Below are 51,576 nucleotides of genomic sequence, written 5' to 3'. Positions count from 1 at the left end.
CATGCCTGCTATCCCTCTCCCCCTAATCCTTGGCAATCACGAATATGCTCTCTATCTCTATGGAACATTCGATATAAATGGAATCATACAATATGTGATCTTTGTGTCTGGCTTCTTTCACTTGGCAAGTGTTTTCGAGGTTTATCCATGTTATAGTGCGAACAATACTTCACTCCTTTTTATGACCACATCTGTGTATCCATCCATCAGCTGCTGGACATTTTTTTCCTTCTTTGGGGCTATTATGACTAACACCATTATGCAAATTTATGTATAAGTTTCTGTGTGGACATATGTTTACTGTTCTCATGAGTAAACACCTAGGGGTGGAATTGCTGTCATAGGGTAATTCTGTGTTTGACTTTTTGAGGAACAACCAGACTGTTTTGCAAAGCAGCTACACCATTTTACAGTCCAACCAGCAGCTTAGGAAGGTTCAGCTTCTGCTCATCCTCACCACACTTGTTATTGTTTTCTTACTCTAGCCGTCCTAGTGGGTGGGAAGTGCTGTCTCACTGTGGTTTTGACTTACGTCTCCCTAATGACTCAGGATGCTGAACACCATTGTGTGTGCTGATTGGCGATGTGTGTATCTTCTTTGAAGGAATGTCTGTTCAAATCCTTTGCATATTTTTAATTAGATTATTTGTCATTTTATTGTTGAGCTCTATATTTATATATTTACAAAGGATCCAAGTCCTTTGTCTGATATGTGCTGTGCAGATATTTTCTCCTTATCTATTGCTTGCCTTTTTTTAAAAAAAAAAAATAGTGTCTTTCAAAGAGGACAAGTTTACAATTTTGATGAAGTCCAGTTTATCAATTTTTTTTTTAATGTTTTGTGCTTTTGTGTTCTGTCTGAGAAACCTTTGCCTAATTCAAAGATGCAAAGATTTTCCCCTATGGTGTCTTCTAGACATTTTACAGTTTTAGGTTTTACATTTAGGTTTGCAGTCTGTTCAGGTCGTTTTTGTACATAGTGTGAGGTAAAGTCATGTTTGACATTGAGAATATTTCCAGTTGTTCCTTGTTCTATATTATTGCTATGTACTGACACTTCAGATTCTTTTGTATTTCATGTGAGGCAGAATGGCAGTGGCATTGCCCTACTTTATCCCACCCTGCCCCACACCCCTTATATGAAGATTTTTCTGCTTTTCGTTTTTTTGTGCTTTTCTTTTTTTAAGAGTCAAGATTCAGAGAGATTTTGTCAATATGGAGTATACTTTTGTGAGTCTATACTGCTACCTTGCTTGCTTTCCCTACATCTTTGACAACACTTGGTATTATCTGACTTTAATTTTTTATTTTTATTTATTTTATGCCGATCTAGATGATGTAAAGGGATCTCTCATAGTTTTATTTTTGATTTCTCTAGTTGTTAGGCTGTTTAAGTATTTCTTCACATACTTGTTAACCATTCAAATTTCCTTTATATGAATTATCTGTTATGGCTATATCCATTTCTCTGTTGATATTTTTCTATAATTCTCTATTTTTCTTCTTGATTTGCAAAAATTCCTTGTATGTGCTAAATTAGAACCCCTTTATAGCTTATTTTATTTGTGAGGTTAAATATAATAGAGGTGCAACAACCATGGTCAGGTTTAGACATTGCAAACATTTTCTCCCAATCTGTCGCTCACCTGTTAGCTCTGTCTTTGGTGGTGTTTATTGAGCAGACATCTTTAATTTGTGTCTTCAAATCCATCATGTTTTTAGCTATACCCTGCTTGTAAAATCTTTACTCCCTCAACCTAGAAAAGATGTCCTCCTTCCTGCTCACCTCTTAGCTTCATAGTTTTACCTTTTCTGTTTAGATATTTACTCCATTAGCTAAGTGTTATGAGGTAGGCACCCAACTTTATTTTTTCTGTCCTGGTTTATCAGCTCTGTGCACTAATCAAGCTAGCACAGCAGCTCAGCAGCCGAGGGGCAGGACGGGCCCGAGGATCGCTCCACCTCCCAACTTGCGGGGCAGAGATAGACCTATTTGGTGGTTTTCTCCAGCAGCGTAGAGGTGCCAGGGCCGAGAGCTGAAATGAGGCCACATTAGGTTTTTTCCCAGGGTTGGAAGGTCAAAGAGGGAAGGGAGTTCAGGACTGGGCAGGGGGCGGGCGTAGACATGACAAGCCATGAAATGCTGTGGACAGGAGCAAGCGTCTGTGGCTCTGGGGTAAGTGCTTGAGACATGCTTGTTACAATAAATGAAAATATGACCAGGAAGGCAAATGTGTGGGCAGTGACACTGTGCCCGAATGTGCTAGGAAGGGTCCCTCCACTCCCTCCACCCTTCTTGGAGTCGGCACAGATCAGGGTACATGGATGGCAGAGGCTCTGAGAATAATGGCAGTGCGAGTTAGGCCTTGTGGCAGCCACCCTTCCACATGGGAAAGGCTGGGTTATCCCGAAGGCGCTGGCCCTCAAGCCAGATAGGTGACCCCATCACTGTCCAGGGAGGGGGTGGCTGGCAGGAAGCAAGGGATTTAATAGATGTAGATGTGAGAGGGATATTGGAGGACAGGGGAGCAGCGCCACAGAGAGTGGCTGGTCCTAGGGGAAGGGAAGGTGGAGCTCTCCAGAGGGGCCGAGCTGGTCAAGAGGGCTAGGTAATGCTCCACAACAGTCCTACGTGCCATCTATTTGACACGTCAGCCAAGGTTCAGGGCTGACTCACAGGCCTCCCGCCCGTAGCTGCGCTGCCCAGAACTCACAAGGGCCTCTCCATTAGAGGGCCAGAGGAACGGAGCCCACTGGACCATCCCACCGCACTTTTTAGGCCTCAGCCCAGAAGTGACATTTCATTGGCTGGAATGAATCACATGGCTCTGCCCACCTACAAGATGGCAGGAAGGGCAGGCCTCTTCCTGTAGGTGGGAGTCTCGGGACCTGCCACCACCAATCATGTCTACCAATGGATGTGTGATGCCATGTCCCCAGGAAGGACTGGCTGGCTTCCTGCTGAGCCTGCCTGGGCTTCCAGCCCCCCTCACCCCCCACCTGCCCTGCAGGGGACATGTTGATGAGAGGGCGGACTACAGGGCCCAGGGAGGGCTGCCCTGCCCCAGGGGCTGTGGGACCAGCTGTGAGGAGGAAGGGGAGGAGGGGGTGGGGTCCCTTGTGCTACCACGGCCCCCTGCCAGGCCTTGTTTTCAGTCATGGGGCTCCCTTCTTTCCCTTTCTCACTAAGTGCACTGTAAGGGGCTCGCACATGGCAAGAAGTGACTCCAAAAATGGGCGAGGGGGTTATGGGTGATGCTGTACTGCCTTCGCCCCTCTCTTCTGTTGGTTCTCGTCTCCCACAGTGTGGATAGACTTCTGGGATGACTGGGAGAATAACAAGTGTTGCGTGATAAATGTACAGGTGGGTGTAGTGGGCAAGGCTCCTTGTCTCCAGGCACACAGGACTGGAGCTCTCAATGGCCCTCCCTCCTTTCAGTAGGGAGGCCATCCCCTTGGATCCCCACTTGGTAGCCGACAAGAGTGGGGCTTAAGGGCTTAGCCCGAGGTCACGTGGCATGTTGGTGGGAGAACCAGGCTGGGAGCCCAGCTCCGGCTGGACCTGACCCTCCCTCATATCTGGCCTAAGCTCAGCCTGCCCCTGGAGACCACATTTGACACATTAAGACCATCCTTTCAAGAGCGCAGAATCAAGTGTAAATTCCTTCCAACCCCCAGGAGTTACAAACAAGAGGCCTATGCCCTCTAGAGCGATCCAGGAAAGTCAGTGTGCAAACCCAGGAGGCGGGGGTGGGGGCCCAGGGCTTGGGGCCCAGGGTGTCAGAGGAGTGGAAACAGGATGTGAGCAGAGGGGGCTGTGAGAAGCTCGGTGGCTCCCTGCAAGGGCAGCACCTGGTAAGGCGTGTTCTGAACCACGGAAAAAGACCCTGGGCTGCGTGGGAGGTGTCACATCCTGCTCCCCACTAGGCCTCCCCCCTGCCCTGCCTGGCTTCTGGCCAGGGCAGAATCAGAGCCCTGGGCGGGGTGGCAGGTGAGAAGACAAGAATGCTCCCCTTTGGAGAGATGGGGATTAAATCTTAAGGAGGGCTCCCAGCTCCCCCAGGGCGGCCTGATACCCAAGGACGAAACCAAAAGTGAAGAAGGAAGAGGGCATCCAACCACCGCTGATAGAGGACCCGCTTAGCCAGGCTGGGCCAAGAGCATGGAAAGTGGAACGAAGGCCCATTCCCTCACTTCAGGGGCCCATGTACCAGAGGGTCTCGTGAAGAGGCCTGTGAAGGGCAGAGGGGAGGGTGGGCTCTGGGAGGCCCTGGGACAGGCCCCTGATTCTGCCTGGATCTGGAAAGCCTTCCTGGGAGAAGTGATGTCGAAGGGGAGTCTTGCAGGATGGGCAGAGGAGGGGTGAGCAAAGGCGTCCCAGGCAGGTAGCGCTAGCCAGCACGGTCCGGACAAGACACCTGGCCTGAGGCGTGCAGGTCAGTGTCACTAGGGGCCTCCTTTTGCTCACCTGGCCAGAGCCCACCCCCTTGGCCTGCTCGGAGCTTCCCATCTTCCCTCCGGCCTGGCCTCTCACCAGCATTAACACCTGACGTTCTCCTTCCTCCTCAGAGCAACCCGCCCATATCCCCACAGCAAACCTGCAGTGCCAGGCCCCCCCCCCCCCACAGCACTCCTCCCCACTTCCCCCGGCCCCAGCTCTGGCCGTCAACCTCCTGGGGCTTCACTTTTCCTTGGATTGGAACCAGACTTACTCCTGGAGTGTTTGCATACATACTTATATAGAACCTAGAGTTTTCTCTTTTTTACAGAAACGGTATCACACTCTAGGAGCTTATTTTGTAACTCCGTTTTCTCAAGTGGACTTGGAGCTGGTTCTGTATCAGTGTGTATATAGATGCTTCATTATTCTTCACAGACGCTTGGTGGAGCTATAAAAATTGTGTATTTCATTTCCCCCCAATACAGACAAGGCAGCACTGGAAATCTTTGTAAAATCCTCTCTTTGCAGAGTGATACCCAGAAGTGGGGTTATGGGTCAAAGAGCATGTGCTTTCAACATTTGGATGGGTCCTGCCTCAAAAAAGAAGAAGAAGAAGGAGAAGGAGAAGGAGAAGGAGAAGGAGAAGGAGAAGGAGAAGGAGAAGGAGAAGGAGAAGGAGAAGGAGAAGAAGAAGACTCCAGCTTACATTCTCATCAAAAGGGCACAAGACCCGCGTTGCCCCATCTCCCGCAGTGTGGAACGTTTGCCAACCTGATGGGCCAATACGCCGTCACCTTGTTCCAGCGGGAGAGCATGAGTTTTGCATGTTTACTGGACACTTGCATTTCTTGGCCTGTGAAATCTGTTGCTGTTCTTTGCCCCTTTTCCTGTTCTTGACCGTTTCTTGCTCATTCTTGGAGGGCCTCACATCTTTGCTTGCCTTCCGCACACTCCCTTCTCTCCTTCCCCGTTTTGTTTTTCCCATGGCTGCCATCTGACATGCTACATGTTTATTTCCTTATTGCCTGTCCCTCCTGCCCCATGAGAATGAATTAAGAGTGAATAAGAGCCAGGAGGGCAGGGACTTTCGTCATTTGTTCATTTTATTGTTCCCAGCACCTAGGACAGTGCCTAGTACTCAGTTGGCAACCGTTAATTAATTGTTCTATGAATGAATGAATGAATGAATGAACTAATGAGTCAGTAATAACCTTTTATCTGTTATTTGTTTTTCAAATATTTTCCCCATAGCTCTCACTTGCCCTTTATTTTGTTTATGTGAGTTTGATCATACCGAAAATTTTAATTTATGTGAGGTCAAACCTGTTAGTTCTTTCACACATGAGTTTTATGTTCTGCACTTTGCTTAATATACAGAGGATGCCAAAAAAATGTATACACATTTTAAGAAAGGAAAAAACTACTAAAATTGTAATACTCAATATATACCAATAACAAAAGATGAACACAAGTCACGTTTGACTTCTGCAATTACAAGAGGTGCTCAAAGTGGTGACCATCAGCGTCCAGACACTTCTGATTATAGTGAACTACTGCTTGAGCAACGCTGACCAAAGTGTCCACTTGTATACATTTTGGCACCCCCGGTATATTCTGGTATATATTTTGGTCTCATTTTAAGTGATTTAGTCCATGGGGAAGGCATTTTTGTGAATGATGAGATATGGATCAAAAAATTATTTTATAAAATGGATCCAGCTGTCCTATTGCTGTGTATTAGAGTCCAGTCTTCCCTCTGTTGTTTGAAAGGCTGGCTTTATCACTAGCTGGGCTTTGGGACTTTCTGATTGGTTCCACTGATCCATTTGTCTGTTGCTATTCCAGAACCACACTTATAAAATCACCAGACTTTTGTAGTTTCTTTTTATATCCAATGGGATAAGTCCCCCCTCTTTGTTCTTAATTTTCAAAAATGTCTTTGCTATTATTGTACAATTTCTCTCTCAGATGAATATGAAAACCAGCTTGTCAGGTCCCATGAAAACACCTTGTGATTTTGACTGGGCTGTGATGCATTCACAGATCAAGTCAGGTAGGACCTGACATCTTTATGTCAACTATTCCTGTTCCTGGGCCATAACACAATGTAACTCCATCCTTTCCTTCAGCCAAAATGTATAGCCATCCTCATGTGGGTCTTAAACATTCCCGTTAGGCTTATTTCTCGGTATCTTACAGTTTTTGTTAATATTTTGAATGGCAAAAATTCTATGACAGTTTCTCATTGGTATTCCCAGTGTGGGGAAAAGCCATGATTGAGTATGAGCGTCTTGTGTCTGGTTCCCTGACTGAGCTTTCTTTTTCGTTCTAATACTTGTCAGGTGCTTCTCTGATTTTTCTGATGGGCAGTCAGGTTTCTGCAGATAACGATGGTTTATGCTCTTTCCCCACATCTCTTTCTTGTCTCACTGAGCGGCCAGGCCCCAGAACACAGCCCAGCAGCCCTTATGGTGGGCACACTCATCTTCGTCCTTTAGGGAGGGTATCCTGGAGTTTCACTCCTACTAAGTATGACATTTGCTAGAGTTAAGAAAACTTCTATTTTTCTATTTCTGGTGTTCTAAGATTCTGGTTTTCTACTAGTAGCTTGAATGAGAGTGAAATGGTATCAGCTTTTAGACAAGCTTTCTCACTGTGGTAGAGACTGAGGGATTTCAGCTGGGCACGTGGCTACTCAGGATACCAAAAGCCTTCCTTGCAGTTGGGTGTGGCCAGGTGACTACATTCTGGCCACTGGGGTATAAGCAGAAGTGACCGCACCTTCCCGGAAGTGCTATTAAAGTTCTTAAGGGGGCACATCTTTCTTTGCCCTTTTCTCCTTTCTGCTGGCTGGAATGTTGATGTGAAAGCAGGAGCCGGAGCAGCCAGCTTGGACTATAAAGTGATAGAAATGGAGGCCGTGCACAGCAAAACCACAGAATGGGAGGACCTGCATACCTGGCTGGTTAAAGGAGGTGAGCCTCCAGCTGGCCCTGAGCACCGATATCTCAACTTACACCTGAGCTAGTGTTCCGTCCGTCCAGCCCAATCCCCACGAACACGCCTGAGTGCTGACCGGGGGTGACACAGGGGAACTTGCGTTTTAGAAAGTTCATTCTAGCTGCTACGGGGAGGGTGGACAGGTGGAAACCAGGGTAAAGGGTGTGTCTGTCAGTGCCCTTCGGCCTAAGGCCACCAGGAACCCACCTGTGGTTGAACAACTGCCTTATCTGCAGCCAGGGCACGCACACAGCACAGGAAACTGTGGGGGCGTCTCAGTGAGAGGACATTAGAAAGAACCTGTTACAGGACCTGGGCTGTCCCTATGACTTGCTCTAACAAAGTCTGAGAGACAGACTCCTCCTCTCAATGGCAGAGCAGCAAAGTGTGTGCTGCTGTTGCTTTCTGCCACCCAGCCAGTCCTACATTTAGGGCTTGGGGAATAAGGAGAGGGCGGGGGCTATGCAGACGGCCGTCCTGTGGGGCACAGAGGGACCCAGCCACTGCCCAGACCTTGGTACCACGGCAGGGAGGGCGTGGGGGCCTGCGCACCCAGACTTGCTCCTTTTGCTGGCCCTGGGTGACCCTTAGGTGGGAGATGGCCAGGGAGCCCAGGGGAGGTGTCCGCACAGATTGGAGCAGGGAAGGAAAGGGGCTGGAAGAGGGAAGGTCACCCAGCTCAGCCCCGTATCCCAGAGCCCGCTCAGAGCCGCTCCGTAACTGTGGGTTTAACAAATACCACAGCGGCCCTGCCAGGCCGGGCCCATGTGTACCTGGGGTATGGGGCCCTGAGGCCCCAGAAGAAACTCTGGGGTGGATGAAGGAGGTGCAAGAGGGGGTGGGGCCAAAACCAGTGGGCGGACCCCCAGGTTTGTCCTCAGCTGTGGGAGGGCAGCCCTGGGCCTGGGGAGTGGCGGGGAGACAGGCCATTTCTGGGGTCTCAGCTTAGGTCAGGACGGCCCTTTGTCCTCAGAGGCCAGCACACTTTCCCACACTCATGAGTCTGTTGTTCCCTAATTATTTACATTATTTAAACATAGGCAGTCCTTCACAGTTTCTAAAGTGTCTTCCGGGATGGTGGCTCACTCAATTCCCACAACAATTGGCCCCTTCCCCAGGGGCGGCTGAGGCTGAGTGACTCACAGAAGGGCCGGCCTGGCCAGGAAGGGGGAGGCGCAGTAACTGTTGGTATACAAGCAGTTTCTGTTTTCCTTACTTGCCTGGGCTGTGGCTGGCCTCTTCTCTGCTGGGACTTGTTGTCCTCACTGGGCTCAGTCTGGGGCAGCTGCCCTAGCTCCTTGCAGGGTGGGGGCGTGGGGTGTGCCCCTCCTGGCCTCTTCTCAGAACTTCCAGGCTGCTGGACACTGCCTTGTCCTGTGACCCCCCAGGCCCATGCAGCGACCTCACTGCCCTGGACCGTTCCTTCTCCTGGGCTGCTGGGGCTCGGGATGGGGAGGTAGGAGGTCACTGAGAACACGCCCATTGGCTCCTCTGTGACCCGCTCCACAGCCTCACAGCTTGGCTTTGGCGGGGCCACCCCTGTGGTAGGGTACAGGGGCCATGGCTCTGCATAGGGGCAGAGGGCAGGGAGTGCTGATCCCGGCAGCCTGAACAAGGCCAGTCCTCCACCAGCCAGACCCCTGCCCTGGACGTGGCCTTGTAGGACTCACTTTCCCCTTTGGGCCTCAGTTTCCTCATCTGTAAAGTAGGGTTGATGAAAATCCCCAGGGTGAGGCCTGGGTGAGGCAAAGCCGGGGAGGGAAGGCAGGGTGTCTGAGGCACTGTGCACCTGCCTCCTTCACCGCGCTCCTGTGCCTGGCACCGAGACTGACAGATCAGAGAGGCAGGCGGCCGGTGGCAGCTGAGTGAGGACTCCTCCCAGCTGCAGGCCTTGCTGGCTGCTGCACAGGACGCCCTTCTGGGGGTCCTCCTGGGCATGGACCACACACCCTCCTGGCCCTCCTGTGTCCTAGGTGTCCCGTCCCTGACCTCAGCACCCAGATCAGCATGGGTTAGGGTTAGGAGGCTCCAGTCACTTGGGTTTCGAGCATAATGAATATTGTCTTTGGGGCTGTGCCCTGGGACCCATAGCCTCATCTGGCCTGCCTCATCTGGCCCACTGCTGCGTGGTCTTACAGCCCGGCTAGCTGGTCCCATGATGGCAGGAACACGAGGGGTCTGGGCATGCCTGGCCCCTGCAGGCCACAGGAACCTGGTGTAGGTCACTACTACCCTTTCTGGACTTCCCTCCAGGGCCTATACTGTCTCAGACAAAATTCGAGGCCTGCCCCTGCCCCTGGGGAAACTGAGGCACTCACTCCTTGCCCAGGCTCTGCTGTGCATGAGTCAGGCTGGCGACAGGGTCAACAGCTACACCCTAGGAAGGAGCAAGACCAGCAGCAATAACCTTTCCTGGTTGGGGTGCTTGAGAAGGGCCCACGAGGATGTGGCCCGGCTCCCGGGCAGCTCTGGCTGGTTTCCTCTCCCTGGAGCAGGGTTCTGACTTGGGGCAATGGGTGGGCTCCCAGGGATTACGTCATGTCAGCGGGGGTGATAGCAAAGCACAGTCCCTAGTGAAGGGTCCCGGGGCTGCCAGAACAGGGCCTGATACCCACGGGAACTTTACCACTTTATTTGCAAAGCCAAAGACTAATACAGGCTCTTGTTTTAGCCTCAGAGTCTCCCAGGTGATCGCCCCTCCATGGAACAGCACTGATGACGACGACAATGTGTGTGTGTGCCCAGGACTCCAGGCCCTGAGAAAGGGCCTTGCTTGGACTCCCATGGTCTGAGCCACTTCCTTCTGGGGCAGTGCAGGCAGAGTGGGGTGGCCTCCCAGGGAAGGGGATGTCACACATGAGTTATCTGAATGGGAAATACACTTAGGGACTTGTGTCCAGGCTGGAGTGTTCCATGTCAGACGCAGGCAGGCGCTTGTGGGCAGGGCTCATCTCAGGGCTACTGGTCACATTTGCAGGTGTGCGGGCCACACAGGGGCGGCAGGGGGACATGTGGGACAGTGCAGTGGGCCCGAAACTAGGGCTGGGCCCACAGGTCTGTGCACTGGCCCCTGGGGCCACTGGGGTGTGGGGACTGCTCATGGAGGGGCTCGTGTAGGCTGTTGGAGCCTGAGAGGACACCCAGCGTCCATGGTGGTGGGAAGGTGACTGGGTTTGTCGTGTGTGGTGTGTGTGGCACCATGTGTGCAGCGACGGGCACGTGAGTGTATGAGTGTGTGTGCATGTGCACGGCCTCCCGGGTGCCCAGGGAGGCTCTATGAGCAGAGGTGGCTTCTGCTTTTACAGGAGTGTCATCTTCAAGGACACAATCATCCGATCTGGGACCTTAATCCTCCCTAATCCTCTCCAGACACTTCTCCCTGGCATCCACCCCCCGCCGTCGGGGCTGCAAATCCAGCCTGGGCCTCAGTGCCATTAAGCACCATCCCCTTCAGCCCCCAGCTCCATTCTGGCCGCGACCAGGCCACTTCCCTGCTTTGCCCTTTTCCCTCACACGAGCCAAGTCAGTGCCCCTCTCCCAGCTTGTCTAGCTGAGTCGTGGTGTGCGGTAAGCACACCCGGCAGCGGGCACCCTGAGCTGGCTCCTGAGCTGCTGTCTCCAGAGCAGGATTCCAGGCAGTGCTCAGGGGTGGGAGGAAGGGGCGGAGCCTGGGCCTCACCCTTCCCGTGGGCAGCCGGCCCCCTCTGCTCAGCCCCAATCTGGGAGACCTCCACTGCTCTGTCCACGATCCCTGTTGGTTCTCCCCCACCGGATCCGGGCTCCCTCTTCATTTTCATGGTCACCCTCAGTCCATCACCATCCCCTGAACCACTGCGACAGCCCTGACCTCTCCCTGCAGCCACTCCTGCTCCCATGTCTGTTCTCCACCCACAGTGGGAGGGACTGCTCTGGTGTCCATCAGACACTTCACCGGGTGGTCAAGAACTTCTGATTTGGCCTTTCAGTCAAATCAGACCCTCTCAGAGACCAGGCCCAACGGGGGCACTTCTGGGACTGCAGCTCTCCTGTTACCAGCTCCTCCCTGCCTGCCAGCTTGTTCCCCACTCAGGGCTTTTGTCCTTGCCCCTGCCTCTTGGACAGCTGTCGTGCAGGGGATCCTGCTGACTACGCCAAGTGTCACGCAGGATGTCCTGCGGGATCTCTGGTCCCACTCCCCACATAAGAACGCAGGGCATGGTGAGGCCAAAAAGGAACACCCACGGAGCCATAGGTAGGGGAGTCACACCACTATACTCTCACTGGCAGCTGGGTTGGAGACACAGGAACCAGGAGCAACACAGTTCTCAACCCTCACTGTGCCGCTTGCAGACTCAGCCACCATCTTCTTGCTAGCTCCCCCTTTTTCTGCTAGCCTAGCCACGGCAGTTATATTCATGGCTAATGGCTCACTGGTTACAGCTGACAGCCAACTAGCCACAGCTGCTGGCCATTTGATCACAGTCGATGGCCATTTACTACCTGAGCCAGCACCTTTCTATGTGAGGCCGAGAGCCTGGAAACTGCTTTTTGGGGCTCTGTCCCCACAACAGCTCTTCCCTCCTTGACTCTGGCCGGCTTCTCATCCCTGTTACAGCTCCAAGGCTGTCTCCTTCCAGAGGGCCCCTGCTCCACTCATTGCCCTCTGGGTACCTACCCTTGTCTGACATCACCTCAGTTTTTATTGTCTCTCTCTCTCTCTCCTCCTGCAAGGCCAGCCCCGGGGCAGGAACCTTGTCTGTCTTGTTGGCAGTGCACCCCGAGCACTGAGCACAGAGCCTGGCACTCAGTATATACCTGGGGCGCGAACCAGTGCAGCCTGCCTAGGGCTCTGAGCTGTGGGTGGCCAAACTCGCCCTTGAACCCAGGACATCTCGCTCCTGTGCAAGTTACATGGGGCAATTCCACTCTCATACTGGTGTGTTTATAATCTGGAACCATCCGTCCTCTGCTCTGGAGATGCGAGGGTACCTCTTCTGCCCTGGAACCAGGGCAAGTGGGGGTGAGGGGTCCAGCAGAGCCCGCCCTGACACTGACCTCTGTCCAACATTGTGGATTTTCAACCTCCTATGTAATCACTTTCTCTGGGAGTGATGGCTGTGCTTCCCAGTGCCCTGTGAGTTGTGGTATCCCCAGGGCTCAGAGCTGAGCCTGGAGATGGTAAAACCAGCGCGGTCCTCCTGGATGGTGGCTGGTGTGGCCAGAGCCCAGCCGAGAGGGCGGAGACAGAGGGGAAGAACCTGGGTGGGGAGGGCGGGGCCTGGATTTGGGGGCAGGATGGAATTCAAAATTGTGAATTCAGTCTCTTGTTCCAGCACCTACCAACCGTGACAGTTTGGGTCAGTTAGTTGACCTCTTGGTGCCTTGGTCCCCATTTGTATCTGGGGTGTCAATAATTCCCACCTTTTGGGGTTCTTGGGGGTTTTAGAAGGAGGGATGTGCATATGGCAATCATTCAATCAGTGTGAGTTGCTGTAGTGTCTTTATGAAGAGAGATGGGACCTGGCAGGAGAGGTGCGCTGGGGAAAGGGGAGGATGCAGGACACAGGGGTCTGTGGACCCTGCCCAGAGGCCAATCTAGCGCTTAACACCGGGTTCCGGTCTCTGTCCTCCATTTACTGCTGTGTGGTCTTGATTCTCCATCTGCAAAGCGAGGGTACTGGGGCTGCCAAAGCCTAGATGCAGTAATGCCTAGAAGGAACCTGGCACAGTGCTAGTCAGTGCTATTGTTTAGTGAGGGCATAGAGAGGTTAACTCACTTGTCCAAGGCCACACAGCGAGGAAGCAGCCCCACTGACCAAGGTGAAGTGGTTCCTGAGCCCCCATGGCTCCCTGATAAACACCACTGCCCAAACAAACACCTCTGCCCAATCATTACACTGGTGACAGAGCTCTTCCTTTTTTTTTTTTTTAATTTTTATTGGGGAACATTGGGGAACAGTGTGTTTTTCCAGGTCCCATCAGCTCCAAGTCAAGTCATTGTTTTCACTGTAGTTGTGCAGGGCACAGCTCACTGGCCCACGTGGGAATCAAACTGGCGACCTTGGTGTTATGAGCACTGCGCTCTAACCAACTGAACCAACCAGCCGCCCCGACAGAGCTCTTCCTCAACGACCTCTTCCTCCAGGGCCTAAGCCAGGGGCGCCCAGCTGTCAAGGTGGGAACTGACTGGTTCACTGGTACCATGGGTGGGGGGCCACGGGTGTGCTGGGGGTGGCTGCATGCCAAGGAAGAGACCAGGTACACCCAGGAGTGTGGCCAAGCCCAGGTCCCGTTGATGGACACACCCGTGGTGCAGGAGGGACCCCGACCAGAGGAGCCAGCTCCAGCCTTGGCAACAGGACTGGCTCTCTCAGGTCCCCTTCCTCTAGGCCGTGGCCTCCTGTCCCCTCCGCCCCAGGAGACCAGAACCCACAAACAGCACTGTGCCAAAGCTGGAAGGGGCTGCAGGGACCCTCACCTTGGCAATGCATCCTGACTCTATCGTCTCCTACCTTATCACATTTACCAACATCTTTGGGTACCATCTGTACCATTCAACTCACTTGTTACAAACATCAATTTTATTTTAAAAGGAAACTATGTCATTACTCTAGGTGGAGAACTAGGCTTACTTGCCAGGAATACAACATAAACACAAAAATAAATGTCACTGAATCAGTGAGGTCGGCTCCCCAAGGAGAGTGGTTTGTGATTTTCTGCTGTGTCCCCAGCACCCCCAACTGGACCTGGCACCTCATAGATGCTCCAAGTACAGCTTTTGAATGAGGGGCTGAGTAAATGAACAAAAGAATAAACTCAGAAAGGAATGCGTGACCTAGAATGGATGCTTGGGGAGGATACTGAGCCTGTTAAAATAAGGAAAAGCAAACATTCAAGAGGCGTCAGAGCCACTACAGCCCCAGATGGAGACTTTCTTGTTGTTGTGTTCACTGTGTCCAGCAGGGCTGCCCAAGTGTGCTCCTGCCTACGTACACACGTGAAATGACACATGTGTGGGGACAGACCCCAGTCCCTCAGCCACGTGAGGGCTCACTTCTGAGCCGGGCTTGCTGAGGGCTGGGTGCTCCAAGCAAACTCCCGCCGTCCTCCCCACTATGAACAGAACCATCCTCCGCAGAGCACCAAGTCACTGTCTTCGCCTGGCAGGAGTCTGTGGGGGTGGCTGAGCTCAGGGCAGAGGCCAGGCACAGGAAACCTGACGTCATCCTGACTCACTGCTCAGCAGGGCTGGGGTGGCCGTCATTCGTCACTCTTACCTTTGTAACAGGCCTTGGCCTAAGCATTGGAGCGCCACCATTCATCTCTTCCTCCCTCCCTGGGGCACCTGCTTGGGGTGTGGCTTTGGAGGATGAGGAAGGGGAGTGCAGCGGGGGTACCCTCGGCACAGAGCCCGGAGCCAGTGCCGCACATCCCCTGTCATGACTGTGGACTGGAAATTGCTCTGCGTAGGGGCTGGGCATATGCTGTGGGGCAGGGAAAGGCCAGGGATCCCAAGGCAGGGGGCCAGAGACATAGCCAGCTGTGAAAACAGATGGTTACAAAGAAGAACACCAAATCATCATGGGTTGCAGTTGTGTATTTTAATTAAAAACAAAAACTGAGCCCCCAGATTTATTTGACAGTGTCTGCTCTGTGACAGCCAGGCGAAGAAAACAAAAAACAAAAAAACCTCTTGAGTCTGGCACACACCTGCTGCTGTCCCCTTACCATCGAGTGATGGGAGGGGTCCTCCCTTGGCGACCTGGAGCCTGTGGGCATCTGGTCTAAAGAGACCCCTCCTCCCATTATCCTCCACCCAGGTGACCAGAGCCCCCCTTCGGGCTCTGGGAGAGTGGAGGTTCTTGAGGAGGTGGCAAAGGGGACAAGACATCCGTACCATGACTCACCATGGGTCGAGGGATCGTTAGTCAGAGCAGAAGTGGGGTGGGACGTGGGCTATATTCTCTTCCCCTCTCTTCTTCCCCAGGCCTCCAGCTTTCACATAGTTATGGGGGTGGGGGCTCCCCCAGTTTGAATGGGGGACTGGGAGCCCCTCCTTTATGGTGAAGTCAGGCCTCCTTGAGCCTGTGTTCTAAAGCTGAAAAGGGACAGCCCCAAAGCAAGTGGCATTGTGGGGGTGACATACACACAGTCACTACAGGCAGAAATCACTACTTCTGGCCAGAGCAATGAGCAGGGCCCTCGGGCCTGTGACATGACAGCAAAGCACTCCTACTCCCACAGGGGAACAGCCTCAGTCCAGTGTGGATTCCAGGGCTTGGCGCCCCCACACTGCCAAGCTGATTTCCTCCTGATGCAGGATCCCAGCTGTCCAGTTCTCTCTCCTTCTCCTCACGGAGCTGGAAGGCCAGGGCTCCCAGCACACGGATGATGCCAGTCCCATGGTCACCAAACCTGGGCCTATCCTTTTGCATGCTCTGTAATTTGCCCTTGGAATCAGCTATTAAGTCACCTGCCGGAGGCTGATGCCAAAGATAAGGCCCGTATCGGTCTCTGGCATCTGTGGCCCAGACTCCCTGGCTCTGCTGTGACTTTGCCACATCAGCCTCCCCACTGGCCTGATAGGGAGGACAGAGCAGTGCAGGTGCCCAGGCAGCAGCGTGGCCCCATAGCCTTGGAACCAGTGTGGGTGAGCAGCTGGTCTGTTATGAGCTCCCGTCACTGGGGACACTGAGGCACGAGAGGGTGACGTGGCCCCGATCTTAGGCATCCCTGGGGCTTTTCTTGACCATGTCCCCTCTGCTCCATGGCACACAGAAGCTGCAGATGCTGTGCTCTGTCTCAAACATCGCAGACCTGCATACAGATCTGCTCCAATACGGATACATCACTGCCAGCGGAGGGCTGGAGAACGCATGCAGCTGGCTTCTAGCTGTAACCTGCCAAGACAGTGTAGACATAGGGGTCTGCAGGGGAGTTGGAGGGATTTTACAAAGGGCACAGAGCAGTGACTCAGGGGCAGTGGGGCTGGAGGGGTTGGGTTTTAATCTCCCATGCAGCTAGAGGTGGGGGTGGGGCAGCTCCAGGACACCACCCCACCCACCAGAACTTCTCTGCTTCAGGAGTTCACATCCCCACGCACACCTGGGTCTCACCACATCCGGCCCCAGAGCTGGCGGCTGGGGTGGGGGGGGTGGGGGGCAGAAGGGGTGTGGATTGCCCAGCTCCCCCTTCTTACAGCTCTTGGCTTTGCTCAAGTGTCGGCCCTGGGCCTCTGCTGTCCAGAGGTCTGCTGCAGGCCTAGGGGGCCTGAGCAGGGGAGGGATGGGGGTAGAGGAGGCAGGTTCTGGTAGTTCTTCTCCCTCTTCCCCTTGGGGAGGCTCCTGAAATTCCCCTGAGGCCCTGGGAGAGCCCAGCAGCGTCAGCAGAGTTCCCCTTCAAAGCTGGCCTGTGCCTTGGGGAAGTGCTTTGCCCTGGGCCCCTGGGGTTTCCCTGGGCTCGCAGGGAAGAGGCCTTGCCCCACTCCTAGTAACTGGAAACTCACCCTCGGCCTCCTGCCTCCACCCCCCCACCCCCCTCCCCTCACACAGGCTGGGGTCCTCCTCACTCCGACGCACAGGGTCTTGGCCTCAGAAGCCCTTGTTCTAGCCTAGCTTGGCCACTAATCTGCTGCCCAACCCCGAGTGTTGGTCTCAGTCCTGAAATGGGGGAGGGGAGAGGAAAAAGCAAGTCCTTCCTGCCCAAAGTCTCTAAGTAGGAGAGAGACGGTGCACCCTCCAGTGCAGAAATCACCGGTGGCAGCAGGCTTGTCAATTTTGTGACAAATTCCTCGGGGGAACATCCTGGGAGGGGCAGGGTACAGTGAGAGCAAACGCGGCGACGGGCACCGCGGCCCGAAGTCCTTGGGGAGGGGTTTGTGTATCTGAGAAGCCAATCCCCGAGGACTGAGCAGAACGCGCTTCCAGGCTGCGGCGCGAGGGCGGGGGGTAGGGAGGGGGTTGGGCCCCCCTGCCCCTGGCACACACCTTTCTTCCTCGAGCTGGTCCCCCATCCTCCCCCAGCGCACCCGCCCCCACTCCCAGGCCGTCCCGCCTGCGCCCGCGTGAGGTCGCGGGGGCGGCGCCGGCGCCTTCCTGCTCTGCCCTTGTATGGTGACCCGGGGGGCGGGCCAGGCTATTTTAAGGCTGGACTGCCGGGGCCCGCCTTCACAGACGGGGGAACCGCGCGGAGAGCCCGGGGAGCGCGAGGAGCGGGAAGCGAGGGGAAGCGCGAGAAGAGACCGGCGTTATGGGGCTGGAGGCGGTGCGCGAGGTGGAGTGCGAGACGCTGGGCGCGCTGCTGCGGGAGCCGCGGGAGGCCGAGCGCACGCTGCTGCTGGACTGCCGCCCTTTCCTGGCCTTCTGCCGGCGCCACGTGCGCGCCGCGCGGCCGGTGCCCTGGAACGCCATGCTGCGGCGCCGCGCGCGTGGCCCGCCAGCCGCGGCCCTCGCCTGCCTGCTGCCCGACCGCGCGCTGCGGGTGCGTCTGGCCCGCGGGGAGTTGGCGCGCGCCGTGGTGCTGGACCTGGCCGGCACCTCTCTGGCCGCGCTGCCGCCCGACGGCCCGGCCCGAGTGCTGCTGGCCGCGCTGCTGCACGAGACCCGCGCCGGACCCGCTGCGGTGTGCTTCCTGCGAGGTGAGCGCCCAGCCCTCCCGCGAACCGTGCCGTGCCCTCCTCGCCCAGCTGCGTCCTGCCCACCCCCTGCTCAGCCCTCCCACCAACCGTGCCTGGCCCTCCCCGCAGGAGGCTTCGAGGCCTTCCAGGCCTGCTGTCCCGACCTGTGCTCTGAGTCTCCTGCTCCGGCGATGCCGCCCGCTGGTGTTGAAAACAGCCGCTCAGACTCCAGGGCTTCTTTCTATGACCAGGTGAGTTGAGATCAGGGCTCCTGTCACTGCCCTGTGTGCCTGGCTTGGGTGGCTCCTGAACGCCTCTGTGGGTCTGGATGTCTGCAGCCTATTCTGGGGCTGGGGGTGGGCGGGGGGGCGGGAACGTGTGTGTCTGTGAGTCTCTGCCTGTGTCCCCTTGTGTTCTCATACTCCCGTCTGATCCGGGCAGGCCTGGGCGGAGCAGACCTTAACCCGTGCCTCTCCTCCTCCAGGGTGGCCCTGTGGAGATCTTGCCCTACCTGTTCCTGGGTAGCTGCAGCCACTCCTCGGACCTGCAGGGGCTGCAAGCCTGCGGCATCACCGCTGTCCTCAACGTCTCCGCCAGCTGCCCCAACCACTTTGAGGGCCTTCTGCGCTACAAGAGCATCCCCGTGGAGGACAGCCAGATGGTGGAGATCAGTGCCTGGTTCCAGGAGGCCATAGGGTTCATTGGTAGGAAGGGCCTCAGCGCCAGGACGGGAGGGGCGGGGAAGGCGGGCACGAGGGGTTTAGGGGAGGAACTAGGGCCGGGGCTTCTCCCTGCGCACCTTCCCGCCTGAGCCTCGCCCATGTCCCTTGCAGACTCCGTGAAGGACAACGGGGGCCGGGTGCTGGTGCACTGCCAGGCGGGCATCTCACGCTCAGCCACCATCTGCCTGGCGTACCTCATACAGAGCCGCCGCGTGCGGCTGGACGAGGCCTTTGACTTCGTTAAGCAGCGGCGGGGCGTCATCTCCCCTAACTTCAGTTTCATGGGGCAGCTGCTGCAGTTTGAGACTCAGGTGCTGTGTCACTGAGGCAGGGCCAAGACACACAAGTGCCGCTGGTCCCTGGGAAGCCGAGTGGGACGACTCGGCTCCTCTCAGGCCCCATCAGTCACCTCAGGAAAAGCTTCTCCTTCGTCGGAGCTTGGGAAGCCCACCAGTGGGGGCGCTGGGAGTGCAGGGATCCTGGACTCGCTCACCTGGTGCTCTTCTGCCAGGGGCCCAAGGTCCGGCCCTTATTCAGAGATGAGAATGGAGGCTTTGTCTGCTTCCCTCCTCCTCCCCCATCCTCTGGCAGAAACTAACTGGACTCTACACCCATGGACCCATGGGTCCCACCATCATTTTGAAGCCCTTGGCAGCGTGAGAGCCCCAAGGAACAAGCTGTGACAACCAGGAGCCCCCTCTGGGGATGGCACACCGGGGCCTGGAACCTGAGCCTCTGGGACACTGGGCTGGAAGAAGAGATGCATCCCTTGTGCGTGGACCCCTTGCTTGCATATGTTTGGGAGCATTGCAGGCTGGTGCTGGCCCAGGAAAGTTATTTGTGTTCAACTGACATTTAACACTCCCGCCCCCACTTCCTCCCAGCCCTGTGGGCAGGGCCTGGAAACTTAGCACTTTATATTTATACAGAATCTTGAGGATGTGTTAATAAAATACTGTTTTGTTTAAAAAACAACTTCTCAAGCCTCTGGTCTTAAGGCAATGCCTGAGAAAATGCTCCAAAGCTGTTTCTTAAGCAGAGCTTACCTTTCTTTGTGCAGAGTGGGGGGTGAGGGGGACGGGGAAGGCCTGGGAGGGGTAGGGAGGGAAGAAAGTGAGGGGGGCCCTCAAGGGCAGCAGGCTCCCTCCCCCTCCTGGCCCCAGCTCTCCTCTGCTAGTGGCTTTTCCAGGGCAGTGTCCTGTCTCATCTGGGAGAGGTGACTTCTGGGAGGCTGGCTCCAACCTATTTCTGTTACTGGCTTTGGTCCTGTGTCCAGGACTCAACTGGCCCCATCCACACGCTCCATTCCTTTTAGGAGCATGTGGATGGCTGTGTGTGTGTGGGGGGGTGTCCTGTGGGTGTGGATGTCTTGTTCTTGGCCTGTACACACCTACATTCAGGTGTGTGCGTGTTCCTGTCGCCTGCATGTGTCTGGTGTGCCCGTGCATGTGGCTCCCCGTGGCTGTGCGTGTGCCAGGCCTCTACTTGTCCCCCGTCGAGCAGCACCACCTCTCCACTCGACATCCCCAGGCTGGGCCCCCAGGTCCCAGAATGCCTGTCCATGCTAGGGCCAATGGCAGCCCATTCCAGAGCTCCTTGTCCCCAGAAGGCAGGTGCCTGGTATCTGATGCGGAGGACGTGTCACCGGGGATGGGCTTCATTGCTTTTACACTGGCCCAACTAGCTTTACTGAATGTTGGTTACGAGCCCAGGATGTCCAGGGAGAATGAGGTATCTGGGGGGACACGAGACAGGGCCCAGCCGAGCCAGAGGGGAGGGTGCCTGCCGAGGCTGCGGGAGGGGTTCCCCCCCGAGGCCTGAGGACGGCTCTGTGAGAGCCCATCCTGCTTCAGCCTCCACTCGGAGTGTCCCCTTGCTAACTGTATTTTGTCCTTCTAAACTCAGCTCAAGGGTCTCCCTGCAGAAAGCCATCTGTTAGTCGGGGCATTCTGAGTGCCTGGGGGGCACACTTCAGTGGGACAGTGGGGTTTGTTTACTTACTTATTTATTTTTTAGATTTTGGCTATTTGGTTATTTTTCTTTTATATTTTTTATTTCTATCTTAAGTTGGCAGTGTAGCTTTTGACGGTTAGGGGGGCCAGTTTTGCTTTATCTTGCTGTATTTCAGTTTCCTTGTCTGTAAAATGGGGTTTTATCATTAGCCCCCACCTGTCAGGGTGCTGTTGGGAATTACACAGTGAATCCGTCAAGCTCCTGCACCTGCACCTAGTAGGTGCTCAGGAAGTGTTAGCTTCCAAAGGCCCAAGAGGTGAAGGTTTTCAGGTGTGTAGCTGTGCCTTTTGTCCATGCTGGATCTCACGAGGGCAGGGCCTGCGGTCAGATTGGCCCCATGCCTGGAGTCTGGCACAGGAGGACACTTTCTCCATGAGGCCCAGTGAAAGACAATACCCTGTCCCTCCCTTGCCATGCCATGCCTCTTCCCTCTGCTCCCCGGGGAGAACAGCAGAGATGGGATGGCCCTGAGTGGCCTTTGTTTGGACCTGCCCACAACCACAAGCCCAGCTCCGGTGGGCGGGGGTAGGGTGGGGGGGTGGTATCAGGAGCCGGAGCCATTGGGCCTTCCCACCCTACCCTCACACCCACCCCAACCCATCCCATGTCTACCCCTCCCCACCCTTCCACTCCACCTTCCTCTCCTGGGTTTTTAAGTTCGTCTTCCAAGCAAACTGCGTTTCTCCCTCCCTCCCTTCCTTTTTATTTATTATTAAATTTTATTCTGCTAAAAGAATATATAACATAAAATTTACCGTCTTTACTATTTTTAAGTGTATAGTTAAGTAATGTTACGTGTATTTACATTGTCGTGCAATGGAACTCCAGAACTCTTTTCATCTTGTAAAATTGAGACTCTGTCCCCATTAAACTACTCCCATTCCCCACGCCCGAGAGCCACCGTCCCACATGTGTCTCAGAATCTATATACCTGCTATCAGTTAGTCCACAGTGCCTGTCCTGTTGTGACAGGCTTGTTTCACTCAGCATAATGTCCTCAAGATGAATGGCATTTCTTAACGAAGACTGTTTCCCTCGGGATAATTATCGATTACTAGGATGATTTTGTCTAGCTCTCATCTGTAGGGTCAGCTCTGTGCCTCCTCACGTGTGCTAGTACCCTGCCTGGTAAAGGGGCGTGTCTCATCACATTCTCCCTGTGATTCGATTCCTATTTTTAATTTTTAAATCTTTTCTTCTTTTTTAAAATTGAATTTATGGTGGTAACATTGGTTAATAACATTAGAAGCATTTCAGGTGTGCAACATTATGATTCTATATCTGTGTACCCTAGTGTGTGTGCTCACCACCAGAAGTCTAGTTTCTTTCCCTTAGCATATTTTTGACCCTCTTCACCCTTCTCCATTTGACTCCTACTTTTTGAGAAACGCTGGATTCCAGGCAAGGCAGGATGAGGTGCTTGTGGACAATAGCTGGGACTTTGGTTCTGTGGCTTTCCCTCCACTGGGCATTGGTGGTGTTGGGGGTGTGTCCCCAAATCCTTTGCCTCCAGGATTCAAATCCAGGTGGGTCCCTTGATGACTATATTCTGAGGATGGGCCTTTTCAGAAGCCAAAGAAGTTCAGAGGGGCACGACTAGGGACAAAGAGCTTTAGTTTCTGAATCTGTAAAATGGGGATAAATGCTGATTTTGCAAGGCTCTTGTGGCAAAGACAGGGTAAAGTCCATGCGAGGGTCTAGGTATCCAAGAGTCCCCCTCCCCATGGCAGGCTGCTCTGGGATGTTGGTTACACCCGGCGTTCAGCTGGTGAATTTCCACTGAATCCTGCACTTACCCTTTTTATAGAAAAATAAAAGCTTATAACAATGTAGTGACCTTTCCTTCCTTAGGTAGACTCGGGGGGCGGAGTGGTGCACCTCAGAATCTCAGGAGGCTTCCCCCCCACCCTCCACCCTTGCATCTGACACAGGTGGGGGCAGGAAGGGTGTCTCCCCAGTTGGAGGATGAGGTCCCCCCTGGGCTTGGCCTCAGCACCTTTCTGTGATGTTTCTCTGCCCCCTGGTGGTAGGAGGGGAACTCAGACGAGGCACCCCATGCCCACCGCAATGGGACACCCGCCCCGGGGTGCCTTGTGCCCTGCTTCTCCCCACCCTCTCGCCTACTTCAGCCAGGCCAGGAAGGATATGATCAGGGTCCAGAAGGCTTGGGCCGGGGCTGGGGGTGGGGAACACAGGCAGCAGGGGGCAGGGCTGCAGGTGGAGTTGGGCAGGGAGGGGCTGCAGGTGGAGTTGGTCTGGGAGGGGCTGCAGGTGGAGTTGGGCGGGGAGGGCTGCAGGTGGAGGCTGGAGAAGCTGCTATTTAAGGAGGGGTGATTCTAACTCCGTAGTTAGGCTGTGTCCTTCTGCCAGGATTCCAGCACCTACAGGCCGAGGGGCTAGCTGGCCCACCATAGACAGCACAAGCATGGGCGGCCGCTGGCCTTGGCTGCTGGGTCTGTTCTCTGTATCAGGTAAGCAGCTGCCTCACCCTCCTGTTTTGGCTCCAGGCTGCAGTGCTCTGAATTGGTCTAAATGGCTCGAAAATGGGCCTTCCAGGGGTGTTCCTAGAATCAGCTCCTGGGGGCCCCACGGGGATGCCCTCAGGGAGCAGAGGGCCTGCCTGGCAGGACATGGCAGGGGTGACCTCCAGACTCCTTGTTCCGCTGGCCAGGCCAGGCTTCCCCAGGCCGAGAAGGGGGCTGTGGGGGGGTCTGAGGCTGGCCCACACCCTCTCATCAGCATTGGAGCCCGAGGCCTGTCCTGCCCCTCCTTCCTGCTGCCCCCATTGCTGCAGACATAGATCCTCGGAGCTCAGGACTGCCTTTTGGAGCCCCTTCGTCCGAGTGGGCTCGGCCTCGGCACCAGCAGGGGCAGGCGGGGTGGTCAGGCCGGCTCCCAGGACCCCTTACTGGAGGCCTCCCTTAGTGAAGGGCCTGGGCCTTGGGGTCTGAACTCCCCCACCCCCACCCCATGTCCTGGGGTCCTATCACCAATGGGGGCACTTCGGGCCCTGTATGTCTGGGCCAGGTTGGATCCTAGGAGCGTCCTCACCCTCCAGCTGCCCAGGAGCCTGTGGGAATGTCTTCTCAGAAGGCCTCACCCCTGAGGGGACCCAGACGTCTTGGGACAAGGACATCCCTGCAATTAACCAAGGTGAGGGCACCGTGTCTTGTCGTGGGGTGGTGGGGTATGACAGCCCATGTGGGGTGGTGGGAGCTGTACTGAGTGCTCAGTGGGGCAGAAGAAGCTGAGAGGAAACATGGGGCTTACTCGGGGGCGCTAGTGAGCAGTGGTTCCACCCCCAGCTTCTTCTAAGTCTCTCTTTCTCTATCTTCTCTCCCGGGTTTTTACTTTTATAGGAACGGGGGAAAGCATAGGTTTTTCTAAATGGCCTGATAAAAGCATGGGTCCCTGGGGCTCTCCAGTACTGGTGTCAAGCTCTGTCATTGATGGACGCTTGAATCGGCTACCTGATTCAGGTGTGAGGGGATGAACTGGGGGTACAGATCCAAAGAAGCACGAGGCTCAGGGCCTTTCTGGTGGCAGGGGGGTCTCAAGTAGCAAATGGAACGTGTAGATGTCCTGGGAACAAGCTGGCAGAACTGGAGTTCATTGTTGCAGTGGAAGCGTTGGGGGAACGGGGGACCTTGCCCTGGGGAGAGGGGTCTCTTGCGGATGTGGTGGCCACCATGGGATCTGCCCTCTTCTTTCTCTATGAGCCAACCTGGAGCCCCAGCTCTGCTGAGCTGGATCAGGCCAGGCTGCCTCCTTCTGGTCACTGGGACCCGTCTGGAGGTAGCCAGACCCAATCTGAGGCTTCCCTGGCATTGGGGTTTAGATGCCATGGAGACCCTCTCAGTAAGTGCTGCTGGGGGCCTGACAGTTACGTACCGTGAGGCTCCTGTAGCAGCTGTCAGTCAGCTGATGCTCTTGACCAAGAAGCACCCCATCCCAGCTGCGGGGGATGTTGGCTGCAGAGGCCTCCCAGCTGAAGGTCCTAGGCCAGGGTTACTGGGAAGCTGCTCGCTCCCTGCCCAGGGGGCCGCAGTGACTCATGGGGACCTGGGTCATGGGGACCTGCGTCAAGGTGGGGCGAGTCTTCGGTGCCATGGGGGCCCGGAGCTCCCGTGGGTGCAGCAGAGGCTGCCCTCCAGGTGGGCCCAACTCTTCCAAGGCACTCTCAATCCCTCAGGAAATCGCTTCCAGGAAATCACTCCCACATGCTTCCTGTCTCAGGCTCTGCTTCCAGGAGGCCCACCCTCAGGCATCTGTGGGTGTAAGACCTTCTTCCCAGATTCCTCATGGGGCTGAGACCTTAGGAAAGAGACTGTGGAGAAGGGCTGCAGCTGTGGCAGGGGTTGGAGGGAGAAGAGGAGACAAGCCGAGACAGGGAGGGGATGGGAGGGAGAGCCAGGCTCCTGGGAAACAGTGATCACCCTTCTCCTATGTGAGGCGAGTTGGAATTTCTGTCACCTGCTACTGCAAGGGTCCTGAATACCACACAGAGGGACAGGAATTAGATGGGGAGCGGGGGTGTTGGGTGTTCTGATGAGTGTGGCTTGGGCCCCAGTGGAAGATGAAGTAAGACTGGAAGAAAGCCTGCCCCCAACGCAGGAGGTAGGAGTTGGGATGGGATTATGTGGGCCATGGGGGTCCTGGACTGTGTTTGAGCAAGGGTAGGGTGCGGTCAGTCTGAGAAGCATCATGTGTTGTAAACTGGGGCTCAGGGAGGCTGTGTGACTCTCCTGAGGGCACACAGCCTCAGTGCCCAGGGGAGCTCTGGCTCCAGATGCGGGGGTTGGGGTTGCCTGGCCTAGCAGCCAGGGCCTCTGCTGGGCCGTTCTGACAGCCTGTGTTCTGGGGACCTGAGCCCTTTACATCCCTCCCTTCTCAGGACTCATCCCTGAAGAAACCCCAGAGAGCAGCTTCCTCCTGGAAGGGGACATCCTCCGGCCGGTGAGTGAGTGGGTGTAAACCTCACAGATGGTGGCAGGAACCTTGAAGCCCCTCCCCCACCAGGTGCCATAGGGTGTGACCTGGTAGGAATCCCTCCTTGTTGCTCATAGCTTGATAGACACCTCTTCTCGCAAAGTCAGAATGCATGTTCTATTAGGAATAGCCAGCCTGAATACTAAGGGAGGGTAACATCTGGAATGGTGGCAGCCTGGGAGAGCTTCCTGAAGGAGGGGCTTTGAACCCTCATGACCCAGGAGTGTACCCTGCTCAGGGGGGGTGCTCATGAAGTATTGGGATGAAGGGGGAGGAGCACAGGTTGGCAGGGTGGTGGGTGGGCTGGAGGGAGGTGTTAGTGTTAAACATCACAGCGGGGAGGGCAGCTGGCATGGGGAAGACAGAACAAGGAGTAATGCAGAAGGGTGGCAAGGGTGCAAGGGGGGGTCAGAAAGCAGCAGGTTGGGTGGGAATTGGGGCGACTTGCCAGTGAAAAAGGGAACACACTGTGTTCAGGAGAGCAGTGCCATCTTTAGGAGACTAGAGACAGCAGAAGGCTCTAGAACAGAACAGTGACCTGGTGACAGCAAGACTGTTCTATGGTTTGGAGGCCACCCTGGGATGGCTCAATGTGAGGCTGGGCTGGAGCCCCAGGGGCTGGGCAAGGCAGACAGGCCAGGGTGACAGCCCTGCTCCCCGTTACCCAGTGAGTTCAGAGGTAAGACCGGAATCTGGTAACGCCTTTGGCTGGTGGGGCAGGACATGCCAGGTGAGGTGAAGCCTATGCCTCAAAGGGTTTTGGTTGGCAGAAGACAGAACCAAAGAGCTGTCATGGCCTTAGAATCAGGCCGGGACGGCCCTGTCCCCATCTGCTTTCCACCTCACATTCAGGGTGCTCTGGGGAGGGGCTGCCAGTAGGGCTCTGAGCACTTCTGACCTGGGTCCCCTGGGGCTCTAGGACTCGAGCCAGCACATAGGACCAGTGTGTGGTTTATTGGCTTCATAGTCAGGCGCCAGTTCTGGGTCACGCAGCACAGGCTTGTGCTGTGCCCTGGAATTCACGCAGCTGCGCTCCCGTCCTCTACCCTCTTTCTAATGGTCTCCTGACGCTCAAATGCCTGGGGCCTGCCCCTCACATCTTTAGAGTAGCCCAAGGTGTGGCTCCCTTGGTGGCAGGAAGCTTGGCTGGTCTGAACTCTGCCCTCTCTTTTCAGAGTCCCTTCCGCCTGTTCTCAGCTACCAGCAACAAGTGGCCCAAAATCGGGGGTGTTGTGGAGGTCCCCTTCCTGCTCTCCAGAAAGTATGGTGAGTGAGCTCTGGGAGCCCAGCGCAGCACCCCCACCCCCAGGCCCCTCCCTATTCACTGTGCAGCCAGCATGTGCTCCTCTCTATGTTTTCCCCTCTTCCTCTACTTCCCCACACTCCCTCCACCAGCACCAAAGCGCCCTTCCACCTGCAGCCTCCCCCTTTTTAAATAAAGATGTGGTACATATATACAATGCAATACTAAGCCATGAAAAAGATAACAGTGTCCTTTACAACAACATGGATGGATCTTGAGAGTATCCTGCTCAGTGAAGTAAGTCAGACGGAAAAGGACAAAATCCATATGACTTCACTCATGTGGGATATAAAACAAAAAGTAACAAATGAACTAACAAAATAAACAAAATAATTCAGATCCAGAAGCCCTTTTTTTCCGAGGGCCTCTTGAGCTGGGATGGTTAAGATCCTGGAAGAGCTGACGGGAAGGTACATCTAGGGACTAACTGATCCATTCTGAGACCAATGACTTATCCAGTGCCCCACAGCCAGGGTCTGTCTGGAGTCCAGCTGTCTTCCCTAACGCAATCATGCTGCCTTTTCTTGACACTCCATGTGGGGATGATTTGAAGCTCAGTTCCCCGCCCCACATGCAGACTTCCAGGGGACATGAGGGCTCTGGGGGCTTGGCTGGGGCATCAGCCAGGGTGTGCCTTTCCCAGACGAGCCCAGCCGCAAGGTCATCCTGCAGGCATTTGCTGAGTTTGAACGCTTCACGTGCATCAGGTTTGTCGCCTACCACGGCCAGAGAGACTTCATCTCCATCATCCCCATGTCTGGGTGAGTGCTCCTGGGTGTGTGCAGGGTGAGCTCAGCTTTTTCTGGGTTCAGCCTGGAAGGAGCTAAGCCGTTGTCTAAAACCTATTTCTGTTGCTAGTCCACCTTGGTCCAAATCCCCTTGCTCACTCTGCGTGACTTGCTTAACGTGAGCTGGCCCTCGGCCCAGAAGGGGCGGTGGGGTGGGAGCGTTCCTTTATGAAGCCCTCATCCCCAGCAGACCTCATGACCTGGTGGGTGAGTGCAGGCGTGGTGGGACAGACCTGGCCTCAGGTCCGGGTTCCACAATACAGGAGCCACCTGACTCTGGCCAGTCCCTTCACCTTTGAGCCTCTTCAGCCTTCTCTCTGAAACGAGGGGGATGCCATACCTGCTTCCTAGCTTCTCAGGGGCCTGAGCTAATATGCATGACAGTTTTGATTCAGGCCTGCCCTGGGGGTACCTTCACTTCATGAGCTGCTCACCTCCTCCTTGCAGCCCAGGCTGGTAATGGGGCTCCAGTACACCCATTTCCCAGAACGCCAGGCAGTGAAGGGACTTGAGAAGAGCTAACCTGGGACCAGAGTCCAGGGGGGCAACCACATATTGGTCTCATCCATCCTTGGGAGGGGAAGGCGGGGTCTGCCCTGGCTCACTCTGGGCGGCTGCCCGCCTGGCTCCCTCTCATGGCCCCACAGGTGCTTCTCTGGTGTGGGGCGCAGTGGAGGGATGCAGTTGGTGTCTCTGGCACCCACCTGTCTCCAGAAGGGCCCGGGCATCGTCCTGCACGAGCTCATGCACGTGCTGGGCTTCTGGCACGAGCATGCACGGGCTGACCGGGACAGCTATATTCGTGTCAACTGGAATGAGATCCTCCCAGGTAAGCCAGGTGGTGCACAGGCCAGGCTAGGCCTGCGAGTCCATGGAGAGGGCAACACGTGGGCCAGGCCCGAGGAGTTGCCTGGCTATTTGGAAGAGGTTGTCTATCTTCTCTACCATCTGCCTGTCTCCCATGGGGAATGTGGGGTGCCCCTGCTCTCTGAGACCTGGGAGGTGGCCTGGATGCTGCTGCTCCGGGCTCTGAGCCTCACGTGCCCCCCTGAAGTCAGGCCTGGGCTGGGGCGTCACTTCTCCTGTACATTGGCGGTTACCTGAGGATGGGGAGGTGGTATCTTAGGACCTTGCTCATCATGTACCCAACTAACAGTGCCGCATGCGCAGGGTACCACCGTGTGGGTGGGGGCAGGGCTGTGTTCTGGTCGCAGGGACTGAGCCCAGCAGAGGCCTGGAGGTCGTGGGCTGCAGGTGCCCCGTGTCAGAGGCAGGCGGCAGAGTGCAGTGCTGTAGGGGCTCAGTGCCTGTGACAGGGGCACTGGTGGGCACGTGGCATGGAGGATGCTTGGGGCAGCTTGTCTGGGGAGAGGGCCACTGCACCACGTGCCAGTGAGGAGCGGCTGTGTTCTGGGACTAGTGCTAGGTGCAGGGGTCTGATCCTAGTCCTGGAGGGACCCTGCCCTTGTGGGGAGACAGCCTGATTTAGAGGTAAGAGGGAGAGAGACAACTGCTTTGTGAGGGAAGGGAGTGGAGGAGGTGCATGGTCAGGAGTTTGGTTTGGGGTGTGGGAGCAGAGAGATGGACCTGGAAGCCTTCTTGCAAGTGGAGGGCTTCTGGTGCGCGCGCCGCCTTGGCTGCTGCTGCTGTGGGTATCTGAGATAAGAGATCGGCATCATGGAGCCCCAGAGAAGGGGTGCCCTGGGGGGACAAGGGTAGCCCCTTACATGGGGAATGGAGATTAGAATTAGTCTAGGGAAGTATGTGTGTGTGTGTGTGTGGGGGGGGATTGTGACTCTGTACCCTGAAAACAGACTATAATCCTTCCAACTGCTCATAGAATACTTGTGAACGCGTATCATACGACAGCATAAAAACTTCCAATTTGAAAAAGTGGAGTTAATACAAATGTTTTGATCATGATGTAAAGTAAAAAGTAGAAACTAATAACAAATCAAACCCCCAAATTTCTTCCACTTGGAAATTACAGTTAAAAACCAAACAAACAGCAAACTTTTCTCTTACCTCTGGGATTAAAGAAATTGCAGGAATTAAAAAAGAATTATGAAAACACATTAGAACCAGTGGTTCATAGCTAAAGCAAGGCTCAGGGAAAATGTGTAGACTTAACTTGAATTGAAATGTTTACTTTGTTCTATTTAAAAAAAAATAAAGCAGGAAGGAACTAATGAAGGTAAAAGCAGAAATTAATGAATTAGGAAACAAACAGCACTAATAAACTCAAGAGCTGTTTCTTAATAATAAAATAGGTTAAAATACATGATACTCTAATGGGATAAAATGCTTGAGAATAGAGAAAAATGAGAGTATATTTATACTTAATATGTACAGAACAGACTCTGCTAGGATACACAAACTAATAATAGTGATTAGCTGTGGAGTGGAGAAGTGGGGTCTCAGAAGGGGGATAGAATGGGAGACTTACTGTGTATCTTAAACTTTTGATTTTTAGAACCAGATGAATACATTGCCTATTCCAAATTACATTGAACAACATAAGGGTTTTTAAAAGGAAGAAATGAGCACTCTCTAGGGGCAGCTATTTCAAGTGGTGATGGGGTGCCATTTGATGGGTGGTAAGGGGGCTGTTGGTGAGCAGGGGAGGGTGATTATGGGAAGGGTGTGGAAATGGCAGGGCCTGGGGGCATTGAGGGGATTGGGGAGGAGTCTACAGGCTGCAGCTCTTCTTTCAGAGTCTCTCTGAAGGGCAGGAGAGAAGTCTGGGGAGGGAAGCTTGCTCTTTCAGGCTTGGAGCACCCAGGTGACAGGGAGAAGTGGGTGCCCTGGCCAGCAGGGAAGTGCTGGACTCCGAACCTGGGTGTGGGTGCTGCTGGCATAAAGCAGGAGCAGGTAGGTGAGGAGAAGGCACTGCATCTTGCCAGCAAGGGGCATCCAGGACCCTCTGAGAGCGTGAGTTTGTGGACGCTGTAGATGATACAAAGGCAGGTCTTATACAAGGCGAGCTTGAGAGGAGGAGGAGAAGGAAGGGTGGAAAGAACGCTTAGGAGGCGATGGTAGGCAAGCCATGAGGTCCCTGTGATTCCATATCACCTGGTGCAGGTCTGGACCCCTCCCAGGGCAGGAAGCAGTAGGCAGTGAAGGCAGGAAGAAGATGGGAACCAAGAACCAGGGACCAGGGGTGGTGGGCGGGTGGGGGGCAAAGGGAAGCACATTTGGTTGTAGTTTTGGACCCCTCAGCTTAGGTATCTATAAGCTCCCAGAAGCCCCTTATCCCCCTGCACCCGCTTCCCTCTTTCCCCATCAACAAGTACTTTTTCAGGCTTTGAAATCAACTTCATCAAATCTCGGAGCAGCAACATGCTGGTGCCCTATGACTACGCGTCCGTGATGCACTATGGGAGGTGAGGCCCTTCCCTTTTCTTCCTCCCTCTGCACTGCCCGGCCGGCCCTGCTGTGATCGCGACTCAGGCCCCTGCCTGCTGGGTTCCAGGCTTGCCTTCAGCCGGCGCGGGCTGCCCACCATCACACCGCTCTGGGCCCCCAGTGTCCACATCGGCCAGCGATGGAACCTGAGCACCTCGGACATCACACGGGTCCTCCGGCTTTATGAATGCAGCCTGAGTGGGCCTGGCCCCCGTGGGAGAGGTGAGTAATGGGGGAGAATGATTTGAGGAACTTGGAGAAGGTTCTGATACTGAGGTGGTGTTGATGAAGGTGACGTGGTGGGAGATGAGGTTGCAGAGGTGAGTAGGGCGAGATCAACGGAGGCTAACCAAGGCAACTAGTTATCCATTTAAGAAAAAACGAATTCCTAACTCACATCATGCACAAATTCCAGAGGTATACAAGACTTACATGGAAATGGAAAAGCTTGAAAGTTTCTAGAAGATAGTGGGCAGTGGCTCGGCGGGGGCAGAGCGGGTTATGATATCCGTGAGAGCAGCCCTGCATCCTGTGCATGAAGCTGAAGGCCGCTCTGGCTCTCCACAGCTGGGCCACAGACTTCCCCACTGTGGTTCTGGGACGTGACCTCCTCTTTCCTGCTCCAGGGTTCCAGGCCCATGACAAGGGCGGGAGCCCCACTCCCGCCTCTCGACCACACCTGCAGCAGCTGCTGGAGGCGTTGTTGGCAGAGTCCAGGAGCCCTGACCCCGGTGACTCCAGGGCTGCCAAGAGCCCACCTGCCCTGGAGAAGTTCGGTGTGGCGGCCTCTGCAAGGCGGCCTCAGACCCCGGCCCCCGCCCCAAGCTCAAGGCCTGGTGCAGGCGCTCCTGGTCTTGCCCTGGAGCAGTCCCGGCCGGCCCAAGTGCCCACTGTACCTCCAGCCCCATCTCTAGAAGCAGAAGACCAGCCAGCACTTCTCCAGGCTGCCTGGGGGGACTCAGTTTTGGGTCACTTCAGGGGGATGCCTAGAGGTGGTGACTGTGGCTTCTGCCCCTAAGCGGCGAGTGCATCCTGTCGCCAGAGCAGCTGGGTCTCATAACCCTTGGCCCCTCTAGGCGACAACCCTGTGTTCCAACCCCAGTCTGGCCTCCCTGTCTGAGGTCCTGGCCTCTCCCTCTGCCCCATCCTTCCCCACCAGTTCCCCCAAGGGTTCCTGGGGATCGAGGGGCCCTCAGGTCTGTTGGGGAGGAGGCAGGCCTGTTGGGGATACCTGGCTCTGCCTGCTGTCATGGATGCTGGGATTGGGAAGTGACATTCTCCAGGCTCCAGAGAGAGGGGCTGGAGGGGTGAAAAAGAAGATTCCAGCCTTGAAGGCTGTGGAAGTCCTATAGCTGAGGCCCAGCCTCCCAGCATGGACTAACAGGCCAGGCCTTGGGGGGAGACCTGTGGCTGGGAGCCTGGGAGCCTCCAGCCCCCAGCCCTGCTCTCCAGGAGTCCCACTCCCTCCCCTGCAGTGCAGGAAGGCTAGAGAGTCAGCAGGTGCCCCCATGGGGAGATGAGGGGGAGCTGGGGGCCCTCTAGGACTACACAGTGGGGAACTCGTGAGGCCCCTCTGCACAGGACTGCGAGCTCCTCTCCACCTGTGTCCTATTTCCAGGGAGCCTTGTTCCCCACCCTGGCTGTACTCCCCACCTCCCCCTGGACCCCTCACTTCTCCCTGTACCCCTACCTCCCGGGCCTTGGCTAGAGGAGGCCCTGGAAGGTGGCTGGGGGTGGTTACCCTGCTTGTCCTCCTTTAACCAAGCTCTCTCCCCTCCCCAGCAACTGGCCTCCTCTGTGAGGGCTGTTCTAAGAGTGAAGAGCGTCCCAGGGGTGCCGGGGAGCAGGCCAGCAGCCCTGTGGCACTGTTCTGTAGCCACGGTGGGTGGGGGCCGGAGCCCCTGCCCTGTCCCAGGGAGGCCGCTGATGTTTGGGGGAAGACAAATAAAGTGGGGTACGCGTTCCAGGCGTTGGGCTCTGGGCTGTGCTTACTACCACCGCCTCCCCCCCCCCCCCACCGCTCCACCCCACCACACCCCACCCCCCACACACCCTGGAAGGGCCCTCAGCTGGTCTGTCGTTTTCCAGAGGAGGAGTGGGGGCTGCACATTCTGGAGGTTGAGGCAACCACACCTGTGATTGGATGCAGGGGTGAGGGGTCCACTTAGAACACTGAGGACAGAGGGGAGCGGCAGGTCTCGGGGGTGGGTATGTGAGGTCTGAGGCTGTTGGACCTGGAATGAGTGGGTGGGTCAGGGAGTGTGGGGTGAATGAGCCTGGAGTTTGGGACAGGAGTGCACATTGGGGAGTCACCAGCATGGAGGTAGGTGCCCTGGGGCAAGATACAGTCACCCAGGAAGAGCTCAGGTACAGAGGAAAGGGTCCCAGGGATGAACCCGGTGCTGTCACCGCACATGGGGTTCCTCAGTCTCAGTCGTTAGCATATGTGCCCAAGAATTCGTAGCTGTGGGGGGCTGTCCTGTACGTTGTAAGATGCTTAGCATTTTTGCTCTTACCAGATGCCAGTAGCAACTCCGTTCCCACTGCTGTGACAGTCAAAAATGTATCCACACATTGTCAAATGTGCCTTGTAGGGGAAAGGGCAAACACTGGTCTCAGTGACAATCACAGATTTAGAGTTTGGGAGAAGAAAAGGGGGCTGAGAAGGGGTGTCCGGCAAGGAGGGAGCAGAACCTGCAGAGTTCCAAGGACAAGGAGTGGCCCAGTGTATAATACTGCAGAGAAACTGAATAAGAAGAGGACACTTGGTGGCGTGGGGTCATGGATGAGCCGCCAGAAGATTCCGTGGAGGGTTAAGGAGAGAATGTGAGGGATTAGAGACAGTGACATGGTGACAAACAGCTGGAGAAGGTGGCAGCTGCAGGGGCAGATAGGGCTTCCTAAGGGGTGGGCTGCTCTGCATAGTGACCCCTGGAGGGGACAGTGGAAGGAGCAGGGTGCTGGGGACATGAGACGGCTTGGGGTCCGGGATACACCCAGGGACTTGTCCTATGAGGGACATGGGGCTCAGATGCAGGTGTCTGCAGGGAGGAGCTCCTGTCTGACAGCCTGGGAGCTGCGGGGCAGGGGCAGCAGTGAAAGTGAAGCCAATTCTGAGAGAGGGAAACGAGCTCTAAGAAAGTCTGGAGACTTGTGGTCAGGAGTTGAAAGCTAGGCCAGTCGATACAGTGAGTGTTCTGTTCCGGAAACGGCAGCCGCTGGTCAAAGGCAGAGAGAGTGGTGGATGATTTAGTTCTGACCAGGGCTGGGGTTTGTCAGGCAAGTGTGATGGCGGGAGAGAGGATGACCGACTTACATTAGACGGCAAGGCTCGAGGGTCTGGGAACTGGGGAGGCTGAGGCATACAGGGTCGTCTGGGAAGAAGGGTGCCAGGGACTTGAGCCGCTGGGGCTTCAGGGGACAGACAGCCTCAGGGTGAAGTCCTGTTGGGGACTAGCCTAGTGGGCTCTGAGCTGCTGGAGCCCTGGCCCAGCAGGACCTGGGACCAGTCTCACCTCTCAGGCCTGCAGAAGAAGTGGCTCCAGGGCTTCTGGCTAAGATGGCGTAGCCCTTGCCTCACTCTCACAGCCGGGGATGGGACAACTGTATCCTTCCTTTGGGAAAGATGATACCAAGTCACTTTTCCCTCATGGCCCCCCTTTATAACGGCATCCCTGGGGACACCTTCATTTGGGCACTACCTGAGAAAGGCTCCTGTATGTTATCCACCCATTGGCACCTCTGCCACTGCCCCTCGCTGTTCACCAATCTCAGCCAGGTATTGGGGACAGAGAAGAGACAGTGGTGCTGTGTGCAGAGTCAGGGAACGTGGAGAACAGGGTAGCTCCCTCTGCCTGAGACAGCGGTGACAGGTGAGTAGACCTTGAAGAGAGAGTGGGGACCCCCCCAAGGATAAAAGGAAGGGCAAGAAGGGCGTTTCTGGCAGAGCAAACAGCCACTGGAAAACACTGGAGCCAGGGGAGCTCAGGGCATGCCCAGGGGCCAAAACGTGGCCTGGTGGGGCCAGTGCCTGTCACTGCCTTCCCTCTCTGCACATGTGGCTGGCCATGCTCTGGTTGTAGGTCTGGGACTGAACTCTGGCAACCCTGGTGGGATGGGGTGACTGTTGAAAGTCGGATCTACTTGAAGCAAGTCCTGGACTCTGACTCACGCAGGGCTGCGTGGGGCAGGCAGCCTGAAGGTGTGCAGGGAGACGGTGTGCGGGGAGACGGTGCGCGGGGAGATGGGAGGCTGCAGAAAAGAGTCGGTATCCAGTTATGTAACGGTCCCCACTGCCCCCAAAACCAGAGGCACATGAGGAGTGGGGGGCTGGGAGATGGCAGCAAGTGACGCAGAGCCTGGGGCAGTGGCTGAGCCTCATACATGTCTGTACACTGCCCCTGGTTGTCCCCTCCTGGCCTGGTGCTGCCCCTTCAGGGAAGGCCCAGGGGAGAACCCCTCAGTGGGAACTTGCAGGGAGGACAGGATGGGGCAGGGGAAGGAGTAGAGCAGCTCTGGCCTCAGTTCCTGCAGAGTCCTGGACGCCTGGCCTTTTAAGGAAAATGGGTGGGAGACAAAGGCTGATCCTGGTCACTGCCTCTGGGGAGATGCCCACTGGGCCCCCGCCCTGAGTATGATTGGAGAGGGTGAAAAAGTAGTCCTTCCCAAGCCTGTTTGGGTGGCCAGGGCACTCCGACTGCACCACCAGGGAACAAGGATAGGCAGGAATTTGCTCAAGTGGCTGCGACCCAGGCTCCAATGACCACCTCTCTGTGCTTCCTCAATGAAGGGGTTGCTGAGACCTCTCCATCCCTGGCAGCTGTGGGTCCGCTCCCTGCCCAGCCCAGCCCAGCCCAGCCCAGTGAGTTGGGGAGAATGCATCCATAAAACCTGTTTCTGGAGGGGGCCAGAGAGGCTGGCTGCCCCCTCCGAATCTAGCCTAGACAACTGGATTCACCTGGCTGGCACTCTCTCCTCACAGAGGGTCTGCGTAGGCTGGTAGAAAGCAGGGACAGCAGGAGATCAAGGAGGAACACCGCGGGGTCTGCGGTATCACCCATCTAAGCCTGGATAGGGAAGAGAGCCATTGTCTGTGAGGGCAGAACGAGGTCATGCTCCCTGCTCCCACGAGGATGGAGCTGGCAGGAAGAAAGGTCCACTGGGTATGCTGGCTCAAGGCGGCTCCTGTGGCGCAGCCCTACTTTCTGAGGCAGATTCATGCTCATTTACATAGAGGATGTCACGCAGAGCTGTGCGCTAGAAATGCAAGGCCTGCCTCTAGGCTGGGGTGATAGCATGAGGGGCTCCAGAAGCGGCAGAAAAAAATCGCCCCTGAGGCTGCCCAGGCGGGCCCTGGTGGCAGTGGCCACAAGGACAGTGGGTAGGAACAGGGTGCCTGAGGGAGAGTCGCGGCTCCGCAGCTCTTCCATGCCAGGATGGGGGTGGGCGGGGTGTGTGCTTAGTGGGAAATTTCTTACCCCAACTCTTCCTATCGCCACCCGAGAGGGGCGTGCAGCGTGCACGTGGACAGTCACCAGGACTGGAGGAGCAAGGGAAGCTCCTACCTCACAGCTGCCTCTGAGACCCGCTTTTCCCCTGAGACCCCTCCACTAGGTCTTGCTCTGCGCTAGGAGACGTCCTCTTCTTATTGGTCAAGAGGTTGAGTTTGCCCAGCGCCCCCCGCCTCCGAAAGAAACCCTTGCCTGTGTCTCGGTACTGCTGAGATTTGAGACCAAACCAGTTCTCCTCTTACCTCTTTGCCCTTAAGGGAGGAAACCAAAGTAGATGCAGGAGAAACAGGACAGCTGAAACCATAAATCTCCAAGCACTTACCTGTCCCACCAGCCTGGAGTGTTTCAGGCGCCCAGGTCCCGGCGTGGACGCTGTGTCCCGGCGGATCGCGGGCGGCGGCAGGGGGCGCTCGTCATCCGGCCAAGCGCACTTCCCCGGTCTTCGCAGGCCCGACGGGGCTCAGTCCCGGCGAAAATGCATTTGGGGACCGGGTCCCAGGCAGTCTCCCCGCTTCACCACCCCCTCCGCTTGGCTTCTTCCTTCTCGGGCGCCGTCATGGTTGTGGTTTATTGTGCTCTGGTGCCCAACACATCCATCCACGCTCTCCTTGGGGCTCTTGGGCGACGGGAGCAGCGATCCACTCGCGCCCACCTTCCTAACCTCGGGAGCTCGGCCCCAGCGCCGCAGTCCGCAGGGGAGAGGTCCACCTCCGTGCCCGCGGCCCCACCTGCGCAGCGTCCCTGATCCCCGCGCCCACCCACCCTTCCTCTTTTGCAAGCGTCCTTCCCAGCGTCTCTAAGATCCCAAATGTGGGGCCCGTTGGATCCTTACGCACCGAGGCTGGGGAAAGGGGTGGGGGCTTCGGGGCGGAGGTGGGGCGCGGGCAGGCTGCTGGCCCCTGCTCTCCGCGCTGCGCCCCTCCACCCAGCCGCCGCTCGCCGCCCGCCCCGCGCCCGCCCCGCCTCCTACTCCCGCCTCCAGTCTCCTCCCTCCTGCAGCCGCCGCTCAGCTCCCCAGTCCCCTGTCGCGGACGGCTGCCTGCAGGCGCGGCTCTGGACGGGAGCGAGCGGGCGACGCGGCTTCCGCACCTCCTTCGAGAAAGGGCGACGCGCCCCCGGCGGCCTGCGGGCCCTGCGCCCCCTCGTGCGTCCCGCTGCCTCGTGGGGAGAGGGCGCAACTTTCCCTGGCCCGGGCAGGGAGGGGACGGCAGCGGGACAACTTGGGAAACTTCTCCGGGGCGGACAGCAGGGACACCGGGCGCCGGTGGAATAGGATATAGGAGAGCGGTGGCTGGTCTCCGGCGTTCCCCAACCTCCTGGGTCCTTCTCCGCCTGGCCATGGGACTCCATGGCGCTCAGCGCCGCCTGGGGTGCGACCCCATCGTCTAGCCGCGCTGGGTGGGACAGCGCTGTCGTCGACTGGGTGAGCAGCGCCCCATCTGGCCGCGTCTGGCCCCGCCATGGACCACCAGGAGCCCTACTCCGTGCAGGCCACAGCGGCCATCGCTGCAGTCATCACCTTTCTCATTCTCTTCACCATCTTCGGCAACTCACTGGTCATCCTGGCGGTGTTGACGAGCCGCTCGCTCCGCGCCCCGCAGAACCTGTTCCTGGTGTCGTTGGCCGCAGCCGACATCCTGGTGGCCACGCTCATCATCCCTTTCTCGCTGGCCAACGAGCTGCTAGGCTACTGGTACTTCCGGCGCACTTGGTGCGAGGTGTACCTAGCGCTCGATGTGCTCTTCTGTACCTCGTCCATCGTGCACCTGTGCGCCATTAGCCTGGACCGCTACTGGGCCGTGAGCCGCGCGCTGGAGTACAACTCCAAGCGCACCCCGCGCCGCATCAAGTGCATCATCCTCACCGTGTGGCTCATCGCAGCTGTCATCTCGCTGCCACCCCTCGTCTATAAGGACGACCCGGGCCCCCAGCCCCGCGGGCGCCCACAGTGCAAGCTCAACCAAGAGGCTTGGTACATCCTGGCCTCCAGCGTCGCGTCCTTCTTCGCACCCTGCCTCATCATGGTCCTCGTGTACCTGCGCATCTACCTGATCGCCAAACGCAGCCACCGCAGAGGTCCCAGGGCCAAGGGGGGCCCTGGGAAGGGTGAGTCTAAGCAACCCTGCAGGGTTGCTAGGGGAGCATCAGCCAAACTGTCAACCCTGGCCTCTCATCAGGCTGCTTCTGGAGAGGCCAACGGGCACTCCAAGCCCAATGGGGAGAAGGAGCAGGGGGAGACCCCTGAAGATCCTGGGATCCCCACCTTGCCACCCACCTGGCCTGCCCTTCCCCACACAGGCCAGGGTTCGACAGAAGGAGTCTGTGGGGAGTCTCCAGAGGAGGAAGTTGGCGAGGAAGAGGAGGATGAGTGTGAGCCTCAGGTCTTGCCGGTGTCACCTGTCTCAGCTTGCAGCCCACCCCTGCAACAGCCACGGGGCTCCCGGGTGCTGGCCACCCTGCGTGGCCAGGTGCTGCTGGGCAGGGGCATGGGAGCTGCAGGGGGGCAGTGGTGGCGTCGGCGGGCTCAGCTGACCCGAGAGAAGCGGTTCACCTTTGTGCTGGCGGTGGTCATTGGCGTCTTCGTGCTCTGTTGGTTCCCCTTCTTCTTCAGCTACAGCCTGGGTGCCATCTGCCCACAGCACTGCAAGGTGCCCCATGGCCTTTTCCAGTTCTTCTTCTGGATTGGTTACTGCAATAGCTCGCTGAACCCTGTCATCTACACTATCTTCAACCAGGACTTCCGCCGTGCCTTCCGAAGGATCCTTTGCCGCCAGTGGACCCAGACGGCCTGGTGAGCCGCCTGCCCACTGCCCTTATGGGGTTGGTGCCAGGTGGCACCAGGACCACTCTGCTTCCTGCCCTGTCTTATGTGGCCACGTCCTTGGGGCTTTCCGGTCCCTTCCCAGGTCCTGCAAGCCTCATCTTGGGAGCCCCCTGGGAGTGACCTGGGCAGGGGTGCCGTTCAAAGGGTCTAGCTGAAGCCCCCCCGCTGGCTTGGCTGTGGGGGGACATCTTCCTCCATGCCTGAACGCAGGCAGATGGAGGAGGCCTGGACCTTCCTGAGTGTGGCAGACGCCAGGCTGAGGTAGAGCACCTCCTTCCCAGAACCGCAGACCTCTGCCAGCTGATGGGTGCGCTTCCCTTCCTCGAGGACCCTGTGTTCTCTGGCAGGCCTGGTATTTTGCTGCCTTCTCACCTCCCCCGTAAAGAGCAGGAAGCCAGCCTTCCATTCTCCCCAGGAGGCCTGCTGCTGAGGAGGAGGCAGAACCGATGGCCTGTGGACCCCATCAAGTGCCGGGTGGGGGTTTACGTGCAGGCACTGTCTCTGGGCCCTTCTGCCCCTTTCCCCTGCTTTTGGATTCATAGCTCCTTTGAAGGCCAGAACTGTGGACTGTTTCCCACCTGCCACCCTTCTGGGAGAAGTGTGGGCACGTGGAGGCTTCAGTGGGGGATTCTGGAAGCCTGGCCTCTGCCTCAACAGGACAACCCTGATCACTAGCATTCACCCCCTGCAAAATCTGGGGCGACAATAGCTTGCCGCCTACTTGCTGCAGGGAGATGAAAGGCGTTGCAGAAAGCTTTGAGCTCCATGGGGAAACGCACTAGAGGAGCAGAAAATGCGATCAGGTGGTGATATAAAAGTCCCCTTTCTCTGTGTTTACCACCACTTGTCTTCCTGTAGACTTTTGTTCTGTGCCTGGAGTGTGTGAATTCCTACCCCAAACTGGGAGTGGCAGACAGAACCCCTCTTGCAGTTAAAGGATTACTTTGAGAATATGTTCTTGTGCCTGCAGACGTTTGAGTTATTATGTGCATGACAACTTCTTGACACTTCACCTGCAACACCAACAGGGTTTTCTGTGGCTTGGGCCAATGGGGGGAAGTCTTTTGTCATCAAGCAGGCAGATTGTTTCCTCGAGATAGCTAAAAATACCCACACCCTGGGAATGGTCTGACACGAGAGCCTGTGGCCAGTGACAGAGCTCCCAGGCAGGGTACAGGGGTGGAGCAGGTGAGCAAGGGCCCGGTGGATCCTTGGGGGAGCCTCTCACTGGCATGCAAGGCAGGGCTCCAAGCCCCAAATGGGTCCCTGTGACGCACAACTGATCCTGCCCCGGGTGGATGCCAACTGGCCCGTCTGACCCAGCCGTGTGGCTTCACCCCATCGTCGGGGCTCCAGGGGCCTCGCCCTCCTGGTTCTCTCCCCCACCCCAGATGCTGGCACACAGACAATTGGGAGCACATGAAGGATGTTTCCTGTGTTCCCCGTGGGAGTGCCTGACTTCAAACATAAGCCAGTGGGCATCTTAGCTGGGGGTGGGGCAGAGCGGCAGGGCACTGTTGGCACATCAATGAACCTGGTCAGATTGAGAGGAGTGATAAGAGCGTTTTCTAGGGTGGAGAGAATGGAGGGGATCAATCAGAACCCCTCCTTGGGAGGGGGGCTATCCAGCTCATCCCGTGGTGTCAGTGTGAAGATAGGGCATTGCCCTGGGGTGGAGCTGGGAAGGTGGTCCAGGGGAGGGGCTGACCTGTGACATCTGACTGGTCTCGCATGTGCCCTGGAGGACCCCTGCTATTATTGCCTTGGCCCCCTTGTGATATGCAGGTCTTTTTTTAAAAGCCTGAGCTATTTTATAAATAAAGGATATTTTGTAATAAGCACTCTGTGTCCTCGTCGCCCAAGGGCTGCAGGGAGTAGTTATTCCTCAGCTACGGGTAGCAAACTCAGCATTGGATCCCTCCCAGGGCCAGTTGCCCTCCCCGCCTCCAGGCGTGGCTGGCGGGTACCCACCCAGCTGCCTGCTTCCTTTGTCCTCGCATCATCCCTTATTCCTCATTACAAGTCAGTGGAGCAGGGAATGGCCAGAGAAGTCTGAGACTGGCTGCTTGGAGAAGGACAAAGTGGGGGGCTTCCTAGAGGAGGTTTCCTTTGGGCTGGGTTTTGGGGGAAGAGCAGGAGTACACCTGAGGCGAGATAGGAAGGTGTTTCGGGCAGGGGAACAGCATTCAAAGGCTGCTGTGTGTGGTGGAGTTGACAGTTTGAGAGTCAACGGGAAATTGGCCCTGCTGGGAGATGAGGTATAGCTGTGGGGGCCGCGGAGGTGGCCAGACCCCATTCACACGGGAAGGACGGGCACTGCGGAACACTGCAAGCTGCTGCCGCCTTCAGTGAGGGCACGAGAGCGAGCAGAGCTGATTTACTTCAGACTGTCTCACACTGAGATTCAGTTAGGATGTCAGGGCTGGCGTCTCCTGATCTCCGGATGAGCCCCTGAGGCCCCAGAGCCACCCTGTGAGTCTGGTTAGGAGTCCAGTCCACCAGGCCTCCTGTCTGTCTTAGGCCAGACAGCAGGCGGATGCAGGGCCAGCAGGAGGCTGGGGCGTGGTAGGGGGGTGCCAATGGCTGACCAGGGGGGGTGAGGACTGAGAGGGGAAGGTGGGGGAGGACAGTGAGGCCGCAGGGGCTGGAGGTGTGAGCTCACCCCCCCTCCACCGTGACCCAGGATTCACACTTCCCGGTGCCATGGCCTCTTCAGGGGAGACTCCATGTATCCACAAATGTAGGTGCACTTGGGGACGTGGAGCTCCACTGAAGACTTACCAAGAAAGCCAGGCCCTGCCCTGAGGGGCTCCCAGCCCTTCCCACCCGCTGGCGTCCACCTTGAAGTCCCTGAAGCCTGACGAGGGCAGATCAGAATAGTCCACCTGACTGGTTACTGAGTTGATTATTCTTCGGGCACTCTGTCTGATGACCTCACCTGTCATCCAGGCCCAAGCTCTTTCCACTACACCACACTGTCCCGTGTTGCCTGAGAGTCTGCAAGGGGTGGGCCCACGGGCTCAGTCTCTGGAGATGGTGGCAGAAAATTGCCCCTATGAACTGGACTATTGACAGCCCATTCTGAATGCATGATCTCATTAGCTCCTCACAACCTTGCTGGGTGTGGCCACTCTACAGAAGAGGAAACTGAGGCTCAGGGTCATTCAGCTGGGTCCCTGAATCACAACGCCATGAAATCAGGTGCTGAAGAATTGTAGTCGGGTCTCTGGCTGCAGCTCTCATTCAGTGGCCTGGCTGTGTGGTGATTCTGAGCCACATCTAGGCTGAATTCAGTAGGCAGCGGTGCTGTGATCGACTGCTCATGTCTGTCACTGCCATAGGATTTGTAAGTTACGGTATGCATTTCACTGGGTTTCCATTCCTGATGTCCCAGTCCGATCCCTGCGTTTTATTAAAGGAAAGACTGAGGCCCAGAGAGAGATAACTTGCCTCGGACCCTGCCCCCCCTCCCCTCCACAGGCCACTTGGTGGTAGAACTGGGTCTGGAACCCAATCTGTCCCACACACCACATCTCCATACTGAGAGGTTGCAGCCAGATTCAGGAATGATGGGCCCATATTTGGAACATGGCCACCTGACAGTCCACCATGGGCCAGGTCCTGTGCTAGGCTCAGCTCAGCTTCATTTTGCTGCCTTATTCAGTTCTCAGAACCTGCGGAGCAGAGTCCCAGGGATGTGCCTAGGGCCACACAGCTGAGCTGGATCGCAGGACTGCGGGCTCTCGGCTGGGCCTCCTCCTCTCTCACCCTTCCTGCTGTTCTGTGTGAGCAGCACCTGCTTCTGATTGCATCCGGAGCCCACCTGAGTGTTAGTGGTTGGAGGAGGTGGGCCCAGAGCAGCAGAGATGGGTGGGGAGGTGCAGCTGTCCTACCAGGAGAAGTCCCAGCCAACACCTTGGCGGTGAGGGCGGGGATAGCAGGCAAGCAGGGAGACTTGGCAGTCCCCCAGGTGGCTGTGAGCCATCTTGGCCCGGCACTTCTATTTCTGGAGACCCCTGTCTTAAGATGACCTTGATCAAGGGAAGGCACCAATTGAAGAGAAGACGGGGAGTTTAGGCAGACGCCCTCTCCCCAACTGCCCTCACTCTGTAAGAATCTGGTACTTAGGCCACTGGGGACACCCTGGACAGGGAGCTGAGACCCAGCCCCTGCATCAGGCCAGCTGCTGAGAAATTCGGGCTGCTGGAAATTCTTCTTTGGAGCTTTCTTGCACGAGGCACCCCGACCCGCCTTCTCAGAAGGTGCCGTGGCAGGAGGGCTGGCTGACCTGCCACTGAGGCGCAGGTACAGGGGCCTCGTGTGTTCACCAGGCCTTTGTCCCCCTCCCCGTCCTCTGCGTGATCTCCATCTGGTGTTTGGGGGGCATGCTGCTGGGAGGGGGGTGTGCGACCCTGCCCAGCTACCTCCTGCCAATGGCATTGCTGCCGGCATTTGACCCCCTGGAGTTGGTACTAGGCAATATTTCGCCGCCCTGGTGCTGGCTGGGAGTTCTACTGCGAGGGCCTGTTGGTTGCGGGTGACAGGGCTGGAGTGGCATTTCTGTGCCGGTGAAAACCACAGCAGGAGGTGGTGGGGAGGCCAGGGTCATGCCTGCTTCTGCCACCACTAGTCGGGCTGCCCCTGGGCAGGGCTGGGTCCCAGCTCCTGGAAGGTCCAGATGCTGAGGTCCCTGGAATGAGTCAGTTGTTCTCAGAGTCGGGTTCCCAGACACACTGGGATGTTATCTTCGCCGTTGCCCTTAGTGCAGCGGCAGACGGGGTCTGGCATGACCGATCAGTCTGAGATGGGAAGTGGCGAGGGGATTAACGGCAGCTCTGGGTCATTAGGACCTGTGCCTGTTGTGCACCAGCTGAGATCGGAACCTTTACTACCCCTGTTTACAGGTGAGAAAACTGAGGCCAAGGGGGGTTGAGGATCTTGTCTGAGGTCATCTAGAGCCGAGATGACCTCAGTCTAATCTCAACTGTGTCACTCCCTGGCCCTCAGTGACTACTCCCTCAACATGGGAGCAGGCCCAGGCCCTTCCCAGGCCAGCAAAGCCCCTGCGCTGCAAAGACCCCAGCTTGGGGGTGATCTCCCTGCCTGATAGCACCACCGTTAGAGCAGGACCTGGGCGGGGGTGGGGTGGGGGTGGGGAATGTGCCGTTGGGGGAATGCTCCCACCCTCCCAGCTTTGCTCTCTGTTAGCAGGGAAAGCAGGGGGCTAAAATTAGATTCTGGGATTCTTTGTGCTCCTGCATCCATCCAGTGGTGTGGGGAAGGAAGTTGTCACAAGGCCAGGCCTAGAAGGGGCCTGGATGTCAGTTTGCAACCTCCCTAGGGCTCACTGGCTCTGATCTTCTCACACCCTCCCAGGCCCTTGGCCAGAGGCTCCTGCCCTTGGCTTGGCCTTGTGGCCATGTATTGATTAGCAGTGATTTCAAAGGGCAAGTCATGCACGCCCCCTTAATACCTACCCTTTACCCCTGGGATCCCACTGCCCCCCTCATCCCTCTCTTCTTTTCCATCCTTCCCCTCTCCTGGCCCTTCCCACTTCCGGGTCCTCAGTGACTCACTCCCCCTTCTCTGAGCCTCCCTCTGCCTCCTGCTGACCTCTGACTTCTGCTTCCCCGGGGCCGGTTCTGGCTCTTCATGGGGCCTGCAGGCTCTGTGGACCCTTGTGGCTGCAAGGGGCCTGGAACAGCCTAGAGACTGAAAAGGTCCTCCCTTTCTGGCAAGTGGGGGTAATTCGTGGCCCCGCAGCCATGCTCTGGGGCCCCTGGCCCTCCGGCAGGCCAGGTGGGAGAGGTGCTCGTACCGGCTCAGGGTGCTGGGTCCTGCCTTTGATTTCCCTGGGGAGGAGCAGGTCCCTCCAACTTCAGAGCAGCCAGAGCTCAGCTGGAATACCTCAGACTCCAGGGGGACCTGAGCTGCTTCACAAGGGGGAAGGGCTGAGCTGGGGCAGTGTGGAGCCTGGGTGTCACTACGTGTCCCTGTGTCGTCCAGTTCCCACCCCAGCCCAGCTGCAGCTGTGAGGCTGGGAGCGTGAGAGGCTGCATAAGCCTGCTGCTTGGAAGCCCTGGACACTGGGGGTTGTCGGCAAGGGTTCAGTCCAGCCCCCCTCCCCAGTGCAGGCAGGGTTGGGTGCAGTGGTCACAGGCCACAGGCTCCACTAGGCCACTGGGTGCTGTTTGTCAGGTGCCACTTTGACACAGCGGTCCCAGTTGCAAATCTGGGCAAGCTGTGGCCTCTCTGCCCCCTGCTGGCCTGGCAGCTGGAATTAGGGCGGGCACAGGGCTGGCAGCCGAAGGATTTAATCAGCTGTTTCAGAAGCACTGACCGCGGTCCAGAGGCTTGGGTTATGGTCCCAGTAGGGCCACCAAATTGCTGGGTGATCTTGGGCAAATCTCTTTACCTCTCTGAGCTTTAGATTCCTCATTGTCAGATGAAGGAGTCAGACTGGAGCAATGTTCAATGATGCACTGGGTGCTGTCCCAGGAACCACCGGGCAGGGCAGAGAGAGGACGGGAACGAGTCAGTGCCCTCTTGCCCCACCTCACTCCTGCCTTTTCCTACTTATCTATTATTATTCAGGAGGCAGCTGCCCCCACTGCCCACAGGCGTCCTCCTCTGCCACCCCAGCCTCAAGTAATACCCTTTAGCTACCTCCTTGTGCCCTTGACACCTGTGTCCCAGGGAAGTCTAGCTGGTGGCAACCTCAGAGGGTCATCTTGCAGGACATTCTGCCAAGGCAGGCTGGGAACTAGTGGGACAGGGCAGGGGACATGTGTCTGGGGGATGGCAGGAGCCAGCCTGTGCTTGACATTGTGTCTAAAGTAAGGCTGGAAGGGGAACTCGAGCTGAGGGCCATCAGAGGAGGAGGTGGGTGAGGTTGGGGGATGGGGAAGCAACAGCAGGGGGCTTCTGGGGGAAACCCTGCTCCCATGGGGAGAAGAACCTGCTCCTGAAAATGAACCAGCATTAACCTGGGTCGTGGCGATGTGCCCAGCCTCCCCGTGAGGGCAGGGGCTCTCTGCCTCCCTGGTGCTTGTGTTCCTTGCCCGCAGCACAGCCTGGCCCAGAGAGGCACGCAGGAGGCATGCGTGGAACGAGTGAGCTTCCCCCCGCAATCTGGGGCAGCCTTGGTCTTGATCTCCTAAGGCTAGGGACCCTGCGCTCCAGGAATGCGGCTCTGATTCAGTGTTTAACTTTTCTGTTTTGTTTTGTTTTTCCCGTAGTTTCTTAGAGAAATTCTGTTGGAAGATTCCATCCTGGGTTTGGCTGGGCTAGAGGAGGGAGAGCTGTCCCACAGAGATGGGGGTAGCACCGGGGCATCCCCGGAGGTGGGAAGGGACCTGTCTCAGAGTGCGGGAGAAGATGGGGCTGGACAGAGAGGGGACAGGCAGAGAGAGGGCATGGATGGGTCATCCTGATGGCAGCCATCAAACCTGGCTCCATTGCCTAGTAGCTGTGTGGTCTGAGGCAAACTGTGAAACCTATCGGAGCCTCATTTCCCTCACATTTAAAATAGGATAACATTAGCACCTTTAAGATTGGAGAGGTATGTTGAGAGGTAGGGATGATATAGAAGGTGTCCTAATAGAGTTGGCACCTGAAAATGACAAAGCCATTTTGATTACTCCTCTGGACGTGCAGGTCCTCTCCAAGGTGAGCTGGTAGAACCGCTTGCTCCCCAGATGTCCCCTGACTCACTGCTCACAGCCTGAGGGAAGGAGAGTGGACTCTGGGCCCTGGAAGATGGCCCCGTCCTGCATGTGGAATCCGCTCTACCTACCTGCTCTCACCCCTTGCTTCCACAGGTTACAAAGCTTCTTCCACCCAGAGCTTCTGCCAGGCTTTCTCCGGTGTGTAGCAGGAGGGGAAGGAGCTCAGGCAAACAGCACACGTGTGCCTGAACCCTGACTGCCGGGCCCATGACAGACATCAGTAGAGAAAGACACCAGAACTCTCTCTCTCCAGGAGCTGTGACAAGGCTGCAGGGAATGCTGGGAAGGCATTCTCAAACAATTGCAGCTTGTGAGTGAGATGAAGCCTACGTACCCCTCGGGTCTGGGGAGAATGCTGGCCTTGCCTCAGTGCACGTGGGGGAAAGGGCTGCCCGGCCTGAAGCGAGGGGGCCGTGGGGGTGTAAGAAGGGCTGTCTCTGGAGACCCCTAGGATCCCTGCAGTGCTGCTGTGGAGGGGGCACCCAAGGGCCAAATATCAGTGTCCAGGGGAACCCCAGATATTCCGAGAAAATTGAATGTAGAAGCACAACTACCAGCCGAGGGGCAGTCTGGGAGGGGGCTGCAGGGGTGAGGCCACGCGGGGAGGACGGGGTGAGTGTGGGGCTTCTTGCGCCAGCATGCCTTGACCGGAGCCAGGCAGGGTGAACGAGTGGGGAGGGCTGCGGGGGCACTTGGCAGTCTTATGTCCTCAGGAGCGTGCACAGCTGCTGAGAATGGTTCAAGGTCACCAGCCCACACAGTTGAATGACCTGTTGCGCCTCTTGAGAGTCTGGTCACCTGGTGTGAGCAGATGTGGCTGCCTGTGTTGCGGGAGTAGACTCGGAGCCCACTTCCCTCCACTGGCACAGCACCACGGCCGTCCCTGCAGCCCCATCTCTACATGCCCACGGCACACACAGCGTCTGCTGGCCCTTCCCAGCCAAGCACCCACCTCCCTTCCCTCCTGCTGCTGTTCTCCGTGGCGCTTACCACCAGCTGGCAGGATGGATGTCTCACTTACCTGCCTGCTCCCCGTCGTTGCCCCTTGCTGCACTGTAAGCACCACGAGGGCCGGCATAGTCGCCTGCATTGTCCACAGAGTAGCCCGGGCCTGACAGTGCCTGGCACACAGTGCAAAGTAAGGGCTGGCCTGGCTGGCCTGCTGAGCTGGCACTGATCTGCAGGGGTGCTAAGTACCCCTGGAACGGTGGTAAGGGGAGAAAACTGCATTTATTTGAACTCCTCCCTTGGAAGGAGGAAGAGTGAACAGCAGGGCACAGGGGGTGGGGTGAGATAGAGCCTCAAGAATTGTCTTGAAGAACCACAAGGGTTGGCTGTTGGCGGAGCCGCCTTGGGGGAGCCAGGCAGGAGGCTGGGAGTCCCCTACAGCACAGCATTCATTGGATGAGTGGACTGTGCAAGTTTTGGGCCTGAGAGGAATTGCTGGGGACGGTGAATGTGGGCGGAGGCTGCCCTAGTGATGCCTCTGCTTTGCACATCCATCTTGGTTGGAGTCACGGGGTGGACAGCTGCTCCGGGATGAGCAGTTTGGAGGGCCCTGTGTGGAACCTGCCTGAACACCTGGGTCCTGCCCTGTGTATGGACCTCTGTGCTGGCTACAAGGACCATGGAGGGAAAGCCAACACCACGCTGAATTCTGGAAGTGGCAGGGGGCAGGGACAGGCCTCCAGCAGCAAGACTGCAGAGCACGGAAGGATGGAGATCAGCGTCACAGCACTGGACGTTCACTCCCAAGGACCGGTGGTTGTTGTCTCAGGCAGGAGGGGATGGCGGGGGAGCAGAGGTGCATGCTGTCCAGCCTATGGCTTGGGTGTGGGTTCCCTCATGTTCTGAGGTGACTTCTGGCCCCAGGCTGCTCCCTGGGGCAGGGGACAGGGTGGAGGGAGGCCTAGGTCCAGCGGCCCTGCTCCAGAGGCAGCTGACTAAAAATAAGTTGGGATGTCAGGGTCTGCTGGTTCCAGAAGTGGAGAAGAGGAATGAGTGTCAGGAAGAGGAGGAGGCGAGGGGGGAGAGACACACAGCTGAGGGCGGCCAGCAAACTTGTTTATTTTCTTCTCTCTGGCTGAAGCCTCTCAGGCTGCGGCTCCTTGGGTCTGGGGGAGGGCTCTGGTCTCCATGGACCTGCGGGTGTCCCCAGGCACCTTGATACATGTCCAGCAGCCGTTCCCCATGCACTCCTTTGACACCCCATCAGTGTCGAGCAGGGGACCGGAACTCTGGGTGGTAGCAAGAGGGACCAGGTTACTGAGACCCTGTTTAGAGGCAGAGAGCAAACCCGGGGCTTCAAATTTCATTTCTACCCTAATATTCTGCAGGAGCAGAAACAGGTCCAGATAGTTTAGGGACTTGTCCCAGGTCACATAGCTGGCTATGCCCAGAGCCACACCCAAGCCCAGGTCTCCAGACACTCTATGGAGGCTTCAGCTGAGACACGACACAAATACTGCCACCCTGCCCTTGGAGGAAAGGCCAGTCTGCAGTCATGGTCACAGGCACGTGAGTATGGGTGGGAGGTGTGAGGCAGGCTGGCATCACCACCCCACAGGCTGTCAGGGTCCACATGACATCCGCCTCAGCCCACCCACCAAGCTTCCAGACATCCTGAGAGCTTAGGCTTGTTGGTGACATGCCTCGCCGTCTGCCCTACACTCCAGGGGTTGCCAGTGGCTTTGCAGAAGCAGAGGGGTAAACGAGGTGGGCCCTGTGCCCTCTGGCCCTCAGCTCTGGGGCAAGGCCAGTGAGGAACCCGCCTCTCATTCTGGCTGCAGGGTTCACTGGGGTGATGAGAACACAGACCCTCTTATCTTGACCCTGGCATCCTGACCTCTGGCCTGGGTGGGACCTCAGAGGACACAGGTTGCTCTCTCTGCCCGAGCTGCCTCTCCCCACCCCCACCACCACACCAGCGCCCCTGGACTCAGCCGCATCCAGCCTGTGACCAGTGTATCCCTTCCCCCCACTCTCCTTCCCGTGCTCCTCCTCCAGGACTCACTCAGAAAAGCCTCCCTTGGGTGAACCCTGACCACTCAGAGTTCACGTGGCTGCCCTGAGCCTCAGTGCGGGGCCCCTCTGCATGCCTGTCATTATTTATCTGCGCCCCTCTTGTCACGGTTGGCTCGGGCATCGTGAGGTTGAGGTGAGCTGGCCTGGGACAAGCCTGCATCCAGGGGCGCGGGACGGGGTCCGGGCTGACGAGCAGCTTGCAGGCCATCATCCCCCTTTATTCTCTCTTGGTTCCTCCTCTTTTGTCTCTTCTGTTGTTTTTCAAGTCTATTGATACATTCTCTAGGTCTCAACCTGCAGTGCCATCAAGTCTCAAGTCAGTTCTCTCTCTCTCTCTCTCTCTCTCTCTCTCTCTCTCTCTCTCTCTCACACACACACACACACACACATACACGCACACACACATGCATGCAAAACAGCCCACCCCCCAGTGGCAGGCAGCTCAAGCCTCTGGAAGCCTCAGCCTCTTGCTTGCCCTCCCAGCTGGGCCGTGCCTACCCACACCAGCCTTCCTGGTTCTGGGGGTTGTTACAGGGAGGCACTGCTATCTGGGTGTAATCCTTGAGGAAGCTCCCTCCGGATGGGCCTGGGGTGTATTAAGAGGGCCCTGCTGTCGCCCTGACGCCAGCCAGGCAATGCTCTGGGCCCAGGGCATGGGGCCTGAGGCATGTGAAAGGTCAGCGCTCATCCTCCCAGAGACGGGGTCACAGGCTGAGCAGCCCTTCCTGGCTGCCCTCTTCCTCCCCTGCCCTGGGCGCTGGGGAGCTGGGATGTCCCACCACCCCCTCGCCTGGAGGCCCTGAGATGGACATCCATCCGGAGGCTCTGTTGATGTGAGGCCAACGTCCCAGAGGATGGAGACAGGGGGCAGCTGTGGGCCACAGGCTTCATGGTGGGGGCTGCCCCTGACTGCATGGGATGGGAGCCTTGGCTCTGAGGTCCCCAAGCCCAGGCCCTGCTGTCATCCTGCAGAAGCTTCCCAGTTTCCCACATGCTGGGTTGTTCTGCCTCCTGCCACCAGCTCAGCCAGGCCTGGAGCAGCCTCAGAGCAGATGGCCGCTCGCCAACAGGGATCTCGGGGCGGCCTCTGCCCCTGAGCAAGTTACTTCCTTGGAGCCTGTTTTCTCATCTATAAAACAGAAAGAATTATCTCAAGACAAAATGGGGTGATGTCTGCAGAGATCCAGGTGCATCGAACGTTTCATCCCTGCTTCCTTGTCACCCATGAATGTTCTC

At 56.8% G+C, this 51,576-nt stretch overlaps 4 protein-coding genes across 6 annotated transcripts; all 4 read left to right on the top strand.

The window, feature by feature from the left end:
• The first annotated feature begins 2,012 nt into the window (after positions 1-2,012).
• On the top strand, positions 2,013-5,932 carry LOC117019309 (DDT domain-containing protein DDB_G0282237-like). 3 transcript variants are annotated; one of them, XR_004422473.1, is made up of 2 exons: positions 2,013-2,176; positions 4,927-5,932. XR_004422473.1 is itself a non-coding variant. In XM_033100928.1 (2 exons), the coding sequence occupies exons 1-2, from the start codon at positions 2,126-2,128 to the stop codon at positions 5,214-5,216; spliced, it is 243 nt and encodes an 80-aa protein (XP_032956819.1). In that variant the 5' UTR covers positions 2,013-2,125; the 3' UTR covers positions 5,217-5,932. The 3 variants fall into 3 exon arrangements, 1 of the variants encoding a protein (XP_032956819.1); XR_004422472.1 differs by having other exon boundaries at positions 4,970-5,044; XM_033100928.1 differs by having other exon boundaries at positions 5,025-5,932.
• Positions 5,933-17,431: 11,499 nt separating this feature from the next.
• Positions 17,432-19,717, top strand: DUSP2 (dual specificity phosphatase 2). The gene is made up of 4 exons (XM_033100834.1): positions 17,432-18,056; positions 18,165-18,286; positions 18,520-18,739; positions 18,869-19,717. The coding sequence occupies exons 1-4, from the start codon at positions 17,669-17,671 to the stop codon at positions 19,081-19,083; spliced, it is 945 nt and encodes a 314-aa protein (XP_032956725.1). The 5' UTR covers positions 17,432-17,668; the 3' UTR covers positions 19,084-19,717.
• Positions 19,718-23,195: 3,478 nt separating this feature from the next.
• On the top strand, positions 23,196-37,510 carry ASTL (astacin like metalloendopeptidase). Its single transcript, XM_033100861.1, has 10 exons — positions 23,196-23,241; positions 23,798-23,923; positions 25,665-25,726; positions 26,935-27,025; positions 27,706-27,823; positions 28,498-28,679; positions 31,152-31,233; positions 31,323-31,477; positions 31,882-32,147; positions 37,100-37,510. The coding sequence occupies exons 1-10, from the start codon at positions 23,196-23,198 to the stop codon at positions 37,508-37,510; spliced, it is 1,539 nt and encodes a 512-aa protein (XP_032956752.1).
• A 289-nt stretch (positions 37,511-37,799) lies between these two features.
• ADRA2B (adrenoceptor alpha 2B) lies at positions 37,800-41,396 on the top strand. Its single transcript, XM_033100855.1, has one exon. It carries the CDS (start codon positions 38,226-38,228, stop codon positions 39,558-39,560), a length of 1,335 nt encoding a protein of 444 aa, XP_032956746.1. The 5' UTR covers positions 37,800-38,225; the 3' UTR covers positions 39,561-41,396.
• The last annotated feature ends 10,180 nt before the right edge of the window (positions 41,397-51,576 follow it).

The sequence above is a fragment of the Rhinolophus ferrumequinum genome (assembly GCF_004115265.2).
Source record: "Rhinolophus ferrumequinum isolate MPI-CBG mRhiFer1 chromosome 13 unlocalized genomic scaffold, mRhiFer1_v1.p Super_scaffold_3, whole genome shotgun sequence".
Lineage (NCBI taxonomy): Eukaryota > Metazoa > Chordata > Mammalia > Chiroptera > Rhinolophidae > Rhinolophus > Rhinolophus ferrumequinum.
The sequence above is the reverse complement of the archived record's forward strand: the minus strand, read 5'-3'. Positions and strand labels throughout refer to the sequence as shown.

What these genes read in the sequence shown, in the direction of transcription:
- LOC117019309 (XM_033100928.1), top strand. Translation starts at nt 2,126, where the DNA reads ATGACAAGCCATGAAATGCTGTGGACAGGAGCAAGCGTCTGTGGCTCT. An exon ending in CAAGCGTCTGTGGCTCTGGG is followed by an intron (nt 2,177 to 5,024) that starts GTAAGTGCTTGA and finishes TTCAACATTTGG; the next exon opens with ATGGGTCCTGCCTCAAAAAA.
- DUSP2 (XM_033100834.1), top strand. Translation starts at nt 17,669, where the DNA reads ATGGGGCTGGAGGCGGTGCGCGAGGTGGAGTGCGAGACGCTGGGCGCG. An exon ending in TGCGGTGTGCTTCCTGCGAG is followed by an intron (nt 18,057 to 18,164) that starts GTGAGCGCCCAG and finishes CCCTCCCCGCAG; the next exon opens with GAGGCTTCGAGGCCTTCCAG. An exon ending in GGAGGCCATAGGGTTCATTG is followed by an intron (nt 18,740 to 18,868) that starts GTAGGAAGGGCC and finishes TGTCCCTTGCAG; the next exon opens with ACTCCGTGAAGGACAACGGG.
- ASTL (XM_033100861.1), top strand. Translation starts at nt 23,196, where the DNA reads ATGGGCGGCCGCTGGCCTTGGCTGCTGGGTCTGTTCTCTGTATCAG. An exon ending in AAGGGGACATCCTCCGGCCG is followed by an intron (nt 25,727 to 26,934) that starts GTGAGTGAGTGG and finishes CTCTCTTTTCAG; the next exon opens with AGTCCCTTCCGCCTGTTCTC. An exon ending in CTGGAATGAGATCCTCCCAG is followed by an intron (nt 28,680 to 31,151) that starts GTAAGCCAGGTG and finishes GTACTTTTTCAG; the next exon opens with GCTTTGAAATCAACTTCATC.
- ADRA2B (XM_033100855.1), top strand. Translation starts at nt 38,226, where the DNA reads ATGGACCACCAGGAGCCCTACTCCGTGCAGGCCACAGCGGCCATCGCT.